The following is a 72,089-nucleotide window of genomic DNA, read 5'->3' as shown; positions in this document are numbered from 1 at the left end:
ACAATCGCTTTATGTGCAGAAATCATCTGGTACTGACTTCACCTTACCCCTCCTGGGTGACTCGAGTAAAGGTACCGTCACACTAAGCGACGCTGCAGCGATACCGACAACGATCCGGATCGCTGCAGCGTCGCTGTTTGGTCGCTGGAGAGCTGTCACACAGACAGCTCTCCAGCGACCAACGATCCCGAGGTCCCCGGTAACCAGGGTAAACATCGGGTAACTAAGCGCAGGGCCGCGCTTAGTAACCCGATGTTTACCCTGGTTACCAGCGTAAAAAAACAAACAGTACATACTTACATTCAGCTGTCTGTCCCTTGCCGTCTGGTTCCTGCCTTGACTGCTGGCCGTAAAGTGAAAGCAGAGCACAGCCACAGCGGTGAGTCACCGCTGTGTGACTCACCGCTGTGCTGTGCTTTCACTTTCACTTTGCGGCCAGCAGTCAGTGCAGGGACCAGACGGCAAGGGACAGACAGCTGAATGTAAGTATGTACTGTTTGTTTTTTTACGCTGGTAACCAGGGTAAACAGCGGGTTACTAAGCGCGGCCCTGCGCTTAGTTACCCGATGTTTACCTTGGTTACCAGCAAAGACATCGCTGAATCGGTGTCACACACACCGATTCAGCGATGTCTGCGGGGAGTCCAGCGACGAAATAAAGTTCTGGACTTTCTTCCCCGACCAGCGATCTCCCAGCAGGGGCCTGATCGCTGCTGCCTGTCACACTGGACGATATCGCTAGCGAGGACGCTGCAACGTCACGGATCGCTAGCGATATCGTCTAGTGTGACAGTACCTTAAACTACACCGAAGAAATCTATATCTCCTTCGGACTATTCCTTCAGGTAGTTATGTAATACTTTTTAACCACTTGTTTTTATATGTTTGGCGGTATAAGGCAGTTTTCTCTTACACTAACACGGTACTACTTTTTATTCATTTTGGTTAGATCTACTAACCTACTTGGCAGTTTTTATGGTCCTCTAGTGGGTTTTCCAGCGCAGACAGAGATTAAATATCCCCTATGACGCTGTAAGGCCAGCCAATCACAGTAATGTCGCACCAAAGATGGCACCAGCATTACTGTGATTGGCAAGCCACCCCAGCATGTTCATTGGCTGCAAATAAAGTGATAAATACGCTGGGCGGGTCACTCGAATATACTGAGGCGAATTCCAAATTACTCTCCGAGTAACGAATAGCCTGATTAGTGTTCTATTCGTGCAAGTAACGAATTGTGCCGAATGTATTAGCTCATCATTAGTCCTAATATAAGGCAGAGCAAACAGCCGACTTATAGCCAAACATTGGTATGAAAAGGAAGAAGGGGAAATGGCTTTTATAATGCTTTCACCATGCAACCATTTTTTTGTAAAGTACCTAGGTAAATTCATCTGTATATCTGATTAGGCACCCTCCATAGGATAAAGTTTAGTAAGTTCGGAACAGTCAAAAATTGGCTACTCTCACAAAGGCACTGACTATACAAACATCTAAAAACACAAGAGTTAAACAAAATTCTTAGGGATTATAGAATAAAATAAGAAGTTTACAACTTCAAAAAAATCATTATGACGTCCAGCAAAAGGAGATAACATATATCATGCTTTATTAGTAATATAATATAAAACCAAGGTACAAAAACTCCCTAGACTGAGAACATTCTTAATGGTACTGTAATAAGGGGCATCAGCGGGGCATACATAAAAATCATAGGGCCCCATAGGAGAAGTTCTTGCCCCCCCCCCCCCCCCTCAAAAAAAAAAAAAAATTGTTGGGGTCACAGAAAATCATATCTCACAACTTTCCAGCCTTTACATACATATTAAGATTGATAGTCCTCAGTGGTTGATATCTTTTAATGGCTAACTGAAAAGATTGTAAGTTGGTAGCAAATTGCAAGCTTTTGAGACTACTCAGTTCTCTTCATCAGGTATACAATAATACAAAATCTGAAGAGTCACATATTTACATATTTATACACAACAGTGCACACAAATAATGCAATAGATAAGACAAGTGACGTGAAGCAGAACTATCATTATTGGAGAGAGATAAACAGTTGTGGCTGTCCCACACAGCCCTCCACACAGTATGATGGGCCCCACTCAAACTTTCACACTGTATAATTGCTTGAATAAAGTATAATGTCCACACAAATATACCTCCAAATTTTATGATGGCCCCAGATTGCCTTCCATATAGTATAATGGACTCCATGTAGTCCTCCATATAGCACAGGGCAGCAATGGTTAGCATTGCAGCGTTGGAATCCTGGGTTCATATCCCACCAAGGACAACATCTGCAAGGAGTTTGTATGTTCTCCCCGTGTTTGCCTGGGTTTCCTCCAGGTACTCCGGTTTCCGCCCAGATTTCTAAGACATACTGATAGGGAATTTAGATTGTGAGCCCCATCGGGGACAGCGATGATAATGTGTGCAAAATTGTAAAGCGCTGCGGAATATGTTAGCGCTATATAAAAATCAAGATTATTACAATGCTCCCACCATAATCCTCCATATAATATAATGTTCTCCCCACGGTTCTCCATAGAATAGAGTGCACACCCATGGTCCTCCGCATAATATAATGCACTCCCCATGGTCCTCCATACAATATAATGCACTTTCCATGATTCTCCGTAAAATATAATGAACTCCCCATGTTCCTCCAAGCAATATAATGCACTCGCCATGGTCCTCCATACCATATACTGCACTTGCCATGGTCCTCCATATAATATAATGCACTCCCCATCGTCCTCCATATAACATTATGCACATCCCATGGTCCTTCATACAATATAATACACTTCCTATGGTCCTCCATATAATATAATGCACTACCGATACAATATAATGCACACCATCCACATAGTATAATGCCCTTCCCATAGTCTTCCATATAATATAATGCACTTCTCAGGGTCCTCCATACAATATAATGCACTTCCCATGGTCCTCCATATAATATGATGCACCTACCATGGTCCTCTATAGAATATAATGCACTCGCCCTGGTCCTCCATAGAATATACGGCACTTGCCATGGTCCTCCATATAATATAATGCACTCCCCATGATCCTTCATATAATATCATATAATGCACTCCCCATCGTCCTCCATATAACATTATGCACGTCCCATGGTCCTTCATACAATATAATGCACTCCCCATGGTCCTCTATCTATCTATATAATGGTCTAAGGTGTACTTCCATCTGTTTGTCTGTTTGTCTGTCACGGAAATCCTGCGTCGCTGATTGGTTGCGAGACAGCTATGTCATCCTGATAATTTTGCAATGCATCACTGGGAATGGAAGCTGCCGGTCGCATCGCGAGGAGCGGGACAGCTTCGGTGGACGACGGAAGGTGAGTATATAATTATTTTTATATTTTTTCACAGGGATATGGTGCCCACACTGCTGTATACTACGTGGCCTGTGTTATATACTACGTGGGCTGTGTTATATACTATGTGGGCTGTGTTATATTCTGCGTGGCTGCTATATACTACGTGGCTGCTATATATTACTTGGCTGCTATATATTATGTGACTGCTATATACTACGTTTCTGTGCTATATACTACGTGGCTGTCTGTGGTATATATTACGTGGCTGCTATATATTATATGGCTGCTATATACTACGTGACTGCTATATACTGCGTGGCTGTCTGTGTTATATACTACGTGGCTGCTATATATTACGTCGCTGTGCTATATACTACGTGGGCTGTGTTATATACTACGTGGCTGATATATACTACATCGCTGTGCTATATACTACGTGCCTGTGCTATATACTACGTGGCTGTGCAATATACTATGTGGCTGTGCTATATACTGTGTGGGCTGTGTTATATAATAAATTGCTGTGCTATATACTACGTGGCTGTTATATACTACGTGGCTGTGCTATATACTACGTGGCCGGCCGTGACCAATCAGCGATATTGCTGCAGGATTTAAACACCGCTTCGGTGATTAGTCGTGCCCGGCCAACCGCGACCAATCAGCGAAACGCAGTTCGGCCGCGAATTGGTGCGGGATTTCAAACAGGCTTTGCTGATTGGTCGCGCCCGGCTGGCCGTGACCAATCAGTGATATTAGCGCGGAATTTAACCCCCACTCACAGCGCGACGTACATACATACATACATATTCTAGAATACCTCATGCGTTAGAATCGGGCCACCATCTAGTATAATATAATGCACCACCCATACAATATAATACACACCATCCACATAGTATAATGCCCTTCCCATAGTTTTCAATACAATATAATGCACTTCTCATGGTCCTCCAAACAATATAATGCACTCCCCATGGTCCTTCATACAATATAATGCACTTCCCATGGTCCTCCATACAATATAATACTATCCCCATGGTCCTCCATACAATAGTATGCACTCCCCATCATACAATATAATGTACTCTCCATGCTTCTCCATACAATATAATGCGCTCCCCTCCATACAATATCATGCACTCCCCATGGTCCTCTGTACAATGTAATACACTCCTCTCCATACAATTTCATGCACTCTCCATGGTCCTCCATATAACATAATGCTCTCCTCATGATCTTCCACACAATATAATGCACCACCCATACAATATAATACACACCCCATGGCCCTCCATACAGTATTATGCACTTCCCATCATATGATATAATGTAATCTCCATGATTCTTTATACAATATAATGCACTCCCCTCCGTACAATATCATGCACTCCGAGTCCCCATGGTCCTCCATACAACATAATGCACTCCTCTCCATACAATATCATGCACTCCCCATGGTCCTACACACAATATAATGAACTCCCCATGGTCCTCCATACAACATAATGCTCTCCTCATGATCTTCCACACAATATAATGCACCATCCATACAATATAATGCACTCCCCATGGTCCTCCATACAATATAATGCACTCCCCATGATACAATGTAATGCACTCTCCATGTTTCTCCATACAATATAATGCACCCCCCATGGTCCTCCATGAAATATAATGAAGTCCCCATGGTCATCGATCCTCTATTATGGCCCCTAGTCACTGATTTAAAAAATAAATAAATGCAAAACTTACCTCTCCTCATTCCACCCAATGAATCCGGTCTCCTGAGCCTTGTAGTGTGAAGCACTGCACAGCTCAGTACAGTGGGCACGCAGTACCAACGCCATTGCTCCTGCTGCTCTGACATCTCAGACGCCGAGGCAGAATGATGGATGGAGGGGGGCCTGCCTTTCGTGTGCTGATGGTTGGAGTGCATGTGGAAAGGGGACCAAGTGCAGGTGCTGACACTAGGTTCCTCTGGCTAATAGGCCCCATAACAGTCGCGTGGCCTGCCGCCATTGGCTGTACGCCACTGGGCATCAGAATCATTACAAAATCATCCTGACAGGAACTCTTTAAAGAGGTTGTCAGTGTCACATCTTCTAAAGGAGGAGCAGCTCCCCTGCCTCACAGCTTTCTGATTGCTTGTATTATAGTACACTCCTGCGTGATTGACAGTATGGGCCAGCATCATCATTGCACTGTGTGCTCAAATTGTGTGCTCTTCCATGCTACAGCTTTGTTTCTGCAGCATCTTAAGAGCGCTGTAGCACTGAAGCTGGCTGGAGCGAGCGCTAACTTTACTCTAGCAATTTAGTCAGCTGCACTTGTTCGACCACTGCTGCTATACTTCAGTGGCGGTCTGTAACCAAGGCAATAAGCAGTAAACAATACAATTTCACTCTTTATTTGAAAATGGAAAAGATTTTTAATGACAAGTAAAATTTCTTGGCTTTTAAAATAACTTTGCAATTTTACCAATTGATGAGAATAACATCCAGCATAAAAACGATATAGTTATCATTATTTATATATTTTTTCCTAGTCAGAAAGGCCATACCTACCCATAATGCCATATCAGTACACTGTCTAATATGCTTTAAAAATTGTAATTCAATCCCTGTCTTTCTAGCATATGTAAAATATTTAGTGACTGCAGTGTTTGAGCAACTAAGATCATAAGAGATATTGAGGTCTGAAACTAAAGTTGGCAACTCTCATCTCTACCATGTTATCAGCAACAAAATCAGGACAGTAACAATTTAAGAAAAAATCTTCAACAGCTCCTCTCAACATAATTGTAACACCATTACATAATGCATTGCTATAAACACATACATCCATTATTTGTATCATATCCATATACTATATTTTAAATGGAGTAACATAGATTCAATACTATACAGGCATCGAACTGAATTCTTCCAGTTTTGTTTCTTTTATTAATCACTAGCTGTACTACCAGGCTTCGCCCGGGTTAATAACTGCTGTTAGCAAAATAGAATGTGTTAACAAAAATTTATTCTGCACACAAAAACCGCAAAACAAATAGAAAGAAATGTAATTATTAAAAGGCAAAAACTAAGCTAATAGAAGCATTTCACAACATATATTTCAACACCAGAGATATTCCACACAGATTTAACTAAATTGGCCAAGTAATGTGAAGTAATCTTCTACTACTTATTCGAGAGCCTTTTGATAAACAACATTCTTAGTTTTTCTTTCAGGTGCAAAGACGAACAGATTTTTGGCTGTTCCAACTCTTGAACAGGCCACATAAAGTTGACCATGAGAAAAGCATGGAGATTGTAAATCAATTCCAACTACTTTCAAGGACTGTCCCTGAGCCTCGAACAGGAGGCGTTTAAAATCAAAAGGCAAATCAGATGGAATGAGAGGAATTGTTGGAATGAAAACATCTTCTACTGTGGCACATCCTGTCAAAATGGTTGCCTCAATTACATGTGGAAGCAGGTTCTTAATCAAGAGTCTTGTTCCATTACACAGCTTTGGTGGATCCAAATTTCTCAATAGCAGAATAGGTGCTCCAGGTTTTAGAAAGAGGTTGTGAGGAGGAAGTACTTGTGGCTCCAAGGAATTGAGGAACTCAGTTGGATATGGCTCTTGGGGAAGCAGCTGCTGTTCTCATGTGTGTCAGCCTTGTTTCTCGGTCATCACATTTTTCATTGACCCGTAATTCAGCTTTTCTTTTCGCATCAGCTGACATTCGTGCCATGGAATTCCTTTTCTTATGAGGACTAATTGTGGTAAAAATAGTCTGTAACTGGCAGTTTCTATATACTCTCACATAGAGGTAATGTGACTGACATCAGCCTTTCCACCAACACACCCTAACTGACATGCTATTACCTCACACAAGCTTTGTTATACTGAGAATGTCCTTTGTTGCCTATATTAACCAATCAGAGCTCAGATTAATTAACGGTAGCAAAACAGAAGCTGAGCAGTGATTGGTTGCTATTGGCAGCCTGATAAATCCCCAGCCAACAGGAAGCCCTCCCCCTGGCAGTATATATTAGCTCACACATACACATAATAGACAGGTCATGTGACTGACAGCTGGCGTATTTCCTATATGGTACATTTGTTGCTCTTGTAGTTTGTCTGCTTATTAATCAGATTTTTATTTTTGAAGGATAATACCAGACTTGTGTGTGTTTTAGGGCGAGTTTCATGTGTCAAGATGTGTGTGTTGAGTTGCGTGTGGCGACATGCATGACGTTCCAGGGTCCAGACGTGTGACTGTGCAAAATTTTGTGGCTGTAGCTGCGATGGTGCAGATGCCAATCCCGGATATACACACAGACATACACACACACACCCACACACACACACACACATACACACATATACACATTCAGCTTTATATATTAGATTAAATGATGAAAACATTTTTTTAGTAGCTCCTCTCCTTGCATTAAGCATGTTTATCTCTACTGTGTATCAGCTTGACAATTGTCATTTATCTTAGAATATGGGTTGCTAAAATATTTCTGCAGGCAAGAAAACACAAGGATATCAATTGTGGACTTAGTTTTGGGACACTGTTATGTTACAAATTATGAGATGACCGAACATCAACTACCTTAATCCCTTAACATTAAAGGGACTCTGTCACTTGAATTTGGAGGGAACAATCTTCAGCCATGGAGGCGGGGTTTTCGGGTGTTTGATTCACCCTTTCCTTACCCGCTGGCTGCATGCGGGGCGCAATATTGGATTGAAGTTCATTCTCTGTCCTCTGTAGTACATGCAATCTTGCCTTGCACAGGCGTGTACTACGGAGGACAGAGAATGAACTTCAATCCAATATTGCAGCCAGCATGCAGCCAGCGGGTAAGGAAAGGGTGAATCAAACACCCGAAAACCCCGCCCCTATGGCTGAAGATTGTTCCCTCCAAATTCAGGTGACAGAGTCCCTTTAATCCCGACCCAGAATTTTATTTTTCCACTTTTGTTTTTCCTCATGCTCTTCCAAGAGCCACAGTTTTTTGTGTTTTTTTTTATTGACATAGCCTTATGAGGGCTGGCTTCTTGCAGGACAAGTTGTAATTTTGAATGACACCATTCGTTTTACCATATAATTAATTGAAAAATGGGAAACAATTTTCAAAATGCAGTGAAATTTTGTAGCTAATAAAAAAATTTCACCATTCATTTTGCTATAAATAACCTGGCATCATGATTTCTCCCAGTGAATACGATTGCAGCAATACCAAACATATCCAGATACCTTGTTGTTTTTCAGTAGTACAAAATAATCTTAAATTAAGAAAAAACAAAATGTTGCTTGTGTCGCTATTTTCTGAGACCCATGACGTTTCTTATATTCCCATCCATGGAGCTGTGTGAGAGACTGCTTTTGTGCTCTGATCTGCCATTTTATTGATACCATTTTGGGGTACATGCGACTTTATAATCACCTTTTATAATATTTGTTTAGGGAATTGCGGCGACGGAAAAACCACAATTCAGGTGATTTAATTTTCTATAAATTTGTGACGTTTAATGCATGATTTCAGAATTTTATGTTCCAATAGATTTGACTTTGGGACATGACAATCCCAAATATGTTTATTTTTAAATTTCTTTACTTTTTATTTGGATTTTTATATTTTTTACAATTTGCTATATTTTTAACTTTATTTTTTTTAGTTCTCTTAGGGGACTACTATTTAGGGGCAATGATGGGGCCATTATACAATTTGGAGGGCTATGTGGAGACCTTTATACTATTTGGACGGTTCTGTGGGGGCCATTATAATATTTGGATGGGTTTGTGGAGGCAATTAAACTGTTTTGGGGGTTAGGTAGAGGCCAAAATACTGTTTGGAGAGCTGTGTGAGAGAGCTGATACTTATGATACTTTTCTGATGGCTTTGTGGGGGCCATTAAACTGTTTGGAGTGCTAGTGAGGGGTATTATAATGTGTGCGGTCATTAGGTGGTGTGGAGGGATGTGTGTGGGGCCCATCATACTGTGTGCAGGGTTATGTATGGGCCACTATACTGTATGGAGGGCCACTATGCTCTAAGAGGGCCATCATACTATTGGTAGGGCTATGCGGGGGCCATTATACTATTTTGAAGGCTATGTGGAGGTCATTATACTATTTGGATAGCTATGTGGGGCTTTTATACTATTTGGAAGGTTATGCGGAGGCCATTATACTGTTTGGAGGGCTGTCCGGGGGCAGTATACTATTTGAAGGGCTATGTAGGGGGTACAGTGTGTACAGAAAGTATTCAGACCACTTCAAATATTTCACTCTTTGTTTCATTGCAGCCATTTGGTAAATTCTAAAAAGTTCATTTTTTTCTCATTAATGTAAACTCTGCACCCCATCTTGACAGAAAAAAACAGAAATGTAGAAATTTTTGCCAATTTATTAAAAAAGAAAAACTGAAATATCACATGGTCATAAGTATTCAAACCCTTTGCTCAGTATTGAGTAGAAGCACCCTTTTGAGCTAGTACAGCCATGAGTCTTCTTGGGAATGATACAACAAGTTTTTCACACCTGGATTTGGGGAACATCTGCCATTCTTCCTTGCAGATCCTTTCCAGTTCCATCAGGATGGATGGTGAGCGTTGGTGGACAGCCATTTTCAGGTCTCTCCAGAGATGCTCAATTGGGTTTAGGTCAATGCTCTGGCTGGCCCAGTCAAGAATGGTCACAGAGTTGTTCTGAAGCCACTCATTTGTTATTTAGCTGTGTGCTTAGAGTCATTGTCTTGTTGGAAGGTGAACCTTCAGCCTAGTCTGAGGCCCAGAGCACTCTGGAAGAGGTTTTCATCCAGGATATCTCTGTACTTGGCAGCATTCATGTTTCCTTCAATGGTAACCAGTCGCCCTGTCCCTGCAACTGAAAAACACCCCAATAGTATGATACTGCCACCACAATGTTTCACTGTTGGGATTGTATTGGGCAGGTGATGAGCAGTGCCTGGTTTTCTCCACATATACTGCTTAAAACTATCACCAAAAAGGTCTATCTTCATCTCATCAGACCAAAGAATCTTATTTCTCATAGTCTGGGAGTCATCCATGTGATATTTTTAGCAAACTTTACTCAGGCTTTCATATATCTTGCACTGAGGAGAGGCTTCCATTGGGCCACTCTGCCATAAAGGCTCAACTGGTGGAGGGCTGCAGTGATCGTTGACTTTGTGGAACTTTCTCATATCTCCCTACTGCATCTCTTGAGCTCAGTCACATTGATCTTGGGGTTCTTCTTTACCTCTATCAATAGGCTCTTCTCCCACAATTGCTCAGCTTGGCTGGATGGCCAGGTCTAGGAAGACTTCTGGTGGTCCCAAACTTCTTCCATTTAAGGATTATGGAGGCCACTGTGCTCTTAGGAACCTGTTGTGAATTCAGCTTTTGGGCTCCCTCTGGTGGTTGTAGAGGGTAATGCAGTTGTGCCTGGACTGCAGGAGTGGACAGGTGTATCTACTAATTGCAAAACTGACTGGGGTATATAGCTTTGCAGGATCCTTTAGTCAGTGCCAGTTGTCCATTGTTCTGGAAGGATTCACTTCCCTGCTGGTCTCTCCAGTTTGCTGTGCTTTTCTACAAAGATAAGTCCTGGCTTTGTTTTTGCTGTCCACCTGCTGTGGACCTATAGTTCTGTGCATATTCATGTTTTTGTCTTGTCCAGCTTAGTCTGTGAAGGATTTTTTGCAGCCTAGCTATTTCTCTGGAGATGCAGATATACCCCCCATGTCTTTAGTCAGATGTGGTGATCCGTATTTTCTGCAGTGGATATTTTCTAGTTTTTTTATACTGACCGCATAGTACTCTGTTCTATTCTTTCTTTTTAGCTAGGATGGCCTCCTATGCTAAAATCTGATTTCATATCTGCGTATGTTATTTCACTCTCCTCTCACAGTCAATATTTGTGGGGGGCTATCTATCCTTTGGGGATTTTCTCTGAGGCAAGATAGGTTTCCTGTTTCTGTCTTTAGGGGTAGTTAGATCTTAGGCTGTGTTGAGGGGTCTAGGGAGTGTTAAGTACCCACCACGGCTACTTCTAGTTGCGCTGCTTGGTTCAGGGTTTGCGGTCAGTACAGGGACCACCTTCTCCAGAGTCCGTCTCATGCTGCTCCTAGGCCACCAGATCATAACAGTACAACTGGCCAACAATGAGTTAATTGCATCTCAGAAGAAGGGCGGAAAGCTTTTGAGCCATTTTTTTTCCTTAGCCTGTTTGGTCTGTTCCTCCCTCTTTACCTCTGGGTGGCTACGGAGTCTAGTATTAACATGAATGTTCAGGAGTTAGTTTCTCGGGTGGATCAGCTTGCTGCTAGGGTACAGGGTATTTCAGATTTCATTGTTCATACTCCTGCCTTAGAACCTAAGATTCCCACTCCTGATTTATTCTTTGGTGACAGATCCAAATTTTTGAGTTTCAAAAATAACTGTAGACTGTTTTTTGCCTTAAGACCCCGGTCTTCTGGTGATCCTATTCAGCAGGTTAAAATCATCATATCTCTGCTGCGTGGTGACCCACAGGATTGGGCATTTTCCCTGGAATCTGGCAATCCTGCTTTGCTTACTGTTGATTCGTTCTTTCAGGCATTGGGGTTGTTGTATGATGAGCCTAATTCTGTGGATCAGGCTGAGAAAATCTTGTTAGCCCTGTGTCAAGGTCAAGAAGCGGCAGAATTGTATTGCCAGAAATTTAGAAAATGGTCTGTACTGACTAAATGGAATGAGGATGCCTTGGCGGCAATTTTCAGAAAGGGTCTTTCTGAATCCGTTAAAGATGTTATGGTGGGGTTCCCCACGCCTGCTGGTCTGAGTGATTCTATGTCTCTGGCCATTCAGATTGATCGGCGCTTGCGCGAGCGCAGAGTTGTGCACACTGTGGCGTTGTCCTCTGAGCGGAGCCCTGAGCCTATGCAGTGTGATAGGATTTTGTCTAAAGCTGAACGACAAGGATTCAGACGTCAGAATAGGTTGTGTTTTTACTGAGGCGATTCTGCTCATGTTATTTCTGATTGCCCTAAGCGTACTAAGAGAATTGCTAGTTCTGTTGCCATCAGTACTATACAACCTAAATTTCTGTTATCCGTGACCTTGATCTGCTCATTATCATCATTTTCTGTCATGGCATTTGTGGATTCAGGCGCCGCTCTGAAGTTAATGGACTTAGAATTTGCCAGACGTTGTGGTTTTCCCTTGCAGCCTTTGCAGAACCTTATTCCTTTGAGGGGCATTGGTGCTACACCGTTGGCTAAAAATAAACCTCAGTTTTGGACACAGCTGACCATGCGCATGGCGCCAGCCCATCAGGAAGATTGTCGTTTTCTGGTGTTGCATAATTTGCATGATGATATTGTGCTGGGTTTTCCATGGTTGCAGCTACATAATCCGGTGTTAGATTGGAAATCCATGTCTGTGACTAGTTGGGGTTGTCAGGTGGTTCATGATCAGGTTCCTTTGATGTCAATTTCCTCTTCCCCCTCTTCTGAAGTTCCTGAGTTTTTGTCTCACTTCCAGGATGTATTCGATGAGCCCAAATCCAGTTCCCTTCCACCGCATAGGGACTGTGATTGTGTTATTGACTTGATTCCAGGTTGTAAGTTCCCTAAGGGCCGACTTTTCAACCTGTCTGTGCCTGAACATACCGCCATGCGGAGCTATATTAAGGAGTCTTTGGAGAAAGGGCATATTCGGCCATCTTCTTCACCGTTGGGAGCGGGGTTCTTTTTTGTTGCCAAGAAGGATGGCTCCTTGAGACCCTGTATTGATTATCGCCTCTTGAATAAGATCATGGTTAAATTTCAATACCCCTTGCCTTTGCTTACTGATTTGTTTGCTAGGATTAAGGGGTCTAGCTGGTTTACTAAGATTGACCTTCGAGGGGCATATAATCTTATTCGTATCAAGCAGGGTGACGAATGGAAAACTGCATTTAATACGCCCGAAGGCCATTTTGAATACCTTGTGATGCCATTCGGACTCTCTAATGCCCCATCTGTGTTCCAATCCTTCATGCATGATATCTTTCGGAGTTATCTTGATAAATTCATGGTTGTATATTTGGATGATATTTTGATTTTTTCCAATGATTGGGAGTCTCATGTGAAACAGGTCAGGATGGTATTTCAGATCCTCCGTAATAATGCTTTATTTGTGAAGGGGTCAAAGTGCCTCTTTGGAGTGCAGAGGGTTTCTTTTTTGGGTTTCATTTTTTCTCCCTCATCTATAGAAATGGATCCGGTTAAGGTTCAGGCCATTCATGATTGGATTCAGCCCACATCTGTGAAGAGCCTTCAGAAATTCTTGGGCTTTGCTAATTTTTATCGTCGTTTCATTGCCAACTTCTCCAGTGTGGTTAAACCTCTAACCGATTTGACCAAGAAAGGCGCTGATGTGACGAATTGGTCCTCCGCGGCTGTTTCTGCCTTTCAGGAGCTTAAACGCCGATTTACTTCTGCCCCTGTGTTGCATCAGCCAGATGTTTCTCTTCCATTTCAGGTTGAGGTTGACGCGTCTGAGATTGGGGCAGGGGCCGTTTTGTCTCAGAGGAATTCTGATGGTTCCTTGATGAAACCGTGTGCCTTCTTTTCTCGGAAGTTTTCGCCTGCGGAACGCAATTATGATGTCGGCAATCGGGAGTTGTTGGCTATGAAGTGGGAATTTGAGGAGTGGCGACATTGGCTTGAGGGGGCCAAGCACCGTATTGTGGTCCTGACCGATCATAAGAATCTGATTTACCTCGAGTCTGCCAAACGGCTAAATCCTAGACAGGCTCGATGGTCCCTGTTTTTCTCCCATTTTGATTTTGTTCCCTCTGTTGATCCTCCGGCCCCTGTATTGGTCGATGGGGAGTTGGAATATGTTGTTGAGAAGATTTTGGATTCCCGTTTTTCGAGGCGGAAGCTTCAGTACCTTGTCAAGTGGAAGGGTTATGGCCAGGAGGATAATTCTTGGGTTTCTGCCTCTGATGTCCATGCCGTTGATTTGGTTCGTGCCTTTCATCGGGCTCATCCTGATCGGCCTGGGGGCTCTGGTGAAGGTTCGGTGACCCCTCCTCAAGGTGGGGATACTGTTGTGAATTCAGCTTTTGGGCTCCCTCCGGTGGTTGTAGAGGGTAATGCAGTTGTGCCTGGACTGCAGGAGTGGACAGGTGTATCTACTAATTGCAAAACTGACTGGGGTATATAGCTTTGCAGGATCCTTTAGTCAGTGCCAGTTGTCCATTGTTCTGGAAGGATTCACTTCCCTGCTGATCTCTCCAGTTTGCTGTGCTTTTCTACAAAGATAAGTCCTGGCTTTGTTTTTGCTGTCCACCTGCTGTGGACCTATAGTTCTGTGCATATTCATGTTTTTGTCTTGTCCAGCTTAGTCTGTGAAGGATTTTTTGCAGCCTAGCTATTTCTCTGGAGATGCAGATATACCCCCCATGTCTTTAGTCAGATGTGGTGATCCGTATTTTCTGCGGTGGATATTTTCTAGTTTTTTTATACTGACCGCATAGTACTCTGTTCTATTCTTTCTTTTTAGCTAGTATGGCCTCCTATGCTAAAATCTGATTTCATATCTGCGTATGTTATTTCCCTCTCCTCTCACAGTCAATATTTGTGGGGGGCTATCTATCCTTTGGGGATTTTCTCTGAGGCAAGATAGGTTTCCTGTTTCTGTCTTTAGGGGTAGTTAGATCTTAGGCTGTGCCGAGGGGTCTAGGGAGTGTTAGGTACCCCCCACGGCTACTTCTAGTTGCGCTGCTTGGTTCAGGGTTTGCGGTCAGTACAGGGACCACCTTCTCCAGAGTCCGTCTCATGCTGCTCCTAGGCCACCAGATCATAACAGGAACCTTGAGTACTGCAGAAATTCTTTTGTAACCTTTCCAGATCTGTGCATTGTCACAATTTTGTCTCTGAGCTCCTTGGCCAGTTCCTTTGACCTCATGATTCTCATTTGGTCTGACATGCACTGTGAGCTGTGAGGTCTTATATAGACAGGTGTGTGCCTTTCTAAATCAAGTACTATCGGTTTAATTAAGCACAGCTGGACTCCAATGAAGGAGTAGAACCATCTCAAGGAGGATCACAAGGAAATGAACAGCATGTGACTTAAATATGAGTGTTTGAGAAAAGGGTCTGAATACTTATAACCATGTGATATTTCAGTTTTTCTTTTTTAATAAATTTGCAAAAATGTCTATATTTCAGTTTTTTTTTAGTCAAGATATCGTGCAAAGTGTACATTAATGAAAAAAAAATAACTTTTTTGAATTTACCAAATGGCTGCAATGAAACAAGAGTGAAAAATTTAAAGGGGTCTGAATAATTTCCGTACCCACTGTACTATACTATTAGGAAAGCTAGATGGGAGCCATCATGCTATTTGAAGGACTATATGGGGTCAATTATAATATTTGGGGGCTATGTGAGGGGCATTACACTATTTGAAAGGCTATGTGAGAGCCATTATACTATTTGGATGGCTATGTGGGGGCCATTATATTATTAGGGGGCTATGTAGGGGCTAATCGGTATTCATATGCAGCCGCTCTTTGCCAGTTGTTACACTGGCTGCCCATTCCTTATAGGATCCAACTCAAAATACTTGTTCTTACCCACAAAGCTCTTCACAGTGCAGCACTCTCTTACATCTCCTCCCTTATTTCTGTCTATAGGCCTAGCCGACCGCTGCGCTCTGCAAATGACTTTTGACTAACCCCTGCACTATTCCGTACCTCCCACTCCTATCTCCAAGACTTCTCCCATGCTGCGCCAATCCTCTGGAATGCTCTACCCCAAGAAATTAGGACCATTCACAATTTGCATAGTTCTAGGCACACCCTCACAACATATTTGTTCAGAGCGGCCTATCACGTTACCTAACAAAAGTCATTTTGTGTGTAAGGGCTCGTGTGTAGCCCAATTCACTATCTTCATCTATCCCCCCACCCCCTGAAGATGGCTGGACCATCATTGTAAATACATCATTGTAAATACACACCTGTACTTTGTATCTCCCCTACATCATTGTAGTTTGTAAGCTCTCACGAGTAGAGTCATCTAATTGTGCTGCAACTATTGTATTGTTAACGCTGTTAAACTGTAAAGTGCTGTGGAATATGTTGGCGCTATATAAAAAAAGATTATTATTATTACTATTATTTATTCTTTGGAGGGCTACGTGGGGACCATTACACTATTTGGTGGGCTATGTGGGGGTGTGAGGGCTATTTTATCATTTGGAGGGATATGTGGGGGTGATCATACTATTTGGAGGGTTATGTGGGGCCATTATACTATTTGGAGGGCTATGTTTGTGTAGGAAGATGGACCATGCCAGTGGTACCTTTCTTATGCTGATCCCGGAACCATCGGGACTGTCACCATTGTTGCAGAGAAGAAAGCATTTAGACCTGAACTGACCTTTGCACTTGACTGAAAGGGGCGTGACAGAGATAAAAGGGGCGGTGCACGGGAAAAGGGGGCATTTGGCGGGAAGACAGTGTACGCAGCAGGAGACAGTTAAAGCTCGCTCTGTGAGACAATGCCACAGCACCGTCCCTCACTGCCATACACTATCTCACACCCCTGCTGACCGTGAGAGAACTGACTGTGGGTCTTCCTCTATCTGTGATGCTGGATTGACCACGCATGCCGTTCTGCGCGCGGCCCACTTCTGAACAGGACGATCAGCCAAAGCCGGCTAGCTTACATCCCTCCTCTGCCACTGAACTTTGTAATACTCTGGTGGAACCAGAGACTGCATCATGACCCATACGTTCTTCAGTCCCTGCAGGACCTCACTCCAGAGAACCCGGACACACCGCTTCCATCAGAAGACAGTGCCTCGGTTTCCTTTGGGACCAAGCCAGAGACTTTGCGTGATTTCTTTGGCACCACTGTGGGAGAACAAGCATTCACTGCCCTGAAAACTTCAGACTGATAAGTTTGCCTGTTATTTAGCCAACTGTTTCATTTCCCCTGTTTATTCCTTTGTTGCTGCCTTTACCCCTCCATCACCAATTCTCTCCCTGCGTGGAGTATCCCCTATAATAAAACCCCGCTCATCACTGCATCTCACGTTCCTGCGACTTCTACATTTGGACCATTATACTATTTGCAGGGCAATCTGGTGTCCATTATACTATTTGGAGGGCTATGTGTGGACCATGAAACTACTTGAATGGCTATGTGGGGGCCATTATACTATTTGGATGGCTATGTGGTGGTCATTATACTGTTTTGAAGGCTGGGTGGAGGCCATTATACTGTTTGGAGGACTGTGTGGGGGGTCAGTATATGCTGTTAACCCTTCTGTTCAGGTCCATATGACTCGAAATGAAATTTGAGACCCTGCAGAGTATTATCTGGATCTGAAACTTGTAAATAATTAACTTTTCCTCATTTATGGCAAAATCCCATGGCAGACAATATGATCAGTGATAACAAAAATTCCCCATTAAATGTCACCTGCTTAACCCAGCAGGAAGTACGGCGGCATCTAAAAATCACTAAAATTTACAAATCTCCGGGCCCGGATGAGATACACCCCCGAGTACTGCAGGAAATAAGTACAGTCATTGATAGACCATTATTTTTAATCTTTAAAGGGAACCTGTCACCCCCAAAATTGATGGTGAGGTAAGCTCACCGGCATCAGGGGCTTATCTACAGCATTCTGTAATGCTGTAGATAAGCCTCCGATGTAACCTGAAAGAGGAGAAAAAAAGGTTAGATTATACTCAACCAGGGGTGGTCCCGCTGTGGTCCGGTCAAATAGGTGTCTCAGGTCCGCTCCGGCGCCTCCTATCTTCATTCCATGACGTCCTCTTCTGGCCTTCACAATCAATCAATACAGAGGAGGACAAATTTATATTACAGGATGATTTATGTAAACTAGAAGCTTGGGCTGATAAATGGCAAATGAGCTTTAATGGGGATAAATGTAAGGTCATGCACTTGGGTAGAAGTAATAAGATGTATAACTATGTGCTTAATTCTAAAACTCTGGGCAAAACCGTCAATGAAAAAGACTTGGGTGTATGGGTGGATGACAAACTCATATTCAGTGGCCAGTGTCAGGCAGCTGCTACAAAGGCAAATAAAATAATGGGATGCATTAAAAGAGGCATAGATGCTCATGAGGAGAACATAATCTTACCTCTATACAAGTCACTAGTTCGACCACACTTAGAATACTGTGTACAGTTCTGGTCTCCGGTGTATAAGAAAGACATAGTTGAACTGGACCGGGTGCAGAGAAGAGCGACCAAGGTTATTAGAGGACTGGGGGGTCTGCAATACCAAGATAGGTTATTACACTTGGGGCTATTTAGTTTGGAAAAACGAAGACTAAGGGGTGATCTTATTTTAATGTATAAATATATGAGGGGACAGTACAAAGACCTTTCTGATGATCTTTTTAATCATAGACCTGAGACAGGGACAAGGGGGCATCCTCTATGTCTGGAGGAAAGAAGGTTTAAGCATAATAACAGACGCGGGTTCTATACTGTAAGAGCAGTGAGACTATGGAACTCTCTGCCGTATGATGTTGTAATGAGTCATTCATTACTAAAATTTTAGAGGGGAATGGATGCCTTTCTGGAAAAGTATAATGTTGCAGGATATATATATACTAGATTCCTTGATAGGGCAATGATCCAGGGAACTAGTCTGATTGCCATATGTGGAGTCGGGAGGAATTTTTTCCCCAATGTGGAGCTTACTCTTTGCCACATGGTTTTTTTTGCCTTCCTCTAGATCAACATGTTAGGGCATGTTAGGTTAGGCTATGGGTTGAACTTGATGGATTTAAAGTCTTCCTTCAACCTTAATAACTATGTTATGTTACTATGTTCTTACTAAGAGTGTTGTTGTTTTTTTTGTTTACTGTTTGCTACATGCTGATTGTTACACTGGTACTGTTCGGGTCAATATGACCTGATAACATTTTATACTGTTCAACAGGTCACTAATTATTTCTGCCTGCAAAATGTATTTGTTTTCCTGTGTACTTCATCTCATTATTCAATTATCATTATTAACATATTATTATTATTATTATACAAATGACAAACATTGAAGGACAACGAGTTTATGGTGATAAATGGAACAAATTATATGTGACAGCTCTAAATTCTTATATTGGTTTACTTCTTTTAGCAGGAGTATACAAATCTTATGGTCAATCAACTAAAAGTTTGTGGAATTCCGAAACCGGTCGCCACATATTTAGAGCTACAATGTCTCTTGAAAGGTTTCATGATATTTCTAGAGTACTGAGGTTTGATAATAAAACAGATCGAAATGAAAGAAAAGAGAAAGATAAACTAGCCCCTATTAGCAATATTTGGAATAAATGGGTAGAGATTCTACCAAAATTATATAATATTGGCGAAGCTGTAACTGTTGATGAACAACGGGTGGCATTCCGAGGTAGGTGCCCGTTTAGACAATACATACTGAGTAAGCCAGCAAAATACAGCATCAAGCTATGGACACTTTGTGACAGCAAAAGTTCATATGTTGTAAATGCTCAAGTGTATACATGAAGAAATCCTGGAGAAAGAGCTGAAAAAATCAGGGTATGCAAATTGTTCTTGATTTGACTCATGGACTAAAAGGACAAAATGTCACATGTGACAACTTTTTCATATCCTACCAACTGGGCCAGATGTTGCAAAAAAGACAACTTACCTTGCTGGGAAAAATATTTAGAATTGAGAGTCCTCAGTGGTTGATACTGGAAAAACAAGCCAGAACTGCTGCAAGGTATCCTTAGTAAAAGAGATGTGTATAGTTCTACTTTTTACTTTACTGGAGATACAACAGTTGTGTCTTATGTACCCCCAAAAAATAAACATGTAATTCTAATTAGCACAATGACAATAAGTAATCGAGAAGACAGAAAGCCTGACATGATATTAGATTATAATGCCACAAAAGGGGCAGTTGATACACTAGATCAAGCAATATCAACATACACATGCAAATGCAAAACTCATAGTTGGCCAATAATAATATTTTACAACATTCTGGATGTTTCGGCATACAACGCATTTGTTTTATGGAGAGACATCGACCCCAATTAGAATTGAAATAAGCTGCATTAAAGAAGAATTTTTATTGAAGAATTGGGAAAATCCCTAGTTAAGCCATACATCGAAGCCAGAAAAGAAAACCCCAGAAGTGAAGGAGCAGCAGCCATTGTGAAGATTGTCCAGCATGCTCAAGAGAGAAATTCCATGGCCTCCACCAGCACAGCTACCAGCCAAAAAAAGGAAGAGATGTAGCTTCTGTCCATCTTCTTGTTACAATAAAACAAATCTGACATGTGCTGGGTGTGCAAAATATCCATGTAAAGGACATGTGTTAAAATGTTGTGTTCAATGTAAAAATCCATGAACCTGTTCAACCCTTTTAAAGATAAAAAAGAAAAACTGAAGTTTTCATTATTTTTCATTTGTTGTTTTATAAAATATGCTAACACAAAGTTATATTTAGTTAGAGTTCATGTTATAGTAATATAAATCTAAAGCATGTTTGTTATTTCTGTGCAGAATGCTATAAAGCGGACATAACTGCAAACAGTCCCTGTAACCTTTTTCTGAAAAAATAAATTAAAATTAAGTTTTCATTTCATTTTTCATTTGTTTATGATCAACCATGTTCATAGACAGTTTAATAATGAAATAGGTATTCAAATAAAACACAGTAGCTAAAATCAACATTTTAATAGGTTGTGTCATATTGACCCGAAACAGTACAAGTGTATAGTAAATGTGCTTGGAACAGCAGGGTTAAGTGCATGTGGGGGCGATTATACTATTTGGAAGGCTATGTGGGAGCCATCGTGCTATTTGGTGAGCTCTGTGTCTGCCGTTATAATATTTGGAGGCTATGTGGGAGCCATTATACTATGTAGAGGGCTATGTGGGGATCATTATATTATTTGGGGGCTATGTAGTAGCCATTATACTATTTGGATGGCTATGTGGGAGTCATTGTACTACTTAGTGGGTTATGTGTGGGCTATTTTATTATTTGGAGGGATACGTGGGTGCCACAATACTATTTGGAGGGCTATGTTTGGACCAATATACTATTTGCAGGGAAATGTGGTGTCCATTACACTGGAGGGTTATGTGTGGAACATTACATTATTTGGATTTGCTATGTGGGAGCCGTGAAAGTAGTATCTTAACGCGTGGGAACACTAATGGGCTTGAATAGGGTCAAAATTACTTTGTAAGGGCATCAAAGTTGTGAGATATGCTCTTACGTGACCCCACCGAAAAATATATATTTTTTGTTTGAGGGGCTGAGGCCCAATTAAGAGTTTTGCTACGTGGTCCCATAATTTCTATGAATACCCCGGATTGTAGGAACAGAATCAGCTGGCCAAAACCCAACAAGCAGCTGTAATGTGAGATAACGCTGTTAAGATTTTTTCTATATAATATTTTATTTAAACTATTATGTATACAGTATCATACCATGCTTATGCAACGTTACAAGAACAATTACAATTATGTTTTCAAACTAATCAGCAATATGACTACAGATGTGACCTTTATTAAGTAAGACCTGTCACCATGTTATAAATGACTTGTTTTTGCTCTTATTGTATTTTTCTTCTCCCCCGAGTATTCTGTTTTCTGTTTTTATTTCACATGAACAAAAGTTACATTTAATCAATAGATATTGTTATCTTTCAATGTTCTTTTTATTGCATATTATTAAGATTTACAAACATTTTGAGAGAGTAAGATAAGTGACATAATGATCAAAAACGCAATCAAGAGATCATCAGGTTTTTACAAAAAAAAACAGCTCTGAAAGGTATTGTTATAAATCTCTCAAAGGCGATCAAAACCGTAACATTTGACAAATGGCAAGTGGTTACCCTCTTATAAAGAGAAGTAGCTTTATTCAACTGTCAATACAAAAAGGAGGTAAAAATGAGAAAGAAAAAGAGAAACAATAAGGTGGGACTAAGAGAAGTGAGTGAGTGAGGGAGGGTAGAGAGAGGGGGGGAAGAGGGGGACACACTGGGATGAGTACTCTTATTTAATAGTTATATCGCAGAGTGGAATACATTCTGAGTCCTGAATCGGGCCCAAGGGTTCCAGATATTTTGAAATTTTGTGAACGAGTGGTTAGTTTTGGCTGCAAGTTCCTCTATGCGGTACAGTTGGTCTATTTTGAGATAAATTTGCTTAATTGAGGGTGTAATTTTAGTGTTCCAATTTGAAGGAATCAAGGATTTACCCGCAGCCAAAATGAATTGTGATAATTTTGAAGCCTTCTCGTCTCCTGGCCACAGTGGTAAGTTCAGGAAGACGTTTTCCGGTTTTAAAGGAGTGCTTTTCCCTAGTAAATCTTGGATTATTGAGGCCAATGCCTTCCATAGGGGGGAAAGGGATTGGCATGACCACCACATGTGCAAATAGTTGCCAACATCTGCCCCACATCTCCAACAGTCAGAGTTAGATGAGCGATACCATTTCTTGATTTGGCTGGGAGTTAAATACCATCTGGAAATAATTTTAAATGAATTTTCTTGGATGCGCACACAGGCAGAGGGACCATGTGAATTTCTATAATAGATATTGTTATCAATAGATATTGTAATAATAATAATAATTTCCACAATTGGATGTGTTTAAATAAAATGTTCTTGTGCTGAGATAATCTTATAAATGTGCTCCTGCTGTGTACTGTATAATGGCTGTGTCTGACCGTGCAGGAACATGGTGTGATCATACCACAGCCTCTGGGCAAGAGGCAAAAGAGTATACACACCAGACAGCATGAGATCACAGCTGATACTTACTTTGAAGTAAAACAGTGTTTGAAAACAGGCAGAGAAAGATTCAGCTGCAATCATTTGCTGTAATATCTGTATACTTGTTTTGCTTCCTCCCCTCTCCAAGAGTCCCTGTACGGTGAGACACAGCCATTACACAGTACACAAGGGCACATGTATAAGATTATCTCAGCACAGTAACATGACTTTTGGATATGGGATGGACCCCGACTCCATCTTAAAACATCCATAACTACAGTAAACCTTTGCACTAGAATAAATACAGAAAATACGTTATTTTGGTTGTCAAAATGGCCACAGCTATCCCCAGCTGTCTGACATACAGCACCAGGACAGACAGTTATAAAGGGGCGGCACGCACTGGCTTGCCATTCATGTAGAGCCAGTAAACTTTCAGGGCACCAATCACCCTATTATCCTTATTCCTGTTCTTAACCACTGTGCCTGCCCCTGATTGACATAACCATTACAATGTCCTTGAGGCTGGCAACCAAAGCTGAGCCTGCTCACCACCATGAGGTTTTACATCCTATATTAGTTAAAAGAGTCTGCAACTTCCACCTGACTCCTAAACTGCAAAGCTGTGACAGGTTATAAATTCCAAGTCACATATGACACTTTTAGCCAATTTTGTTTAATAAATCCCTCTTGTAAACTTATAAAGTAGAAGTCCCTGCAAAAGCATTAAGGGAACTAAACTTGGCAAACCTCCGACTCACAATGTATCATCCTAGAGCGCTCAGGTGAGGAAAAAACCCTGTGGAGGAAACCGCTAGGGAAATATGGCTGAAAAATTGCCCTTCCCTTGGGCTCAGAGGTTAATGCTAATGTTAACTCTTTATAGCCATGATAAAATTGTACCTGGTACAAGATATGCATTGGCTAATTAAACAAATACAATAAATCATTCATCATTATACAAGCAATAATTAAAATAAACATTTTAGGACAGTGATTATAACAGAACAGGAGGGTTGGTGATGTTTCCTCCAGTTCATCCAATGAAAGAAAGAGGGAGAGAGAGACAGAGTTGCCTTCTCTATAAAAGCCCCACCCTCCTCACAGTAACAGTAGACATACTGTGCTCCTTCTGTTTAAAGCAACATCACTCTTGCTAAAAATCCACACCGGTATACAAACAAAGCTGCAGGAGTTAAAGGTCCACCCCTCCCAAAGTCATGTTCTCCTCCGCTTAGCGGTTCTTTTTATTTAAACACATCCAGGAGTGGGCGTTATTATTATTCCAAGATTTACTCATTAAAATGAACTTTTATTCAAGGGAAAACACCTTTAAATCCCCGATTTGGTTCCAGACACATGGCCCTTTTTATTCAGTACTAATTATGGTCCTTACCAAGGGGCCTAACTCACAAGATAATAATATAAAACAGCCTAAAGACATGTCCCCTGGGAATTCTGGAAACCAGGATACCCTTTTAACACAAAAAAGCCATGTAATTTTTTTGTTCGATGTTCAGCTACATTTTTCACTGTCGGGATCACTTTCTGCACTGAGGTATCTTCATCATTTTAAGAAAGGCTGTATCTTTATCAGCTTGGATTTAATAGTTGTATTTAGTACTGGCAGTCACATTATGACCTTGCTCACATTTTAAGAAATTTCAGGAGCAGATCTCAAAGAAATTAGAGACTAATAAATTCATGGTTTAAACAGACCCTGGGAATGGAAAGTAATGATGATCCATCTACTCACTGTACAAAAAAATATTTTGTCTACAGCCAATACTTCAATGGATGACAGACCTTTAAAAACAGCCACATAGACAAGCACAAGTAAAAACTTCAAGGCATATCCGCATGGATACCATAACATCATCAGGTACCAGAAAAGAGTGGCTTTTTCCTGCAAAGTCATGGTCAAAGTGGATCCACTGTAGCTCATGTTGGAGATATTTATGGCTCATCTTGCGCAGGCAACGAAGGAAGGCGTATTTAGATGCAGTGCTGTGTGCTTCCAAGGTAAAGATTTCAGTATCGAAATGCATAGAGAATTCAGCATTGTCCTGCAAGAAGAAAGCTTTGTTTTAATCTAAAAGTCTAATATACATATGCAACGCTTTATTTTATTGTATATAATAATTTTTGGCAAAGCCCTGGAGCCACTCTAAACGTAACAATCAGTACATTCATAACGAAAACAGGGGAGGGCAATTAATTTTCCTGAGGGGGCCACAGGAGACACCATGACTGTTGTGGAGGGCCGAATCAATAGGCTGAAATTAATTCTGCTCAATGTTAATATTGACATATTAATTATAATTATAATAATTAGCCTCCAATGTACAGTATTAACCCCCGCATAGCCTCCTAGATATAGTATGAACCCCCTCGTAGACTCCTATATACAGTGTGAGACCCACATAGCCTCCCTACATACAGCATGAGCCCCCACAGAACCTCACTATATACAGCATGAGCCCCACATAGCCTCTGATATACATGTGCCCCACAGAGCCTTTCATATACAACATGTCTCCCACTTAGCCTCACCATATACAGTGTGAGCCCCCATAATTTCCAATATACAGTGTGAGCCCCCCGCATAGCCTACTAGATTCAGTATGAGCCCACACATAGCCTCCCTATACACTGTGAACCTTACATAGCCTCAATATATACAATGTGAGCACCATATAGCCTCCATGTATATACAGTGGCTTGTGAATGTATTCACCTTCCCCCTTGGCTTTTTACCTATTTTGTTACATTACAACCTGTGTTTAAATATTTTTGTAATACTATGCTTGTGTGATGCATCAGCACTAAATACTCTAAGTTGGTGACGTGAAATGAAGAAAATATAGGTATAAATTTAACCCCTTTCTGACCTCGGACGGGATAGTACGTCCGAGGTCAGAAGCCCCGCTTTGATGCTGGCTCCGGCGGTGAGCCCGCATCAAAGCCGGGACATGTCAGCTGTTTTGAACAGCTGACATGTGCCCGTAATAGGCGCGGGCAGAATCGCGATCTGCACGCGCCTATTAACTAGTTAAATGCCGCTGTCAAACGCAGACAGCGGCATTTAACTACCGCATCCAGCCAGTCGGCCGGAAATAACGGCATCGTCGACCCCCGTCACATGATCGGAGGTTGGCAATGCTTCAGTATTGTAACCATAGAGGTCTCAAGGACCACCCTGTGGTCGGCGCTCACAGCACACCTGATTTTCTGCTACATAGCTGTGAACAGCAGATCGCTGCTATGTAGCAGAGCCAATCGTGCTGCGCCTGCTTCTAGCCTCCCATGGAGGCTATTGAAGCATGGCAAAAGTAAAAAAAAAAGTTTGAAAAAATGTGAAATAAATAAAAAAAATATAAAAGTTTAAATCACCCCCCTTTCGCCCCAATCAAAATAAATCAATAAAAAAAAATCAAATCTACACATATTTGGTATCGACGCGTTCAGAATCGCCCAATCTATCAACTAAAAAAAGTATTGACCTGATCGCTAAACGGTGTAGCGAGAAAAAAATTCGAAACGCCAGAATTACGTTTTTTGGTCGCCACAACATTGCATTAAAATGCAATAACGGGCAATCAAAAGAACATATCTGCACCTAAATGCTATCATTAAAAACATCATCATGGCACGCAAAAAATAAGCCCTCAACCGACCCCAGATCATGAAAACTGGAGACGCTACGAGTATCGGAATATGGCACTTTTTTTTTTTTTAGCAAAGTTTGGAATTTTTTTTCACCACTAAGATAAAAAATAACCTAGTCATGTTAGGTGTCTATGAACTCGTACTGACCTGGAGAATCGTAATGGCAGGTCAGTTTTAGCATTTAGTGAACCTATCAAAACACCCAAACAAAAAACAAGTGTGGGACTGCACTTTTTTTTTGCAATTTCACTGCACTTGGAATTTTTTTCCCGTTTTCTAGTACATGACATGCTAAAACCAATGATGTCGTTCAAAAGTACAACTAGTCCCACAAAAAATAAGCCCTCCCATGGCCAAATTGACGGAAAAATAAAAAAGTTATGGCTCTGGGAAGGAGGGGAGTGAAAAACGAACACGGAAAAATGAAAATTCCCAAGGTCATGAAGGGGTTAATTTATGGTGTCAAATAACTAAAAATTGGCATGTGCATATGTATTCACCCCTTTTGCGATGAGGACCCTAAAAAATTCTGGTGCAAGTAATTAACTTCATAAGTCACATGATTAGTGAAAGGAAGTCCGCCTGTGTGCAATCTATGTGCCACATTGTCTGTCGGAATATACACACCTTTTCTGAAAGGCCACAGAGGCCGCAAGTCCATTAAGCAAGAGACACTACTAACCAAACAACACCATGAAGACCAAGGAGATCTCCAAACATGTCAGGGACAAAATTGTTGTGAAGTGCAAGTCAGAGTTGGGTTATTAAAAAAATTCCAATCTCTGAGGCTCCCCCGGAGCCCCATCAAATCCAATATCATCAAATGGAAAGAACATGGTACCACAACAATCCTGCAAAGAGAGGGCCGCCCACCAAAATTCTCAGCCTGAACAGGAAGAGTGTCATGACTCGGCTGTTGGGTGACTCAGGGCTCCTTCCCTGTCCCTAAAGCTAGGGTGCTCCCTAACTGGCCCAATTTCCCGGGATACTTCTGAAGGTGAAGATGCCGGGGCCACATACCTTGCCTTACCTCCTGTATTCACCTTCCGTCTGTACCCTTCCCCATCCAGGAAAGAGGGGAGAAGCCGTGCATCGCTGTACACTAACCAGATAAACAAGGCAACACGAATAAGAGCTACTGATAATACCAGGCATATAAATATTCACTCACATATTCATTCACAACAGAGGAATGCATTGGGGAGTGGAGGATGTGGAAAAAACAAAGTAGGAAAAGGAATTATCACATTTACAAACCCAAGCAACAGTAATTGATAAACCCAACATACACCTTCTCATTTAACCACTAAATAACTATCCTCCCAGCCATACAGCAAAAGCTATCTCTGATGATGTGTGTCAGTCAGGACCCAGATTATATAGGGGATATGAGTGGCTAACCATGCTCAGCTGGGAACCCAGAGCTCCCAACATAGCCGATTAACCCCAGTACTGCTAAAAGAAATTGACACCATTTAAAAAGAAGGTGAATTGCTTCTTTATAGCACAGTAGAAGCAATCAGATGCTGTGGTCTTCTGGCTCTCTGTCTCGGTAACTACGTGACAGGGGTCATTAATCAGTGAGGCAGCACAGAGATCAAAGGTAACGCTGAAGGAGCTGCAGAGTTCCCAAGCAGAGACTGGAGTATCTGCCAAGCAACCACAATAAGCTGTGCACTCGATAGAGGTGGCCTTTATGAAAGAGTGAGCAGAAAAAAGCCTTTACTTACACACACACAAATTTTAACGCTCATTTTCAGTTTGCCAAAAGACATGTGGGAGACTCCCCAAATGTGTGAAGGAAGGTGCCGTTGTCAGATGCGACCAAAATTAAACTTTTTGTCCACCAATGTAAATGCTATGTATAGTACCAAACCAACTAAGCTACTCACCCCAAGAACACCATCCCCACAGTGAAACATGGTGGTAGCAGCATCATGCTTTTTTGGCAGCAGGGAGAGGGAAAATGGTCTGAGTCAAAGGGGAAGATGTATGATGTTAAATACATGGATATTCTGGAGCAAAACCTGTTTCAATCTGTCAGGGATTTGAGACTGGGAGGGAGGTTCACCTTCCAACAAGACAATGACCCAAAGCATATTGCTAAAGTAACGCTCGAGTGGTTCAAGGGCAAATTTGTAAATGTTTTGGACTGACCTAGGTAAAGCTCAGACCTTAATCCAATTGAGAATTTGTGGTCAGACTTGAAGATTGCTGTTCACCAGAGGAAAAGATCTAGCTTGAAGGAGCTGGAACAGTTTTGCCTTGAGGAATGGGAAAAAATCCCAGTATCAAGTAGTGGAAAGCTCATAGAGACTTCTCCAAAATCTCTTGCAGCTCTAATTGCCACAAAAAGAGGCTCTACAAAGTACTTACTTTAGGGGGGTGACTAGTTATGCACAAAGATGTTTTTAGCTATTTTGTCCTAATTGTTGTGGTGTTGTGTTGTGTCACAAAAAAAAAAAAATCAAATGTTCACAGTTGTAGGCATGTTCTTTACATGAACTGATGCAAACCCTAAAAAAACAGTGAAATTCCAGATTGTGAGGAACCAAAATGCAAAACATGGTGGGATGGATGGGGGTTGAATATTTTTGCAAGTCACTGTACAAATGAAAGGAGGTTTTACAGCATGTGTTAGTTTCTCTTGAAACTTGACACTTTGGAATTTAATGGAACAATAAACAGTAGCATTTAATTACAACCTTCTGATCTGCTGCTGGAAAACCCCCTTCATTTGTCCCAGTCTGGTGCCCACACAGAATTTCTCCTAGCACGGCAGCATGGATAACCTTTCTACTGACTGGTGAGCACAAAGTACATTTTGTCTCTTGATTACCTCCATATATGCAGTGTGAGTCCTCCATATGTACAGTATGAGCCTCACATAGCCTATGATATGTATACAAATATCCCATACACATGAAAAAACAACAACACATACTCACCTTATTCCTGTTCCCCTGGCACTCTGCTCCTGTCTCCTGTGCACTAAAGGTACCCTCACACTGAACAATATCGCTAGCGATCCGTGACGTTGCAGCGTCCTGGCTAGCGATATCGTTCAGTTTGACAGGCAGCAGCGATCAGGATCCTGCTGTGATGTCGTTGGTCGCTGCAGAAAGTCCAGAACTTTATTTCGTCGCTGGACTCCCTGCAGACATCGCTGAATCGGCGTGTGTGACGCCGATTCAGCGATGTCTTCACTGGTAACCAGGGTAAACATCGGGTTACTAAGCGCAGGGCCGCGCTTAGTAACCCGATGTTTACCCTGGTTACCAGCGTAAAAGTAAAAAAAAACAAACACTACATACTTACCTTCCGCTGTCTGTCCCCGGCGCTGTGCTTTCCTGCACTGGCTGTGAGCGCCGGCCAGCCGGAAAGCACAGTGGTGACGTCACCGCTGTGCTTTCCGGCCGCTGTGCTTACACAGCGCAGAGAAGCAGAACGACGGGGGACAGACAGCGGAAGGTAAGTATGTAGTGTTTGTTTTTTTTAACTTTTACGCTGGTAACCAGGGTAAACATCGGGTTACTAAGCGCGGCCCTGCGCTTAGTAACCCGATGTTTACCCTGGTTACCGGCATCGTTGGTCGCTGGAGAGCTGTCTGTGTGACAGCTCTCCAGCGACCAAACAGCGACGCTGCAGCGATCGACATCGTTGTCGGTATCGCTGCAGCGTCGTTCAGTGTGAAGGTACCTTAAGTCTCAGTAGCAATGCGATGAAATGACATCATCATCTCTGCTGTCTCACATGCTGATTGGTGTAAGACCGAGCCAGTGGCCTTGTCCTCCATTAATGTATTCACTGCTCTCTACATCCTGAGGATGCAGATAGTAATGACAGTGGGCAGGGGACAGCTGATGGATGGTGGGTGAGAGAGTGAGGGTGTAAGACCCTCCATTGGTTGCAGCATCTCTTCAATCAAGCAGTGGGATGTGCAATGAGCACAACAAAATTGAGAGGTGGAAACTTACCTTTCTTGACCATCCGTTGCCATCAATATGAGGGAGTCGCAAATCCTGTGCATCCCCTGACCGATTTGATCTGTGGGCCAATGCACACGTGTCTCAAGTGTCCGTGTTCTCACCTTCTTTTTCAGGGGGCCCTGGGGACAACCTCCACCTGCTCTCTGGGGCTTGATTCTATCGCTCCTTGGATGCAAGTGTCCCAGCCTTGGGAATTGTCGGGGCTCAAGACATGTAGAAAGTGATCCACCACCCCATGGCTATTCTCATGTGGAAGGTGGGGACCCCAAGGGACCTTCTGATATCTCGGAGGTGGTAGACCTAACTCAGGCCACCTGTATCACCCTCTCCCTGGCCCTTTTGTTTTGCAAGAAGGGCACATCTTGCTCTCTACCTTCATGAATCACACCAACAGCATACCATCGACAGGAAGGTTATCCTCATTCCAGCAGTTAGTTCTTGCAGCCTCTGGGGCTCTGCTCAACTGCCCTCTGGTTGAAGAGACTGTTGTGGCATGCAAAAAACTCTTCTATTAACCCCTGCTTATGCTGCAGGTCATAGGAGATGACTGATCTCCATTAAGCCAGTCCTTGTTACTGCTCAGCTAGAGAGCTAGAGAACCCATCTACAGTACATGTCCCAGGACCTGGGGATATAGCTATCATCTCCTTCTCTCTTCCGTCCAGCCCAGGCTCCCTAGGTCTTTCACCAGATGTCGAATCTTGGCTCTGTCTTCCTCAGTTCTCAGGAATCCTAGCAGTGAAGGCCACATCCGTGCTACAGGAATTGGCTGCACAGAAAAGTCACTCCGTTCTGGGCCATAAGATTCCACTCTTCCCTCTGATGAGACAACCTGCTTTGGTTCCGATGTTCCTCCTGATGCACCCTTGACGGCCTCTCTTGATTCTGCCATTTCTTTTCCTTGCTGATCACTCCCTAGCGTAAAATCCATAAATAGCATTATCTCTTCCATCTCCTGAAGCCCATCATGGTCCTATCATTCACTGAGTTGAGTATGCCCTGACTTACCATCCAGTTTCTCAAGTGTCCCTGCCCGTTTCCTTGATACACACCTTATTGGGTGGATCTTCATCTTCTACTTCGCTCTGTGACTATGGCCAGTCCCTGCTTTGGGTGCGGTAATCCTCTCAGTGGGCATGTCAGATGAAAGGTTTGGACTACGCTTCGCACCCTTTTGCTTTTGGGTCACCCTTGATGGGTGGATTCATCTAGTCGTTTCACGCCACTCACCAGCATCTTGCATTTCATGTTGAGTGCCATCTTAGTCCGCTCAACGGTCGCTATCTTGCCCATCATCCGAGTCTTCTTCGCATTGCACAGTTCTCACAAATGCAAGACTCGATCCTGGAGAGTACACCAAGTGTAGCACAGCGTAGATCGGTAGCCTCGGGTGAGGCTCTCTTCTTCTCCTGTGACCCCTCGGTGTGCTACATGAAAGAGTGGGTCCTGGGTGATGGTGTTGGTGCTGTGAGGGTCTTGCTCCCGTGCAGACTACCTGTAGCCGATGGTGTTGGCCTGCCAGGACCGTAGGCTTTAGAGTTCAATAAAGGAAAACATCGTTCTAAAGCACAACAGTCTTTATGGAACGGTAACATGGCGAGGGTTATGTACAATGGGTAGCAGGTACAAAGTATGGATGACAAAGCACAGCTTGTCGCCACAGTCCTGATCAGCAAGTCTCTCCATCTGCTCGGCAGTTCCACGTCCTAGTTCTTCCACTACTGGCACAATGGATCTACTGCTCGAGACCCCATCGGTCCCACAAATTCAGTCCTGTTTGTAAACCTTTGACCTTTACAAATCTCAGGGCCTCTTGAAAGGATCCCTTTTTCCTTTGAAGGCCACTGTGTCCCTTCAGTGACTTCAAGGTCATGCTACTCCCTTAAGGTACCGTCACACTAGACGATATCGCTAGCGATCCGTGACGTTGCAGCGTCCTGGCTAGCGATATCGTCCAGTGTGACAGGCAGCAGCGATCAGGCCCCTGCTGTGATATCGCTGGTCGGGGAAGAAAGTCCAGAACTTTGTTTCGTCGCTGGATCTCCCGCTGACATCGCTGAATCGGCGTGTGTGACGCCGATTCAGCGATGTCTTCGCTGGTAACCAGGTAAAAGTAAAAAAAACAACCACTACATACTTACCTACCGCTGTCTGTGCTTCTCTGCTCTGGCTGTGAGCGCCGGGCAGCCGGAAAGCAGAGCGGTGACGTCACCGCTCTGCTTTCCGGCCTCTGTGCTCACAGCCAGAGCAGAGAAGCACCGCGCCGGGGACAGTATGATGCGTTTGTTTTTTTTACTTTAACGATGGTAACCAGGGTAAACATCGGGTTACTAAGCGCGGCCCTGCGCTTAGTTTCCCGATGTTTACCCTGGTTACCGGCATCGTTGGTCGCTGGAGAGCTGTCTCTGTGACAGCTCTCCAGCGACCAAACAGCGGCGCTGCAGCGATCCGGATCGTTGTCGGTATCGCTGCAGCGTCGCTTAGTGTGACGGTACCTTTAGTCTCTAGGTTGTAGTTCAACCACTGCTCACAACCACTTCCTACTTGAACATGAACTTGTCCCCATCTCACTATACAGCTCTGGCCCCCCGAGGAAGCAATACTTGCGAAACGCGTGTCGGGGCCCCTCTTTCCACGCACGGCAGCAGGTTGGTACGCCTCTTATTTGTTCCCTATTGCTACTATGCAGGTATAGCTTGGTTTCAACCCACTGATGCATATGGGATTTTCCTAGGATACGTGTGGCTATGCATCATTGTTAATATCATTTTATGGGATACTATGCTAGATAAGGTTTGCACAAAGTACTTTATTTGTATTATATTTTGAACCTCCCTGCACTATTATATTATCTGAGAGCATCCTCTTATGTTCGTGGTTACTATCTGCCCGACTACGTATATGATGCTACAGTCTTTTACTGTTTGTACGTTGAATTACCACCTTATTTATTGGTATTTGTTACTTAGACGTGTATAGATATACCATGGGTATGATAACAACTGATTACTTGCTTCTCACTTAATCATAGCGTCCGTGTGTGGCACTAGTGTCGCCTTTCATGTTTCTTATTGTGTCTTTTTACGTTGTTTCTTATCTCTAGTATTCTTATATATTTTTTATATAGTTCTTTCAATAAAATTGTTCATTTTTTAGCTCTAGTGTCCATTTTCTTTGGTTTTCTTGTCCCCATCTCACTATACAGCTCTGGCAAAAATTAAGAGACCACTGCAAAATGTTCAGTTTGTCTGATTTTTCTCTTTATAGATTTAGTTTTGAGTAAAATGTAAATTGTTCTTTTAGTCTATAAACTTCTGACAACATGTCTCCGAATTACCAAGCAATACATTTTTTTTTCTGAAAAGGAAAAATGGTCAAAATTAAAAGAAAAAACATTGCTTTCAGACCTCAAATAATGCAAGGAAAACAAGTTCATAATCATTTAGAAACATCAATACTAATGTTTTAACTCAGGAAGAGTTCAGAAATCAATATTTTGTGGAATAACCATGATTTTTAATCACAGCTTTCATACGTCTTGGCATGCTTTCCACCAGTCTTTCACACTGCTTCTGGTGCAAAAATTTAAGCAGTGTTTCTTTTTTTGATGGCTCGTGACTATCTATCATCATCTTGATTACATTCCAGAGATTTTCAATGGGGTTCAGGTCTGGAGATTGGGCTGCCCATGACAGGGTTTTGATGTGGTGGTCTCTTAATTTTTGCCAGAGCTGTATACAGCATGAAGAGGGAGGTTTCTTTTTTAGGTGATATTACAGCACTGCCCACGAACGTCCAGTCCAGAAAAGCAGGTTTTAAAAACTTTATTTGCTAATATCCTTCTTCAGGCAACAGGATATGCTCCAAAATGCCTAGCAAATAAAGTTTTTAAAACCTACTTTTCTCAGTCTGGACTCGATGTTCATGGACAGCACTGTAAAATCACCTCAACAAGAAACCTCCCTCTTCAGCATGTTCTGGATCATGTGGAGGATCCAGCTGGTGGATGTCACAGATGTGGTTTGTGGAACAACTGTGCCACGGACCATGGAGAGCCTGGAGGGGCGTGACTTAGCGAACACCTGACTGTTCACTAGAGCCTCTGATGGTGATGTTAGACTTGGCTCCCGATGAACACTAGGTGCCACTCCAGGACAGACCAATGGACACGCAGCAGCTGGACCCAGAGGACAGACTGGAGGGAGAAGCTGGCAGAGTTTGTATTAGAATGCAGCAGACAGTTCGCATCCGAGTGCAGCAGACAGAGTTTGCATCAGAGTGCGGCAGACAGAGTTCGTATCAGTGTGCAGCAGGCAGTGTTTCATAGCAGAGTGCAGCTGACAGGATCTGCAGTAGAGTGCAGCAACCAGGGTCTGCATTAGAGTGCAGCAGGCCGGATCTTCAGTTGAGTGCAGCAGGCAAGGTCTTCATTAGAGTGCAGCAGGCAGGATCTGCATTAGAGCGCGGCAGGCAAGGTCTGTATTAGAGTGCAACAAGCAGGGTCTGCAGTTGAGTGCAGCAAGCAGAGTCTGCAGTTTAGTGCAGCGGGCAAGGTCTGTATTAGAGTGCAGCAAGCGGGGTCTGCAGTTAAGTGCAGCGGGCAAGGTCTGCATTAGAGTTCAGCAGGCAGGATCTGCAGTTGAGTGCAGCAGGCAGGATCTGCAGTTGAGTGCAGCAGGCAAGGTCTTTATTAGAGTGCAGCATGCAGGGTCTGAAATTAAGTGCAGCGGGGACTGGTATGCAACCGTACACATCTTAGACTGCGAAACAGGAAGGTTGCTCAGGCACCTCCCCAGTGGGGAGGAATCAGTAAATACATAATTTCCCATAGCGATTGGCTGGTAAGGAAATAGCCAGTGCACGAACTGGTCCTTTAAGACAGCTGGAGCACATGCGCGTGTGCCTTAAGGACATGGCTAGAGGACTGGCTGGAAGCATGCCGATCATGGGGAAGGGAAGAACTGTCTGAAGCATGGATGAGTGAAGAGACATGCCGGTGACCCAGCCTGTCCGAGCAGGGATCCGACATGGTGCTAACAGTGGAGCAGCAGCCTTATTGATTCACACATATAACACAGGGTTGTGCCTGGGTACACAACCACTAAAGGTGAGTGTTTGATTAATCTTCATCATTGGTGGTCTTGGTTGATATGCACATTTTGCGCTTTCTTTCCTTATTTTATACTATATACAGATAGCAGTCACTTGCCCTAACACTAAGCTCTTCCCACTATGGGCTAGTCCCAAACATTAACTCTTACCTTACCATAATGTTGCAACCTAACTATAGTTACTATCTATAGATAGGTATATCTTATGTCCTAAGTGCTAAACTATGTATTACCCTATGCTGTACACTATGTCCTACACTTTACATTACCAACATTACTGCATCTCACAGAAACATATCACATGGCACAATATATACAAAAGACATATGACACATTACACACAACGCGATTGGAGTCTTCATGGGTAGGAATTTGACAGTCCAGTCCACACCCCTTACACTTACAGAGATAACTTTAACCGCTCCAGCCAGTGTCGGACTGGAGCACCTTGGGCCCACCAGAGAAAATCATTCTTGGGGCCCACTATGTAGCTACATAGAAATAGATACAAGACCACCAATTGTGCGGTAAAAAGCGCTAATATCAGGGTATAATATAAGGTAGTTCATGTCTTAATAATGTAGCAAGGGTTGGGGTAGCCCCCTCACAGAATATGATGTAGCCCCCTCATAAAATATAATGCAGTCCCCTCTCATAGAATATAATGCAGCACCCCACAAAATATAATGCAACCCTCTCAGGTATGACGCAGTCCCCACCATAGAATATAATGTAGCACCCCATAGGGTATAATGCAGCCCCCCCTCATATAGTATAATGCCACCCACCACAGAATATAATGTAGTCCCCTGAGAGAATGCAGTTCCACCACAGAATATAATGCAGCCCCCCCATAGAGTATACTGTAACCCCTCATATAGTATGATGTAGCCCCCCATAATATAATGTAATACCATGAGTATAATGCAGTCCCCCCACAGAATATAATGTAGTCCCCCAGGGCCGTATTTAGAGTTTCTGCTGCCCTAGACACTTTTAGTGCTGCCTCCCCCTTTGGTGAGTATGACACTATTGGCAGTGACTTTGGCAAGAATCACTGATGTGAAAGTCGCCTTTTGCAGCAGATCCGGCAGTTTTTCTGCATCTGCCGCGTAATGGATCACTTATGGCAACACTGCGTTCGGCCTCATTCATTCCCTATGGGATTTCCGGCACTTGCCGTGATCTGGCAGATGCGGTACCATACCTCCCAACTTTTGAAGAAGGGAAGGAGGTATAAAGTTTGCGGCGCGCGTAGTGCGCCGTGGCAAATTTTAGGCCACGCCTCTGACTACACCCATTTCACAACTATCCACCCATTTCCACTATTTCACCCATATCCACGTCCCAACCGCAGCCATTTAGCACTGCTGATCACACTGTTTTATATACAATAATTATAAGCAAACAAAAATATGGCCACACAGTGCTCCATACTGTATAATGGCCACACATGATGCTCCATACTGTATAACGGCCACCACACATGATGCTCCATACTGTATAACGGCCACACATGATGCTCCATACTGTATAACGGCCACACATGATGCTAAATACTGTATAACGGCCACCACACATGATGCTCCATACTGTATAATGGCCACACACAGTTCTCCATACTGTATAATGGCCACACACAGTTCTCCATACTGTATAATGGCCACACATGATGCTCCATAGTGTATAATGGTCACACATGATGCTCAATACTGTATAATGGCCACACATGATGCTCAATACTGTATAATTGACACACATGATGCTCCATAGTGTATAATGGGTATAATGGCCACACATTGCTCCATACTGTATAATGACCACCCACACATAGATAGTGCTCCATACTGTATAACGGCCACACAGTTCTCCATACTGTATAATGATCCCACATAATGCTCAATACTGTATAATGGCCACAAATGATGCTCCATACTGTATAACGGCCACACATGATGCTCCATACTGTATAACGGCCACACATGATGCTCCATACTGTATAACAGCCCCCCTCCTGTATGCATGGCTCATCTCCCTCCCATCCCACATACATAGCTCATATTACCCCTCCTGTATGCATGACTCATATCTCCCCATGTATGCATGGCTCATATTCCCCCTCCTGTATGTATGGCTCATATTCCCCCCCACCTGTATGCATGGCTCATATTCATCCCTCCTGTATGCATGGCTCATATTCCCCCCTGTATTGATGGCTCATATTCCCCCCCCCCCGTATGCATGGCCTATATCCCCCCCACCCGTATGCATGGCTCATATTCCCCCCTATGCATGGCTCATATCCCCCCCACCTGTATGCATGGCTCATATCCCCCCCTCCTGTATGCATGGCTCATATCCCCCCCCTGTATGCATAGCTCATATTCCGCCCCCCTGTATGCATGGCTTATATTCCCCCCTGTATGCATGGCTCATATCCCCCCGTTACTGTATGCATGGCTCATAATCCGCCCCTGTATGCTTGGCTCATATCCCCCCGTTACTGTATGCATGGCTCATAGTCCGCCCCTGTATGCATGGCTCATCTCTCCGCATCCGCACCCGCTCCTGCTCGGCGCGCCGGCTTATGTCCTCCTTCATCCCCCCCATCCCTCATACAGTACTCACCTGTCCCACTGCACGGCCGTGCCGACATCCCTCGCGCTCTGTCCCGACTCCAGGCGCCGATGCACGGGCGCAGCACCTTCTTCCTGCTTGAGCGGTCATGTGACACTGCTCATTTAAGGTCATGAATATGTGCATATTCATGGTCTTAATGAGCGGTGTCACGTGACCGCTCGTTTAGGATGAGCTGCAGTGCAGACGCCGAGACCATCGCTGGAGCAGGGTGAGTATCGTCTTCAAGGCGGGCGGCGGGGGGGGCCCTGGAGGTTGGAGCAGTGGGGGCCCTGGAGCAGTGGAGGCCCTGCCAGCAGGTGTCAGTGCCAGGGCCCACCGGAGGATCCTCCGGTTCTCCGGTGGGCCAGTCCGAGCCTGGCTCCAGCATACGTCAATGGCTGGAAGCCAGCGACTCCGGGGAAAAATAAAGTTAATTTTGTCCCAGCAGAAGCACTTTCAGTAAGGTGACTGGACAGCATTGCAATGTTATTAACCTGCAGATTAATAGTGTTTGCAGACATGACAAGTCGCTTTGGCCTCTGCCTGGCTGGCATGTGTTTTCTTATCTGTTTAAGCGTAGTTCTCCAAATCAAGTTCTCCTCTATCTACAGCATATGGGATAGATTGCTGGTCGCTGGTGGACCAACTGCTGAAACCCCCAGTGGTCATAGATCTGGTCTCTGGAACTCCAAGAATGGAGCTCTGCAGCCACATCTTAAGGGGAATATAGACATTAATCCAGAATGTGGCAACTTTGTACCTCCCGTGCATATGCACCCGACTTTGGCCATAAACTCAATATGTCCCTAGCTTAAGGGAATGTCCACCTTTGGGGAGTTTTTTTCTTTTTACATATATTTGGGGCTAAAAATCAGTTTTGCAATTGGTTTTCATAAAATTTTTTGGACGGTTTGCCTTTTACAGACTCTTTGATTCCCTGCACATTCAACTTTGATGCGGTCTGTGAACATAAACCAGTAAAGAGGCACTCAGAGAAAGACAAATAAAAAAGGCTGACTGATTCTCAGCTTGTGATCTGAGTGCAGTCCGATGATTTCCATGCACCCAGACTTGAATGAACAAGTTTTGCATGCTGCGATTTTTTTCTCATGCAAGATTGGTATGAGGAAAAAAATGCTGATCAGCACTGCCCCATTACATATCATCGTTCCCAAGTGCTGTCCAATAAAATATTGGATAGCATTTGTCTGATTAAAACAGTGGTGTGAGCGAGCCCTAACACAGAGGCTATAGAGGGCAAATGGTGTAAAATTTTTAATAATATCCAATTTCAAAAATTATTTTTAGCCCCAAATACATGTATGTAAGTTAACAATAATCTCCCCAAAGGAGAACAACCCCTCAGAAGGTCTATTCACACAAGGGTTGAATAGAATTGTGTCCAAAATACACAATAATATCTACTAAGAGATACCAAAATACTTTGAAAAGGATCACTAAGCAAGCACGTTATTGTGCGTACCGTGACGTTACACTGAGCACTTACAACTGTTAGTTTCCATAGTGCCATGCGAATTATGCACATTGTGCAAATTGCCCTTCTGCGGTCACTTAGTTGATGGCATAAACTGATTTTTTTAATAATGGAAAATAATAGCGTCAAAACATGGAAAATGTCATAATTAGAGACAGTTCTTGGAAGTGACTCATTTTGCCTCTTCATGTGCCTTTTTGCATGTTAATTAGCATGGAAAAAAATACCATTTGTGACTGAAGGTGAAACTTACTGCATGGGAAAAGCAAACAAATTAGGCTGTGCCTTACAGAAAGCCATAACTAATATGTGACATAAAGAAGAAACAACTCATTGCAATCTGACTTCTTTTTTTAACAGAAAATGCATGACCACAGCCTTAAAAAAATGTGTTCCATTTGTAAAAACGTTGATTTAATTGGTGTTAATTTCCTATCTTCATTAAATAGAATTTTCACCCAAAATATAAAATTGTCCATAAAGCTCTTCACACACTACCATCATGGTGTCCAATGCATATGAATAGTACTGGTCTCTGAGATATACTTGCAATCAAGACCGTGATGAACTAGAACCCAACACCAGTGTAAGCATGACTTATGTCATAAGGTAAAGTTATAGTAAAGGTTTAGCGATACTACATTTCAAATATTTAAATTAACAAGATATTTACCGAGAGACTACTCTCAATAACCCCTGAGCCCCAAATCTTTTACACGGCTCTCTCGCATATCATTTCTAAATCAAGACTCTTTTTCAATTGTGAAGATGTACTTGTAAGGCTGGTTTCACACTGCGTTGTGTGAACCCGTTTAACGGACTACGTTACACCGCAGCATAACGCGGTGTAACGTAGTCCGTTAACGCCACCATTACTTGTAATGGCGAACGCATTGCTAGCGCACGCCCACAATGGTCATTGAGTGACGGACCCGAGACACGGCCTGCAGCGTTTCCAGGTCCGTCACTCCTAGCGCACTGCTAGCGCAGATGGAGCTAGCAGATGCTCCATCTGCGCTAGCGCAGTGCCAAAGTCGGCACTTGCGTTAGTGTAGTCCGTTAAACGGATTTGTTGAACGGACTGCACAATGCAAGTGTGAACCTAGCCTAAGGGGGTGACTCGCTACGTCACGTGCCTCCCCTCCTTTGAACACTTACACATGTGTCAAGTGCGCACCCTGATGTTTTAGCAATGCTAATGTGATGTGTGGTTCTCTACTGTTTATTAATGTATGCTGGTGGGCTTAGCTCATCTTCGATTTTGAGGGTGACAGGTTCCCTTTAAGTGTTATGCTGCAGGAACTTTATATTTCACCTGTGAGACGCCGAGGTGAGGGAATGCTACATCCTGGTGCAACGGCGGCCACCCTGGTCGCCTTACATATAGGGCTTGTGTATGTACATTCTATTCTGGATGCATGGACATGTGACCACTGCAGCCAATCATTGGCTGCTCCAATGATAGAAGATGCCAGATAAGGAAGCATGAAGACTGGTGAGATCTCGATAACAGAGTATAATTTTTTTTTAATTTTACATAATGCAAATCCTTATTTTTAAAAGGTTATTTATGTCTGCTGTCTTTAGGAAGGCAGAAGCAAAAATGGAAGACATCGGGGTCACCATTTTAAATGTCAATGTTAAGGTGTGTGTGTGCACAATGTAACACATGGAGTGATCACGGTTCAGTACAAGAAAGAATGTAATCCAAGAGCAGAAAATTGTGGACAATGAACCATAATAATGTAAAACATAAAATTTTACTAAATATAGAAAAAAAGTATAAAAATGTGATAATTAAAAAGTGGGTAAACCAGCAATTGGCACCACACTCAAATTACATAGCAGAGGCAATCATAATGTGCATCTCCTCCATTAATCCATTCCTTTTTACACAAATATTTACATAGTTCAAAAAACCTCAGAAGTCATAGTAGAACAATCAATGAAGATATGTATTTATAATACAAGTGTTATAAGTGTGTCACGCCAATCTGGGAGATAAGGGGGGTAGAATACCACTGCGTATTGTGAATCACAGATCTTCCATTTAGCCTGTGTGTTTGGAACCCAAATTAGATCCTTTGTGCTGAAGAGGTTAACGACCCTTTCTATGTTGGTCAGAATCTTGCAGCTCCATTTCTTCCAGAGCCCCCTCACTCACTAGTGGTATCGCCATATGACGGACCTGGGTAATAAGCACCATTTCCCTTGCAAGTTTCGTGCCAAGTTCTGGAGTGCTGTTGATCCCTTAACAGCGCCATTCCTGTTGCAAGTTCTTTTCATATTCAAGTAGCGCTGTCCCTCTCCTGTTATGTGAATAGCCCCACCAGGTCCAGCTGGCATTGCTGTCACCAGACCACATACAGCCGCCTTTATTCCCATAATTCCCATTATACAGAATGCTGTAGATAAGCCCCTGATGACGGTGAGCTTACCTCACCATCGATTTTGGGGGTGACAGGTTCCCTTTAAGGAAAAGGAGAGGAGATGCTGCAAGGAAAATAAACTTTGCTTTTACTGTGGGGCTCCTGGACACTGAAGAAAGGACTGCCCCTCTTACCCTCAGTCCTCCAAGGTGTCGGGAAACATCTAGGCCTGGGTAACGGTCGAGGAGGTTACAAAGACCCTCAGGTTGGTACACTATTCCTTAATGTCTAAAATTCTGCTCCAGGTGGAGCTTGGGGTAGATGGTGATCTATTCCCTACTAAAGATTTGTGGATTGTGGTTCAACCATTAATTTCATTGACTCTAACTTAGTTACACTCTGTAAGATAGGGACAGCTAGGCTCGAGACGCCACTAAAAGTTGTGGCCATTGACGCCACTCTGCTCACCAAGTGGGGAATCACCCATGTCTCGGAAATATTCTTGCTTAAGGTGGGCTCTGCTCATATGGAACATATTACTTGCTTTGTTTTGGACAAATTACCTGTGGGGTTGGTTCCAAGTTTTCCCTGGTTACAACGTCATAATCCTGTAGTTAATTGGGAGACCAAAGAAATTGTCCAATGGGGATCCAATTGTGTTAAACTATGCTGTAATTCTGTGTCTATTTCGTCTATCAGTCTGGAGGGTATTCCCGAGTACCTAAAGGATTTGGAAGCCTCCTAAAGCGAGGCTGAGGTTTTACCACCACATCGTCCTTTTGATTGCACCATTGATTTGATTCCGGGTGCTAAATTGCCCAAGCCCTGGTTGTTTAACCTTTCAGGCCTTGAACAGGTTGCCATAAAGAAGTATATTGCTGAGGGCCTCTGTAAGGGGCATATTCATCCTCCTGTTTCTCCTGTGGCAGCCGGGTTTTTCTTTGCTAAAAAGAAAGATGGTGGTTTGCGCCCTTGCCTCGACTTTTGGGAACTTAATAAGATCACTGTGAGAAACACATACCCGCTCCCTCTTATTTCTGATTTGCGTAACAAATTGTCCGGGGCTAAATGGTTTTCTAAGTTAAATTTACAGGGAGTCTATAACTTGATTAGGGTATGAGAGGGAGACGAGTGGAAGACAGCATTTCTCACGTCCGAGGGTCTTTTTGAAAATCTGGTTATGCAATTGAACTGACAAATGCTTCAGCCGTCTTTCAAAATTTTATAAATTTTGTGTTTTCAGACCTCATCGGTCACTTTGTAGTTATATACCTAGATAACATTTTGATTTATTCCTCAGACAAACAAGCTCATATGGGACATTTGAGTACCGTTCTCCAGAGACTTAGAGAGAATCAACTTGTTGCTAAGTTGGAAAAATATTCACTTTTTTGTGCAAGAATTGTAATTTTTGTGGTTTATTGTATCTAAGGAGGGTTTTTGCATGGACCCCAAGAGTGGGTTCAGCCTCTCGAGACTTGAAGGGGTTACAGCGCTTTCTGGGGTTCACAAACTATTACCGGATATTCATCAAAGGATTTTCACAGGTGGTTAAACCCCTTACTGATTTTACACTTAAGGGTACGGATGTAAAAAACTGGTCAACGTCTGCTGTGGAATCTTTTTTTACCTTAAAAAAGTGTTTTATGTCCACCCCGTTGCTGGTGCAACCAGACCCGTTCAGACCTTTTATAGTGGAGGTTGATGCTTCTGAAGTGGGGATGGGGGCAGTCTTGTCACAGGGTCCCGCCACTCTTACCAATCTTAAACCATGCACCTTATTTTTCAAGAAGTTCTCTCCAGCCGAGAGAAATTATGATGTGGGCAATAGAGAGCTTCTTGCAGTTAAGTTGGCTTTAGAGGAATGGATGCATTTTTTGGAGGTTGTGGCTCATCCCATCACTGTGATTACTGATCATAAACATTTAGCCTACATCGAGTCTGCCAAAACATTGATTCCTAGGCAGGCCCGGTGGTCACTTTTTGGTCCCGGTTTCAGTTTTCCATTACATTTCGTCCTGGTTCAAAAAATGTTAAAGCTGATGCATTGTCCCGAAGTTTTGATCCTGTGTCCCCTCCCGAGCCTCCATCCTCCATTCTTCAACCTGGGGTGGAAGTGGCTGATATCTTGTCTGAATTGTAGCGGAAGATCATGGAGGCCCAATATCTTGTTCCTAGGTCTAAACCAGTTGGAAAATTGTTTGTTCCTGAACAATTTCGTTTAAGGCTCCTTGAGTCTGTTTTGAGTGGGCATCCTGGGATTTCAGCCACTTGTGGGACGGTGGCTAGGGTTTTTTGGTGGCCATCACTCTTTGCTGATGTCAGAATGTTTGCGTCTGTGTGTGAAACTTGTGCTCATACTAAGCTGGCCGGCCAGGGAATTGGTGCCTTGCCAATTCCTGATAGACCATGGACTCATCTGTCCATGGATTTTATCACCAATCTCCCTCCTTCCAGGGGTAATACCTTTGTGTTGGTGGTAGTGGACAGGTTCTCCAAGCATGCCCATTTTGTACCTTTATCTGTCCTACCTTCTGCAGAGACATTGCCCACATTGTTTGTGCAACATGTGGTGCGTTTGCATGGCGTGCCGTTGAATGCTGTGTCTGACAGAGGTGTCCAATTTGTCGCTAAGTTCTGGAGGGCATTTTGTTAAAAGTTGGGTGTTTCTTCGTCCTTTTCCTTTGCATATCATCCGGGGTCAAATGGCCAGACTGAACGTACGAATCTGTCTTTAGAACAAATTTTACGATGTCTATCCTCCACTTGACAAGAGGATTGGTGCGACGCTTTGCCTTTAGCTGAGTTCACTTTTAATAATCGTGTCAGCCAGGCCACTGGCATGTCCCCCTTTTTTGCCACTTATAGGTTTAATCCACATTTTGGGGAGTTCTCTCGTTTGGACTCTGGTTGTCCTGGGGCTGATGGGGCTGCCCAGCATCTGTATGAATTGTGGACTGAGGTTCGACAAAACATTACCAAGGCACAGAAAAAGTGCAAATTTTTTGCAGATAAGAAGGGAGTGTCTGGTCCCACTTTCCAGGTTGGGCAGAAGGTGTGGTTATCCACTCGGAAACATTAAACTTATGGTTCCCTCTGCTAAGCTGGGTCCTAAGTTTATTGGCCCATATGAAATTATTGAGATTGTTAATCCAGTTGCCTTTAGGTTGTGTCTCCCAGACTCCTTTAAGATTTCCAATGTATTTCACAAATCACTTTTGAAGCCTTTAGGAACTGTGGATGAGGGGTCTTTGTCTTTGTTGATAACCACATCGAGGTGGGACGCATTGTGGATTCTGGGAGGGTGCGTGGTACTTTGCAGTATCTTCTTCACTGGAAGGGGTATGGTTTGGAGGATCGGTCATGGGTGCTGGCTCATTCTGTTCATGCTGATTGGTTGGTCTGAGCGTTTCATATCAGAAATCCTGAGAAACCTGGGGGTCCGGTGGCCCCCCGTTGAGAGGGGGGTACTGTCATGGCTCTGGACGGGAATTCCTTTCCCCGTCCTGGGCTGTACGGAGTTAACTTTGCTGGCCTCCTTTTGGTTTGGGGAGGGCTATATTAACCCCCTCTCCTGTGGGGGTTTGTCAATGATAGTTCTGTCGTCATCTGAGCAGCTGACCTTGCTATACCTGTGTGTACCGTTTGTTCCAGTGTGCTTGTCTAGTGTATAATCTGGCTTGTCCCTCATTTTGTGTCTGTGCTCTGATTCTGTACCTCTTCTATTTCTCTGGTTCTGATCTCTGGCTTGTTCTCTGACTGTTCTCCTTGTCTCTACCCTTGGTTACTGCGTTCCTGTCTGGCTTTTCTGACTTCGGCTTGTATTTCACCATTCTTTAGTCTGTGCTCTTGGATACTGCATTGCCCTCTGGCTATTGTACCCAGCTTGTCTGACCACTCTCTCCCTTGCACAGAGCCTAGCTCCTCCTCCAGCCACTCCCCCTGTTATCACATGTCTCAGGTCCTGTTAATGCAGCTCGCTCTCTGCAGCAGCCATACACTTCTATTAGTTACTGTTGTCTCCCCATTCACTCCCCCTAGCGTTCATTCCCTGGACACCATCTGTGTGTCCGTCACACCTAAGACCATTACAGCGTGACTTTTACACTGGCCAAAACATTTTGCATCTTGGTATGGATCCTATTGTAGTCCTTGCCAAACAATTGCAGGGCCTGTCACTTGAAATGTCAGACCTGCAATCTTCAAGGACAGGCATGTGTGCCGAATAGTGATGAGCAAATGTGCTCGCCACTACTCGATACTCGCCCGAGTATCGCTATGTTCGGCGTACTCGGCGAGCAGTGAGCATTTCCGGTATTATTAGGCGGTAACTGCAGTCTCCACCCAGCAGTTTTGGCGGACTTTAGAGACCCAGTCACGGTGCAGGGATCATCTGCCAGGCAATGAAACGCCGCAGCCATCTTTGTTGTGGTCGTGCAGTGATTGGCTGGGCCGTACAGCATCATCCCGAGTATAAGAGGACTGGCACCGCCCTGCTCGCCGCATTCTGTTCCTGTTTCAGCAAGAGTAGGGAGAGCTGCTGCGAAGATAGGGTCAGAATCGTGGTTTTAGAGTTAGGGTAGCTCTGCAACTCTTACATCCACAACTCCTCAGAAAACAAAAGTCATTTTTAGGGCTAATTCGTGGGTCCAGATATTGCAGCGCTAGGTAGGCAGGGCACACCATATCCACATCAGTACAAGGCCTGCAGGCACTGTATGTGCGTCCATTGGTCCCACTAAATCCTTCCCAAAGTTTCATAACTGCCTGCTGTTGCAGCTTATTTACTGTCTATATACCTATTTTTTTTTTCTAAAAAATCCCCCCCCCCAAACAAAAAAAAAACAATATATACTGTCTGTTCTGTCAGACTGAGGCCTGTTGAAAAGTTATAGTTTGTCAGGCATACAGTTAGGTCCATATATATTTGGACAGAGACAACATTTTTCTAATTTTGGTTATAGAAATTACCACAATGAATTTTAGACAAAGCAATTCAGATGCAGCTGAAGTTGAGACTTTTAGCTTTCATTTAAGGGTATCCACATTAAAATTGGATGAAGGGTTTAGTAGTTTCAGCTCCTTAACATGTGCCACCATGTTTTTTAAAGGGACCAAAAGTAATTGGACAATTGACTCCAAGGCTATTTCATGGACAGGTGTGGGCAATCCCTTCGTTATGTCATTCTCAATTTAGCAGATAAAAGACCTGGAGTTGATTTGAGTTGTGGTGCTTGCATTTGGAAGGTTTTGCTGTGAAGTAAACATGAGGTCAAAGGAGCTCTCCATATAGGTGAAACAAGCCATCCTTAAGCTGCAAAAACAGAAAAAACCCATCCGAGAAATTGCTACAATATTAGGAGTGGCAAAATCTACAATTTGGTACATCCTGAGAAAGAAAGAAAGCTCTGGTGAACTCATCAATGCAAAAAGACCTGGGTGCCCACGGAAGATAACAGTGGTGGATGATTGCAGAATAATCTCCATGGTGAAGAGAAACCCCTTCACAACAGCCAACCAAGTGAACAACACTCTCCAGGAGGTAGGTGTATCAATATCCAAATCTACCGTAAAGAGAAGACTGCATGAAAGTAAATACAGAGGGTTTACTGCACGGTGCGAGTCACTCATAAGCATCAAGAAGAAAAAAGCTAGACTGGACTCTGCTAAAAAACATCTAAAAAAGCCAGCACAGTTCTGGAATAACATTCTTTGGACAGATGAAACCAAGATCAACCTCTACCAGAATGGTGGAAAGAGAAAAGTATGGCGAAGGAGTGGTACAGCTCATGATCCAAAGCACACCACATCATCTGTAAAACACGGCAGAGGCAGTGTGATGGTTTGGGCATGCATGGCTGCCAGTGGCACTGGGTCACTAGTGTTTATTGATGATGTGACACAGGACAGGAGCAGCCAAATTAATTCTGAGGTATTCGGAGACATACTGTGTGCTCAGATCCAGCCAAATGCAGCCAAACTGATTGGTCGTTGTTTCATACTACAGATGGACAATGACCCAAAACATAAAGCCAAAGCAACCCAGGAGTTTATTAAAGCAAAGAAGTGGAATATTCTGGAATGGCCAAGTTAGTCATCTCATCTCAACCCAATTGAGCATGCATTTCACTTGTTAAAGACTAAACTTCAGACAGAAAGGCCCACAAACAAACAGTAACTGAAAACTACCACAGTGTAGACCTGGCAGAGCATCAAAAAGGAGGAAACACAGCGTCTGGTGATGTCCATGAGTTCAAGACTTCAGGCAGTCATTGCCAACAAAGGGTTTTCCACCAAGTACTAAAAATGAACATTTTATTTAAAATTATTGAATCTGTCCAATTACTTTTGGTCCCTTTAAAAACAGGGGTGGCACATGTTAAGGAGCAGAATGGAGGTCTGTTTGGGGTCATTGTCCTGTTGAAAAATAAATGCTGGTCCAACTAAATGCAAATCGGATGGAATAGCATGCCGCTGCAAGATGTTGTGATAGCCATGCTGGTTCAGTATGCCTTCAATTTTGAATAAATTCCGAACAGTGTTACCAGCAAAGCACCCCCACACCATCACACCTCCTCCTCCATGCCTCACGGTGGGAACCAGGCATGTAGAGTCCATCCGTTCACCTTTTCTGCGTCGCACAAAGACGTGGTGGTTGCCGCCAAAGATCTCAAATTTGGACTCATCAGACCAAAGCACAGATTTCCACTGGTCTAATGTTCATTCCTTGTGTTCTTTAGCCCAAACAAGTCTCTTCTGCTTGTTGCCTGTCCATAGCAGTGGTTTCCTAGCAGCTATTTTACCATGAAGGCCTGCTGCACAAAGTCTCCTCTTAACAGTTGTTGTAGAGATGTGTCTGCTGCTAGAACTCTGTGTGGCATTGACCTGGTCTCTCTCTAATCTGAGCTGCTGTTAACCTGCGATTTCTGAGGCTGGTGACTCGGATAAACTAATCCTCAGAAGCAGAGGTGACTCGTGGTCTTCCTTTCCTTGGGCGGTCCTCATGTGAGCCAGTTTCTTTGTAGCACTTGATAGTTTTTGCCACTGCACGGGGACACTTTCAAAGTTTTCCCAATTTTTCAGACTGACTGACCTTCATTTCTTAAAGTAATGATGGCCACTCGTTTTTCTTCACTTAGCTGCTTTTTTCTTGCCATAATACAAATTCTATCAGTTTATTCAGTAGGACTATCAGCTGTGTATCCACCAGACTTCTGCTCAACACAACTGATGGTCCCAACACCATTTATAAGGCAAGAAATCCCACTTATTGAACCTGACAGGACACACCTGTGAAGTGAAAACCATTCCCATTGACTACCTCTTGAAGCTCATCAAGAGAATGCCAAGAGTGTGCAAAGCGGTCATCAAAGCAAAAGGTGGCTACTTTGAAGAACCTAGAATATATGACATATTTTCAGTTGTTTCACACTTTTTTGTTAAGTATATAATTCCACATGTGTTAATTCATAGTTTTGATGCCTTCAGTGTGAATGTTCAATTTTCATAGCCATGAAAATACAGAAAAATCTTTAAATGAGAAGGTGTGTCCAAACTTTAGGTCTGTGCTGTATCTCTGTGCTCCAAGTTTGGGCATTGGAGGCTGGTGTACTTATTTTTTGGCTGTGTGATACTCAAATTCTATACAGCGCTATTTAGCATAAAAAAATTAAAAGGCCACAGATTTGCCAGTGTGGTATTTCCGTTACAGCCGTCATATATCTCTGTGCTCCAAGTTTGGGCATTGGAGGCCGGTGTACTTATTTTTTGGCTGTGTGATACTTATTTCGCATCAAAAGAAAATTCAAAGGCCACAGATTTGCCAGTGTGGTATTTCCGTGTCAGCCCTGATATATCTGCGTGCTCCAAGTTAGCGCATTTTTGGCCAGTGGACCACTTTTTTGCTGTCTGATACAGCACTATTTTGCATTAAAAAAACCCCCACCTATTTGGCATGGTGTTATTTCCTTGACAGGACTCCTATATATGCGTGCTCGCAGTTAGCGCATTTAAGGCTTTTTTTACACAGTATTTGCTGTCTGTTACCCTAGTTCGGTACACTATTTTACTTTAAAAAAGTAAAAAATGCAGGCCACATATAACGAACAGTGTGGTATCTCGTTAAAAATACTTCTCTTTCAAGTTGCTATGGCTGCTTCATGACTGTGTTAAATGCTCCAACTACTACTACCACCATCCTCATCTTCTGCCTACAGAAGTTACCGCGCACATAGAAAGTCTGAGGTGCAGAGTGTGAACGCTTGGGCAATGTTGTACTCTGTCTCTGTGAGTACAACACACATGCTTAGTAGAGAGAGACATTTCATGCTCTGTGTTCAGCTTTGCTAAACAATAATTAAAGGGCACAGAGGACGTTGGTACGGTCAGCAAGGTACTCCCTCTGTATTTTCCCAAACTTTGCACTCCTTGTGAGGGTCCACCATGCCTCAGGTGCAGGGTAATGTGAGGGTCTGATTAAACTCTCCATGAACTTTGCCAGTGTTCCACTGCCTCTGCTGGATTGGAGTTGTGTCTCTCACCTGTACTCCTTACTTGGCCAACGAACTGTGACCTCTTCTGCCAGCGTTTTCGGATGGGATTTTTTTAAATAATTCAGCAAGAAGGGCCCTATGGTCCTACAACCTTGTAGTACACCTGTCTGCCTCTGGAATAAGAGATATAAAGGTATCCTTGTAACGTGGGTCTAGAAGTGTCAACAACACCAATCAGTATTGCCTGTCACCCAAAATTTGGAGAACACGAGGGTGACGGGAGAGGCAGCATAACCTAAACTCAGCCATGCGCCATAGACTGCAAACAGTCGATACTTCCGTGTCCTCACCAAAAGCACAACTGACTATGGTCTCCCCCTCCTCCTTGTCCTCAGGCCTCCACTACTTTCGACAAACCTCAGAAATATCATTGTAAATACATCATTGTAAATACATTTCCCCTGTAGTTTTTATTTCCCCACCTGATTGTAGATTTTAAGTTGTCACCCTTTTTTTCTTCTTTTGTTATTGTTATCGTTATAAGTTAGTATAGATTCTAAGCTGTCATGAGCAGGGTAGTTTTATTTCTGTTTAATTATTGTATTAATGTTATCGTTGTTACTTAGGACTGTTGTGTTTGAAACTGTAAATATGTTTACGCTATATAAATAACTATAAATATTAATATTAGAACACAGAGAAGCAGGATGGAGATGTTAATTATGGCGTCATTGCCACTCACCATCTTGGTGAATTCCTCAAAGTTTTGGATGATGGTACACATGTCTGACATCCAAGTCCACTCATGAGATCTTATGTGTGAATTCAGAACTGAACACTGACGAGTTTGTTGATGCTGGTAGTCAACAACTGCCCTCTTCCGCTCACAAATCCTTTCCAAAATATGCAGTGTAGAGTTCCAATGCATGGAGAGGAAATAACACAACAGTCGGTGAGACATAAGCTGCAAGTGCTGCAGAAGCACGTCAAAGGTGGATGAAGCTCTAGCTGACTTTCTAAAATCTGTACGCAGAGCCTCGTACTTTTCCTAGCAGATCTGGCACCTCCGTGTCGCTTTTCATAAAATGTTGAACAATGAGATTAAACACATGGGCCAGGCATGGCACATGTGTGAGCTCGCCTTGACACAGAGCAGACACCAGGTTCCATGTTGTGAATTCTGCTCTTGGGCTTCCTCCGGTGGTTGTTGATGGTAATGCAGTTATTCCCGAGCAGCAGTCTTGGACAGGTGTTTCTGCTAATTGCAATTCGGACTGGGGTATTTAGCTGTGTAGGACTCATTAGTCCTTGCCAGTAGTCCATGTTCCTTTGGAAGTGTTGGTCCTCTACCTGGCCCCTCCTGCTTGCTGCCAACTCAGCAAAGATAAGTGTTTTCTTCATTTTTTAGACACATTGCTGTGTGTTTATTTTCTGTGCTTATCTTGTTTCTATTTTGTTCCTGCTAGACTGTGCCTGATGTTTTTCTCAGTCTAGTTGGACTCGCTGGAGTCGCAGATATACTCTCCACATCTTTAGTTAGGTGGTGGAGTTTTTGTATTTTTCTGCTGTGGATATTTTGTAGTGTTTTATGCTGACCGCATAGTATCCTGTACTATCCTTTCCTATCTAGGTAGAAGTGGTCTCCTTTGCTTATCCCTGTTTTCTGTCTGCGTGTGTCTTTTCCTCTCCTACTCACAGTCATTATTTGTGGGGGGCTACCTATCCTTTGGGGGTCTACTCTGAGGCAAGAGAGTTTTCCTATTTCCATCTTTAGGGATATTTAGTCCTTAGGCTGTGTCGAGGTGTCTAGGTCTGGTTAGGCACACCCCACGGCTACTTCTAGTTGCGATGATAGGATCAGGGGTTGCGGTCAGTAAAGTTACCACTGCTCCAGCGAAGGTCATTTCATGCTGCTCCAAGGCCACCTGATCATAACAGTTCCAGCCATTGTCCCACATGACCATGGCTGGCTGTAAGTTTAGCGGTGTCAGCCACAGATCGGCCTGCTCTTTCAGAGCTGTCCAGTGTTAACAAATCTTTATCTTTGTGTGGGTTGTCACCTAAGCATATTAGCTTCAGCAGAGCCTGTTGCCGCTTGGCTGAGGCAATACTGCAGTGCTTCCAGCTTGAGACTAATGTGCTACTTGCGGAAATGGAGGCTCAAGAGGAGGAGGTGGAGTAGCTGAAGACTATGGGGGCAACCCAGATTGACTAAGGGCCCGCAATACTTGTGGTTGGTAAGTCGTGCACCATCCCCATGTTGGACTGGGTCCCGGCTTCCACTATGTTATCCCAGTGTGCTATTAGTGTGATGCACCGTCCCTGACCACAACCACTTGTCCACGTGTCTGTGGTTAGGTTGACTTTGCCAATAACAGCGTCTTGGAGGGCTTGGGTAATGTTTTGGGACACGTGCCTGTGTAATGCCGGGACGCCACACTGGCACAAAAAGTCCTGCATGTTCGTTGTAAGGGGTCGAGTTCCCGCCTCTGCACAGGGGGAATCTCGGGCCATCTCCGCTGCGGTCTCCCATTCTTAATGTGCCACAGTGGAGCCTGCTCAGCAGAGACGCCGGTCCCAGCGTCTTGCTCAGTCTCACTCTGTGCAAAGGGTTGCTGCTGCTTTTACAGCTTCTGCCATGGAAGCCAGTGCTGAGCAGCGGCGAGCAGATGCTTTTGGGACTATGTCCTGTTTTTCCCCTTCTGAGCATGCCCAGGGCAAAATCTCTCATTGGAGATCGAGGGTCACATGCTCAGATACTACAGCAATTCCCATTGGTCCTCCAGGAAGGTCCCGAAGGTGCTCAATTTCTGTGGCAGCTTCCCATTGGTCCTTCTGGGAAGGTCCTGTACATGCTGCAGCTATAAAAGGTTCGCATGACTGCACGGCCATGCGCTAGTGTCAATTTATGTATGAGCTCAGCACCAGTGTGGTCGTGTTTGTATGCAGTCAGGAACCTGGATGAAATAAGCCCCTAGAATGCTGGCACCTCCGGCAAGGAGTTTCGTGTGTGTGTATTCAGGGACCTGGCTGAAATAAGCCCCTAGAATGCTAGCACCTCCTGCGAGGAGTTTCATGTGAGTGGATTCAGGGCTGGCGTATAGCCTTTAGAATTCCGGCTCCACTGGAGAGGAGCTGCGTGTTTGCATTTGACTGCATGACCACTAACTGATCTACTAAGTAGCTGTGTTCTTCTGTGAGCTAAATAAGTCACAACGTTCTCTTTGCTAACAAACTCTGTGAAGTAACAGAGTTTGTTTATAATACTATATTGTTCCCCCATATCTAGCAGCAGGTTCTTTCCTGCACGGTGGATCCCGGGTTGCGAACGCACCTACTACTCCTAATAAATATATATATTCGGTGCGTTCCCGCAACCCTAGCATTCGTGGCCTCGGGGTGATCCTCGACTCTGCCCTCTCTTTCAATATACATATCCAAGCCCTTGCCTCCTCCTGCCCACTATAACTCAAAAACAGTTCTAGGATCTGTACATTCCAAGAAACTGCAAAAATGTTTGTGCACGCGCTCATAATCTCCCGCCTCCACTATTGCAACCTTCTACTGTCTGGCCTCCCCTATGGTACTCTTGCACCACTCCAATCTATCCTAAAGTTTAAAGCCTGAGTAATCCAACTGTCCCTCGGTTATTCCCCAGCCTCTCCTCTCTGCTAGGCCCTTTCCTGACTTCCATTTGGCCAGAGGCTACAGTTCAAAATCAAAACCCTAACTATGACATGCAAAGCCTTCCACAACCTGTCTCCATACATCTGTAACATGGTCTCCCAATATCCAACTGGGTCATGGCTTCCTCTACGCTAACCCAGTGTGCCATCAGCGAGATGTACCATCTCTGCCCACAAGCACTTGTCCACGTGTCCGTGGTTAGGTGCACTTTCCCTGTAACAGCATTGTTGCGGGCCCGGGTAATGTTGTGGGACATGTCGTTGCTTGTGTATTGACGGCAGACCGGGCAAAATTGTGGCGGCTGGGTAGCGAGTACCTTGTGATGGTCACCGCCATCAGGTTGCTGAAAGCTTAGGCCTCTCACAGGCCTAAAATAAAACATTTTGAGCACCTGCAGATGAGAAATGTGTGAATTTAGTACTGTGGTGTTGCCTGCGTATTTCCACTTGCGTTCCAAGGACTAAGGTATGGACAACTGAACAGTGCGCTGGGACAAGGACGTGGACGTGCTTGTTGATGGTGGTAGATGAGTTTGTGTGCAACTGCAGATGCAGGGCATGAGGCATGTTTGCATACAGCATGGACAGGGGATTAGCTTGCACGCACATCGGAAGAAGCAGTGGCATCACCCACACACATTGTTCATGTAGCCTGGTGTTCAACCCACAAAGTCGGGTGCTTTCCTGCCATGTGCCTGATCATGCTTGTGGTGGTTAGGATGGTAGTTTTGCTACCCCTGCTGATGCGGGCATGGCCGGTGGTGCAAATGGCCTTTTTGGGGTTATCAGCAGAGTCTTTAAAAAGCAACCAGGCTGTTTCGGGGACATTCAGTGTCTCCCTCTCCCACACCACCTCCTCACCTTGACCCCGGTCTTTTGATGTTCCCCAAGGCACAGTTCTAGGACCCCTACTCTTCTCCATCTACACCTTCGGCCTGGGCCAGCTGATGTAATGGCACGGTTTGCAATCTCATCAGTACGCCGATGACTCGCGTATCTACCTATCTGTTCCTGACATTACCTCCTTACCATCCAAAATCACATGTCTTCCCACTAATTCATCCTTCTTTTGTGCTCGCTTTCAAAAAGTGGACATGGACCAAACAGAATACATCATCTTTCAACCATCTCAGGCTAAATAGACATGATAGCTGTGTATGCAGCATTCGGTGCCACTTTAGTAAGAGGGAAAGTTTGCCGAAGAGAAAATGATTTCCCAGACATTCACAGCCTTTTTTGCACATTTTTTGCAGCTGTGATCTTCATCTTCTTGATGTGGATGTAGTAAATTTCAAAGTGTTGATCAATACCATCATCATCCATATCTCGGAAAGAGGAAATCTGGTGTTTCCCATAGTCATGGTTATGTAAATTTTGTGGCATTCCTTTAACAGTGTTCATTACACTAGAAAAAAGAATTGTTGACTGTGACATTTGGATATTATTGGTAATATGTATGGGTGAAGATGAAGAAGCTTGTGCCACGGGTGTGATTATAGTTATGGACGATGCACTGCTCTTTAAACTTTGTTTTTCACAAGCATCCATCATTTTGTTTGGTTTTCCTACCACACTGATCTGCTTTCTCTAATTCAGCATCTCACGAACATGTTGCAATTTGCCCTTTAGACAGACACGTCCGTCTTTGGCAACATATTTTTGACAGGAATTTTTTAGGCCAAGTCTAACACATGCATCTGTTACACCGATCTTCTGATGGGCATGAAACACATTCTGGTAATTGGTGGTGGCTAAATGACTAATCATTGTAGGCTGTATCCTGGATCTCATACCTCTCATAGCCACCTCTGTTATTAATCATGTACGTTCCCATTCCTGTCATCACCATTCCCCTTTTCCTGATCACTTCATCCAACGATTCGTCCTCCATATTTTTAGTAAAAAGCTGAATCTTCCCAGCAGCAACTGTGTAGGAAACCAATTTACAGTGTTGCAAGGTGTTTATAAATTATTATGCCCGTTAACAAATTTTTAAAAAAATTCACCTCCCATGGGGAAATGTTTCACAGCCCATGCACTTAGCCTATGGGCATTACAAGTGTAGGAGACCCGCTCCTTTACATTGGGAGTAGGTTTTAATGAGGCCTTCCTCCACCTCTCATCATTCTCCACCACTACATCACCAGGCTTCACGTGTTCCGTGCTTCTAAAGACAGTCAATTTTTGAGCAAGGGTGTCTATGATCCCCATGAAATATTTTTTAAACATTTACCCCTCATGAGCAATTGCTTGTCAGGCCATACACTCCATTACATGTGTCAGACACCACACCCCTAAATTGGGCCTACTTCTTAACTCTGTCTCCTGCAATGTGTCCTTTAACTGCCACTAGATCACCAGGGTTGACGTGCTCTGTACTCTTATACGCCACTGAATTTTGGGCTAAGAAGCTGTGATGGCACTATTTTAATAAGTCCAAAAAGGACACTACATTGGGGAATTGGGCATGGCATTCCATTGGGCCTACCTCTTAACTCTGTCCCCTGCAATGTGTCCTTAAACTGCCATTAGATCACCAGGGTTTACATGCTCTGTACTCTTATAGGCCACAGAATTTTGGGCTACGAGGCTGTGATGGCACTATTTTAATAAGTCCAAAAGGACACCAGATTGTGGAATTGGGCATTACATTACATTGGGCCTACTTCTTAACTCTGTCTCCTGCAATGTGTCCTTTAACTGCCACTTGAACACCAGGGTGAACGTGCTCTGTACTATTATCGGCCGGTGAATTTTGGGCAAGGGGCCTGCGATGGCACTAGTATATTTTTAGAAAAGGTACCTCACATTGGTGAAACACATCCTTGTTGGCAAAGACTTCATAACATTTGTGTACCTTAAAGAGCTCCCTTACAAAGCTCCTTTTTGTGTTGCCTGGTTGCTCACATTGGACACAATACACTTCATATAAATTTGATAAAGCAATGCTGTTAGTTTGGCTCAGTAGTTCATTAAAAATATTTCTTTGTTGACTACATTATTTTCTTTCCTTGAGAGCCATAACTTTGGCTGCCTCAAATGTACAAATAGCAAATATGCAAATGGCGATTTGTAACCAAGATTTAAAGACTGTATACCGAATGCATTCAGACAATCACATAGCTGCATTTCTTGTAAAACATTTACAGATGTGACAGACAATGCTCATAGTGACACAATCTTGATACATGTTTGTTTATTCACTTCACAAACAGTTCTAAGCCTCTATATATTTGCTGTTTGTCATTATAAAACATTAAGGTTTACTGAAACTATGTCGGTGGTGGTTTAATCTAAATCCTTGTGGATTATATTTTCTAGGGCTTTATGGCCCCTCGTCTGATGACTCCATGATATCTCAGTGTAATCCAACCTTGAAAAGTGGCCACTTGATGGTCTGGGTGAAACTAGAGTTACTACATAGTGTAAATCACTATATAAAACCAGAGAAACATGACTAAGACAGATGCCAAAATTGGTGTGCCTGTACTTTCACAGTGTGCTGATATCTGCACAATTGGGGACGCCCATTGTTATGATCTGGTGGTTAGGACAAATAGTGAACCTGGTAGTTAGAGCACCAGGAAAGACCTGTTAGTACATTAACATAGGACAAGCTCTGGGAAGTGGAACCTCTGCTGACCGCAATCCCTAATCCTATCACGCACACTAGAAATAGCCGTGGAGCGCTCCTATCATGACCTAGGCGCCTCGTCACAGCCTCAGAACTAGCTAGCCCTAGAGATAGGAAAAATAAGCCTATCTTGCCTCAGAGAAAATTCCCCAAAGGAAAAGGCAGCCCCCCACATATATTGACTGTGAGTAAGATGAAATCACAAACACAGAGATGAAATAGATTTAGCAAAGAGAGGCCCGACTTACTAAACAGACAGAAGATAGGAAAGGTCACTTTGCAGTCAGCACAAAACCCTACAAAAGCCACACAGAGAGTGCAGGTAAAAAAAACCTTCCGCACCGACTAACGGAGCGGAGGCGCCGCTCTGCGTCCCAGAGCTTCCAGCAAGCAAGGCAAAATTCACATAAGCATGCTGGACAGAAAAAATAGCAAACAAGAAAAAAGCAAAGCGAAACTTAGCTGGAGGAAACAGGTAACCAGAAAGATCCCGGAGCGAACTAGACCAATGCTACAACATTGACAGCTGGCATGGGGGAAAGATCTAAGTGGAGTTAAATAGAGCAGCCCACTAACGAATTAGCCTCGTCACCTGTGGAAGGAAACTCAGAAACACCCACAGGCACCAGAGAAAGTCCATGGACAGAACCAGCCGAAGTACCATTCACGACCACAGGAGGGAGCCCGAAAACAGAACCCACAACAGCCCATGCAGTGTAGGTAATCTCCCAGGGGTTCTCTGTCTTGGTGTTGCTTCTCTGATATTCCAGACGGATGATATTTAAAAGCATCTTGGTGATTATCTAACTACTAGATTGTGGCCCGATTCTAACGCATCGGGTATTCTAGAATATGCATGTCCCCGTAGTATATGGACAATGATGGTTCCAGAATTCGCGGCACACTGTGCCCGTCGCTGATTGGTCGAGGCAACCTTTATGACATCATCGTCGCCATGGCAACCATTATGACATCTACGTCGATACTGTGCCCGTCGCTGAATCAGAAACGTGAGATGTCTACGTCCTTTATGACATCATCGTCGCTGTGCCCGTTGCTGATTGGTGGCGGCCTCGACCAATCAGACGCGGGATTTCTACGTCCTTTATGACATCATCGTCGCTGTGCCCGTTGCTGATTGGTCGAGGCCTGGCGGCCTCGACCAATCAGAGAGCCGGGATTTCCAGGACAGACAGACAGACAGACAGACAGACGGGAAAACCCTTAGACAATTATATATATAGATACTGTATGTAGTTAATCTTCATATATACGTAATCACTATATTTATTAAATCCTTATATGTACTTGAGGGGGATGTCACGGGTGGCTTGACCCGGTGCTGTGGCCTCAGGCAATGCACAGTGTAAGGGGTATCATGAGGGGACAGGCACTTACTTGATCAGCAGCAGGTTCTCCCAGCGGTGACGATCCCGATCCTGGATAGATGGCTATTGTCCAAATGAAAGACTGAGGCACTGAAACGTTTAACCAGTTTACTTTAACATAAAAGGATTTACAACCAGTCCTGTCACCGGAGTCTGTATGGGAACTCTGAGTTACTTTGACCCTGCCGGGGTCTTCGCCTCTTATTGTGCGCAATTTCTGTGTGGCCCTGCTGCTGTATGTGAACTGGCTGCCGGCCCAATCTGTCCCCTCCGGGTCCTGGTTCGACGGGCAACCCGAGTCCTTTTATCGGTTTACCCCCTCTGGGAGTACCGCTGAACTCTGTGTCTGTTGCTGCGTCCGGCCCTAGTGAAGCTGATATCACCTCACGTTTTTCCGGTTGCTGTATTATATATAATGAATACAGCCACGGATCCGGTATCCGTCTTTGCGCCTGTTCTGGGTAGTGATTAATGCTACCCGGTTCTCACAATGTGGCCCGATTCTAACGCATCGTGTATTCTAGAATATGCATGTCCCCGTAGTATATGGACAATGATGATTCCAGAATTCGCGTCAGACTGTTCCCGTCCCTGATTGGTCGAAGCAACCTTTATGACATCATCGTCGCCATGGCAACCATTATGACATCTACGTCGATACTGTGCCCGTCGCTGAATCAGAAACGTGGGATTTCTACGTCCTTTATGACATCATCGTTGCTGTGCCCGTCGCTGATTGGTCGAGGAGGACTGATCAATATAGAAGTGTCAGGAGGACTGATCAATATAGAATGTCAGGAGGACTGATCAATATAGAAGTGTCAGGAGGACTGATCAATATAGAGGTATCAGGAGGACTGATCAATATAGAAGTGTCAGGAGGACTGATCAATATAGAAGTGTCAGGAGGACTGATCAATATAGAAGTGTCAGGAGGACTGATCAATATAGAGGTGTCAGGAGGACTGATCAATATAGAAGTGTCAGGAGGACTGATCAATATAGAAGTGTCAGGAGGACTGATCAATATAGAAGTGTCAGGAAGACTGATCAATATAGAAGTGTCAGGAGGACTGATCAATATAGAGGAGTCAGGAGGACTGATCAATATAGAAGTGTCAGGAGGACTGATCAATATAGAGGTGTCAGGAGGACTGATCAATATAGAAGTGTCAGGAGGACTGATCAATATAGAGGTATCAGGAGGACTGATCAATATAGAAGTGTCAGGAGGAATGATCAATACAGAAGTGTCAGGAGGAATGATCAATACAGAAGTGTCAGGAGGAATGATCAATATAGAAGTGTCAGGAGGACTGATCAATATAGAAGTGTCAGGAGGATTTATCAATATAGAGGTGTCAGGAGGACTGATCAATATAGAATGTCAGGAAGACTGATCAATATAGAGGTATCAGGAGGACTAATCAATATAGAAGTGTCAGGAGGACTGATCAATATAGAAGTGTCAGGAGGACTGATCAATATAGAAGTGTCAGGAAGACTGATCAATACAGAAGTGTCAGGAGGAATGATCAATATAGAAGTGTCAGGAGGATTTATCAATATAGAGGTGTCAGGAGGACTGATCAATATAGAATGTCAGGAGGACTGATCAATATAGAGGTATCAGGAGGACTGATCAATATAGAAGTGTCAGGAGGACTGATCAATATAGAAGTGTCAGGAGGACTGATCAATATAGAAGTGTCAGGAGGACTGATCAATATAGAAGTATCAGGAGGACTGATCAATATAGAAGTGTCAATCAGAGACGCAGGATTTCTACGTCGATGCTGTGCCCGTCGCTGATTGGTCGAGGCCTGGCGGCCTCGACTAATCAGAGATGTGGGATTTCCAACACAGACAGACAGAAAGACAGACAGATGGAAAAACCCTTAGTCAATATAGAAGTGTCAGGAGGACTGATCAATATAGAAGTGTCAGGAGGACTGATCAATATAGAGGTATCAGGAGGACTGATCAATATAGAAGTGTCAGGAGGACTGATCAATATAGATGTGTCAGGAGGACTGATCAATATAGAAGTGTCAGGAGGAATGATCAATATAGAAGTGTCAGGAGGAATGATCAATATAGAAGTGTCAGGAGGACTGATCAATATAGAAGTGTCAGGAGGACTGATCAATATAGAAGTGTCAGGAGGACTGATCAATATAGAAGTGTCAGGAGGACTGATCAATATAGAAGTGTCAGGAGGACTGATCAATATAGAAGTGTCAGGAGGACTGTCAGGAGGACTGATCAATATAGAGGTATCAGGAGGACTAATCAATATAGAAGTGTCAGGAGGACTGATCAATATAGAGGTATCAGGAGGACTGATCAATACAGAAGTGTCAGGAGGACTGATCAATATAGAAGTGTCAGGAGGACTGATCAATATAGAGGTATCAGGAGGACTGATCAATATAGAATGTCAGGAGGACTGATCAATATAGAATGTCAGGAGGACTGATCAATATAGAGGTATCAGGAGGACTGATCAATATAGAAGTGTCAGGAGGACTGATCAATATAGAAGTGTCAGGAAGACTGATCAATATAGAAGTGTCAGGAGGACTAATCAATATAGAAGTGTCAGGAGGACTGATCAATATTGAAGTGTCAGGAGGACAGATCAATATAGAGGTATCAGGAGGACTGATCAATATAGAAGTGTCAGGAGGACTGATCAATATTGAAGTGTCAGGAGAACTGATCAATATAGAAGTGTCAGGAGGACTGATCAATATAGAGGTATCAGGAGGACTGATCAATATAGAAGTGTCAGGAGGACTGATCAATATAGAGGTATCAGGAGGACTGTTCAATATAGAAGTGTCAGGAGGACTGATCAATATTGAAGTGTCAGGAGGACTGATCAATATTGAAGTGTCAGGAGGACAGATCAATATAGAAGTGTCAGGAGGACTGATCAATATAGAAGTGTCAGGAGGACTGATCAATATAGAAGTGTCAGGAGGACTGATCAATATAGAAGTGTCAGGAGGACTGATCAATATAGTAGTGTCAGGAGGACTGATCAATATAGAAGTGTCAGGAGGACTGTCAGGAGGACTGATCAATATAGAGGTATCAGGAGGACTAATCAATATAGAAGTGTCAGGAGGACTGATCAATATAGAAGTGTCAGGAGGACTGATCAATATAGAAGTGTCAGGAGGACTGAACAATATAGAGGTATCAGGAGGACTGATCAATATAGAAGTGTCAGGAGGACTGATCAATATAAAATGTCAGGAGGACTGATCAATATAGAAGTGTCAGGAGGACTGATCAATATAGAATGTCAGGAGGACTGATCAATATAGAGGTATCAGGAGGACTGATCAATATAGAAGTGTCAGGAGGACTGATCAATATAGAGGTATCAGGAGGACTGATCAATATAGAAGTGTCAGGAGGACTGATCAATATAGAAGTGTCAGGAGGACTGATCAATATAGAAGTGTCAGGAGGACTGATCAATATAGAAGTGTCAGGAGGACTGATCAATATAGAAGTGTCAGGAGGACTGATCAATATAGAAGTGTCAGGAGGACTGATCAATATAGAAGTGTCAGGAGGACTGATCAATATAGAAGTGTCAGGAGGACTGATCAATATAGAGGTATCAGGAGGACTGATCAATATAGAATGTCAGGAGGACTGATCAATATAGAGGTATCAGGAGGACTGATCAATATAGAAGTGTCAGGAGGACTGATCAATATAGAGGTATCAGGAGGACTGATCAATATAGAAGTGTCAGGAAGACTGATCAATATAGAAGTGTCAGGAGGACTAATCAATATAGAAGTGTCAGGAGGACTGATCAATATTGAAGTGTCAGGAGGACAGATCAATATAGAGGTATCAGGAGGACTGATCAATATTGAAGTGTCAGGAGGACTGATCAATATAGAAGTGTCAGGAGGACTGATCAATACAGAGGTATCAGGAGGACTGATCAATATAGAAGTGTCAGGAGGACTGATCAATATAGAGGTATCAGGAGGACTGTTCAATATAAAGTGTCAGGAGGACTGATCAATATAGAAGTGTCAGGAGGACTGATCAATATAGAAGTGTCAGGAGGACTGATCAATATTGAAGTGTCAGGAGGACTGATCAATATAGAAGTGTCAGGAGGACTGATCAATATAGAGGTATCAGGAGGACTGATCAATATAGAAGTGTCAGGAGGACTGATCAATATAGAGGTATCAGGAGGACTGTTCAATATAGAAGTGTCAGGAGGACTGATCAATATAGAAGTGTCAGGAGGACTGATCAATATAGAAGTGTCAGGAGGACTGATCAATATAGAAGTGTCAGGAGGACTGATCAATATTGAAGTGTCAGGAGGACTGATCAATATAGAAGTGTCAGGAGGACTGATCAATATAGAAGTGTCAGGAGGACTGATCAATATAGAGGTATCAGGAGGACTGATCAATATAGAATGTCAGGAGGACTGATCAATATAGAGGTATCAGGAGGACTGATCAATATAGAAGTGTCAGGAGGACTGATCAATATAGAGGTATCAGGAGGACTGATCAATATAGAAGTGTCAGGAGGACTGATCAATATAGAAGTGTCAGGAAGACTGATCAATATAGAAGTGTCAGGAGGACTAATCAATATAGAAGTGTCAGGAGGACTGATCAATATTGAAGTGTCAGGAGGACAGATCAATATAGAAGTGTCAGGAGGACTGATCAATATAGAAGTGTCAGGAGGACTGATCAATATTGAAGTGTCAGGAGGACTGATCAATATAGAAGTGTCAGGAGGACTGATCAATATAGAAGTGTCAGGAGGACTGATCAATATAGAAGTGTCAGGAGGACTGATCAATATTGAAGTGTCAGGAGGACTGATCAATATAGAAGTGTCAGGAAAACTGTCAGGAGGACTGATCAATATAGAGGTATCAGGAGGACTGATCAATATAGAAGTGTCAGGAGGACTGATCAATATAGTGTTGGCGCTATATAAATAAAAATTATTATTATTATTATTATTATATAGAAGTGTCAGGAGGACTGATCAATATAGAAGTGTCAGGAGGACTGATCAATATAGAGGTATCAGGAGGACTGATCAATATAGAAGTGTCAGGAGGACTGATCAATATAGAAGTGTCAGGAGGACTGATCAATATAGAGGTATCAGGAGGACTGATCAATATAGAAGTGTCAGGAGGACTGATCAATATAGAATGTCAGGAGGACTGATCAATATAGAGGTATCAGGAGGACTGATCAATATAGAAGTGTCAGGAGGACTGATCAATATAGAGGTATCAGGAGGACTGATCAATATAGAAGTGTCAGGAGGACTGATCAATATAGAAGTGTCAGGAGGACTGATCAATATAGAAGTGTCAGGAGGACTGATCAATATAGAAGTGTCAGGAGGACTGATCAATATAGAAGTGTCAGGAGGACTGATCAATATTGAAGTGTCAGGAGGACTGATCAATATTGAAGTGTCAGGAGGACTGTCAGGAGGACTGATCAATATAGAGGCATCAGGAGGACTGATCAATATAGAAGTGTCAGGAGGACTGATCAATATAGAAGTGTCAGGAGGACTGATCAATATAGAAGTGTCAGGAGGACTGATCAATATAGAGGTATCAGGAGGACTGATCAATATAGAAGTGTCAGGAGGACTGATCAATATAGAAGTGTCAGGAGGACTGATCAATATAGAAGTGTCAGGAGGACTGATCAATATAGAAGTGTCAGGAGGACTGATCAATATAGAAGTGTCAGGAGGACTGATCAATATAGAAGTGTCAGGAGGACTGATCAATATAGAGGTGTCAGGAGGACTGTTCAATATAGAATGTCCAGAGGACTGATCAATATAGAGGTATCAGGAGGACTGATCAATATAGAAGTGTCAGGAGGACTGATCAATATAGAGGTATCAGGAGGACTGATCAATATAGAAGTGTCAGGAGGACTGATCAATATAGAAGTGTCAGGAGGACTGATCAATATAGAAGTGTCAGGAGGACTGATCAATATAGAAGTGTCAGGAGGACTGATCAATATAGAGGTATCAGGAGGACTGATCAATATAGAAGTGTCAGGAGGACTGATCAATATAGAAGTGTCAGGAGGACTGATCAATATAGAAGTGTCAGGAGGACTGATCAATATAGAAGTGTCAGGAGGACTGTCAGGAGGACTGATCAATATAGAGGTATCAGGAGGACTGATCAATATAGAAGTGTCAGGAGGACTGATCAATATTGAAGTGTCAGGAGGACAGATCAATATAGAAGTGTCAGGAGGACTGATCAATATAGAAGTGTCAGGAGGACTGATCAATATTGAAGTGTCAGGAGGACTGATCAATATAGAAGTGTCAGGAGGACTGATCAATATAGAAGTGTCAGGAGGACTGATCAATATAGAAGTGTCAGGAGGACTGTCAGGAGGACTGATCAATATAGAGGTATCAGGAGGACTGATCAATATAGAAGTGTCAGGAGGACTGATCAATATAGAAGTGTCAGGAGGACTGATCAATATAGAGGTATCAGGAGGACTGATCAATATAGAAGTGTCAGGAGGACTGATCAATATAGAAGTGTCAGGAGGACTGATCAATATAGAGGTATCAGGAGGACTGATCAATATAGAAGTGTCAGGAGGACTGATCAATATAGAATGTCATGAGGACTGATCAATATAGAGGTATCAGGAGGACTGATCAATATAGAAGTGTCAGGAGGACTGATCAATATAGAGGTATCAGGAGGACTGATCAATATAGAAGTGTCAGGAGGACTGATCAATATAGAAGTGTCAGGAGGACTGATCAATATAGAAGTGACAGGAGGACTGATCAATATAGAAGTGTCAGGAGGACTGATCAATATAGAAGTGTCAGGAGGACTGATCAATATAGAGGTATCAGGAGGACTGTTCAATATAGAATGTCCGGAGGACTGATCAATATAGAGGTATCAGGAGGACTGATCAATATAGAAGTGTCAGGAGGACTGATCAATATAGAGGTATCAGGAGGACTGATCAATATAGAAGTGTCAGGAGGACTGATCAATATAGAAGTGTCAGGAGGACTGATCAATATAGAAGTGTCAGGAGGACTGATCAATATAGAAGTGTCAGGAGGACTGATCAATATAGAGGTATCAGGAGGACTGATCAATATAGAAGTGTCAGGAGGACTGATCAATATAGAAGTGTCAGGAGGACTGATCAATATAGAAGTGTCAGGAGGACTGATCAATATAGAAGTGTCAGGAGGACTGATCAATATAGAAGTGTCAGGAGGACTGATCAATATAGAAGTGTCAGGAGGACTGATCAATATAGAAGTGTCAGGAGGACTGATCAATATAGAGGTGTCAGGAGGACTGTTCAATATAGAATGTCCGGAGGACTGATCAATATAGAGGTATCAGGAGGACTGATCAATATAGAAGTGTCAGGAGGACTGATCAATATAGAGGTATCAGGAGGACTGATCAATATAGAAGTGTCAGGAGGACTGATCAATATAGAAGTGTCAGGAGGACTGATCAATATAGAAGTGTCAGGAGGACTGATCAATATAGAAGTGTCAGGAGGACTGATCAATATAGAAGTGTCAGGAGGACTGATCAATATAGAGGTATCAGGAGGACTGATCAATATAGAAGTGTCAGGAGGACTGATCAATATAGAAGTGTCAGGAGGACTGATCAATATAGAAGTGTCAGGAGGACTGATCAATATAGAAGTGTCAGGAGGACTGTCAGGAGGACTGATCAATATAGAGGTATCAGGAGGACTGATCAATATAGAAGTGTCAGGAGGACTGATCAATATTGAAGTGTCAGGAGGACAGATCAATATAGAAGTGTCAGGAGGACTGATCAATATAGAAGTGTCAGGAGGACTGATCAATATAGAAGTGTCAGGAGGACTGATCAATATAGAAGTGTCAGGAGGACTGTCAGGAGGACTGATCAATATAGAGGTATCAGGGGGACTGATCAATATAGAAGTGTCAGGAGGACTGATCAATATAGAGGTATCAGGAGGACTGATCAATATAGAAGTGTCAGGAGGACTGTCAGGAGGACTGATCAATATAGAGGTATCAGGGGGACTGATCAATATAGAAGTGTCAGGAGGACTGATCTATATAGAAGTGTCAGGAGGACTGATCAATATAGAAGTGTCAGGAGGACTGATCAATATAGAAGTGTCAGGAGGACTGATCAATATAGAAGTGTCAGGAGGACTGATCAATATAGAGGTATCAGGAGGACTGATCAATATAGAATGTCAGGAGGACTGATCAATATAGAGGTATCAGGAGGACTGATCAATATAGAAGTGTCAGGAGGACTGATCAATATAGAGGTATCAGGAGGACTGATCAATATAGAAGTGTCAGGAAGACTGATCAATATAGAAGTGTCAGGAGGACTAATCAATATAGAAGTGTCAGGAGGACTGATCAATATTGAAGTGTCAGGAGGACAGATCAATATAGAGGTATCAGGAGGACTGATCAATATAGAAGTGTCAGGAGGACTGATCAATATTGAAGTGTCAGGAGGACTGATCAATATAGAAGTGTCAGGAGGACTGATCAATATAGAAGTGTCAGGAGGACTGATCAATATTGAAGTGTCAGGAGGACTGATCAATATAGAAGTGTCAGGAGGACTGATCAATATAGAGGTATCAGGAGGACTGATCAATATAGAAGTGTCAGGAGGACTGATCAATATAGAGGTATCAGGAGGACTGTTCAATATAGAAGTGTCAGGAGGACTGATCAATATAGAAGTGTCAGGAGGACTGATCAATATAGAAGTGTCAGGAGGACTGATCAATATAGAAGTGTCAGGAGGACTGATCAATATTGAAGTGTCAGGAGGACTGATCAATATAGAAGTGTCAGGAGGACTGATCAATATAGAAGTGTCAGGAGGACTGATCAATATAGAGGTATCAGGAGGACTGATCAATATAGAATGTCAGGAGGACTGATCAATATAGAGGTATCAGGAGGACTGATCAATATAGAAGTGTCAGGAGGACTGATCAATATAGAGGTATCAGGAGGACTGATCAATATAGAAGTGTCAGGAGGACTGATCAATATAGAAGTGTCATTAAGACTGATCAATATAGAAGTTTCAGGAGGACTAATCAATATAGAAGTGTCAGGAGGACTGATCAATATTGAAGTGTCAGGAGGACAGATCAATATAGAAGTGTCAGGAGGACTGATCAATATAGAAGTGTCAGGAGGACTGATCAATATTGAAGTGTCAGGAGGACTGATCAATATAGAAGTGTCAGGAGGACTGATCAATATAGAAGTGTCAGGAGGACTGATCAATATAGAAGTGTCAGGAGGACTGATCAATATTGAAGTGTCAGGAGGACTGATCAATATAGAACTGTCAGGAAAACTGTCAGGAGGACTGATCAATATAGAGGTATCAGGAGGACTGATCAATATAGAAGTGTCAGGAGGACTGATCAATATAGTGTTGGCGCTATATAAATAAAAATTATTATTATTATTATTATTATTATATAGAAGTGTCAGGAGGACTGATCAATATAGAAGTGTCAGGAGGACTGATCAATATAGAGGTATCAGGAGGACTGATCAATATAGAAGTGTCAGGAGGACTGATCAATATAGAAGTGTCAGGAGGACTGATCAATATAGAGGTATCAGGAGGACTGATCAATATAGAAGTGTCAGGAGGACTGATCAATATAGAATGTCAGGAGGACTGATCAATATAGAGGTATCAGGAGGACTGATCAATATAGAAGTGTCAGGAGGACTGATCAATATAGAGGTATCAGGAGGACTGATCAATATAGAAGTGTCAGGAGGACTGATCAATATAGAAGTGTCAGGAGGACTGATCAATATAGAAGTGTCAGGAGGACTGATCAATATAGAAGTGTCAGGAGGACTGATCAATATTGAAGTGTCAGGAGGACTGATCAATATTGAAGTGTCAGGAGGACTGTCAGGAGGACTGATCAATATAGAGGCATCAGGAGGACTGATCAATATAGAAGTGTCAGGAGGACTGATCAATATAGAAGTGTCAGGAGGACTGATGAATATAGAAGTGTCAGGAGGACTGATCAATATAGAGGTATCAGGAGGACTGATCAATATAGAAGTGTCAGGAGGACTGATCAATATAGAAGTGCCAGGAGGACTGATCAATATAAAGGTATCAGGAGGACTGATCAATATAGAAGTGTCAGGAGGACTGATCAATATAGAATGTCAGGAGGACTGATCAATATAGAGGTATCAGGAGGACTGATCAATATAGAAGTGTCAGGAGGACTGATCAATATAGAGGTATCAGGAGGACTGATCAATATAGAAGTGTCAGGAGGACTGATCAATATAGAAGTGTCAGGAGGACTGATCAATATAGAAGTGACAGGAGGACTGATCAATATAGAAGTGTCAGGAGGACTGATCAATATAGAGGTATCAGGAGGACTGTTCAATATAGAATGTCCGGAGGACTGATCAATATAGAGGTATCAGGAGGACTGATCAATATAGAAGTGTCAGGAGGACTGATCAATATAGAGGTATCAGGAGGACTGATCAATATAGAAGTGTCAGGAGGACTGATCAATATAGAAGTGTCAGGAGGACTGATCAATATAGAAGTGTCAGGAGGACTGATCAATATAGAAGTGTCAGGAGGACTGATCAATATAGAGGTATCAGGAGGACTGATCAATATAGAAGTGTCAGGAGGACTGATCAATATAGAAGTGTCAGGAGGACTGATCAATATAGAAGTGTCAGGAGGACTGATCAATATAGAAGTGTCAGGAGGACTGATCAATATAGAAGTGTCAGGAGGACTGATCAATATAGAAGTGTCAGGAGGACTGATCAATATAGAAGTGTCAGGAGGACTGATCAATATAGAGGTGTCAGGAGGACTGTTCAATATAGAATGTCCGGAGGACTGATCAATATAGAGGTATCAGGAGGACTGATCAATATAGAAGTGTCAGGAGGACTGATCAATATAGAGGTATCAGGAGGACTGATCAATATAGAAGTGTCAGGAGGACTGATCAATATAGAAGTGTCAGGAGGACTGATCAATATAGAAGTGTCAGGAGGACTGATCAATATAGAAGTGTCAGGAGGACTGTCAGGAGGACTGATCAATATAGAGGTATCAGGAGGACTGATCAATATAGAAGTGTCAGGAGGACAGATCAATATAGAAGTGTCAGGAGGACAGATCAATATAGAAGTGTCAGGAGGACTGATCAATATAGAAGTGTCAGGAGGACTGATCAATATTGAAGTGTCAGGAGGACTGATCAATATAGAAGTGTCAGGAGGACTGATCAATATAGAAGTGTCAGGAGGACTGATCAATATAGAAGTGTCAGGAGGACTGTCAGGAGGACTGATCAATATAGAGGTATCAGGAGGACTGATCAATATAGAAGTGTCAGGAGGACTGATCAATATAGAAGTGTCAGGAGGACTGATCAATATAGAGGTATAAGGAGGACTGATCAATATAGAAGTGTCAGGAGGACTGATCAATATAGAGGTATCAGGAGGACTGATCAATATAGAAGTGTCAGGAGGACTGATCAATATAGAATGTCAGGAGGACTGATCAAAATAGAGGTATCAGGAGGACTGATCAATATAGAAGTGTCAGGAGGACTGATCAATATAGAGGTATCAGGAGGACTGATCAATATAGAAGTGTCAGGAGGACTGATCAATATAGAAGTGTCAGGAGGACTGATCAATATAGAAGTGACAGGAGGACTGATCAATATAGAAGTGTCAGGAGGACTGATCAATATAGAAGTGTCAGGAGGACTGATCAATATAGAGGTATCAGGAGGACTGTTCAATATAGAATGTCCGGAGGACTGATCAATATAGAGGTATCAGGAGGACTGATCAATATAGAAGTGTCAGGAGGACTGATCAATATAGAGGTATCAGGAGGACTGATCAATATAGAAGTGTCAGGAGGACTGATCAATATAGAAGTGTCAGGAGGACTGATCAATATAGAAGTGTCAGGAGGACTGATCAATATAGAAGTGTCAGGAGGACTGATCAATATAGAGGTATCAGGAGGACTGATCAATATAGAAGTGTCAGGAGGACTGATCAATATAGAAGTGTCAGGAGGACTGATCAATATAGAAGTGTCAGGAGGACTGATCAATATAGAAGTGTCAGGAGGACTGATCAATATAGAAGTGTCAGGAGGACTGATCAATATAGAAGTGTCAGGAGGACTGATCAATATAGAAGTGTCAGGAGGACTGATCAATATAGAAGTGTCAGGAGGACTGATCAATATAGAAGTGTCAGGAGGACTGATCAATATAGAGGTATCAGGAGGACTGATCAATATAGAAGTGTCAGGAGGACTGATCAATATAGAGG

This window comes from Ranitomeya imitator, chromosome 4 (assembly GCF_032444005.1).
Source record: "Ranitomeya imitator isolate aRanImi1 chromosome 4, aRanImi1.pri, whole genome shotgun sequence".
In the NCBI taxonomy this organism is placed as follows: Eukaryota; Metazoa; Chordata; class Amphibia; order Anura; family Dendrobatidae; genus Ranitomeya; species Ranitomeya imitator.
Note: the sequence above shows the minus strand (reverse complement) of the source record.